The following is a 60,948-nucleotide window of genomic DNA, read 5'->3' on the forward strand; positions in this document are numbered from 1 at the left end:
CTGGGATTTATTATACAGAGAAAATAAATCAACTAATGAGAAGCGAGATCCAAATTAACAAAGAACATTATATAGAAGAGATTAGTAGGGTGTTTATGTGATTGCACTAGGGCTAAAATAATTTATAAGGGATATGTGTAAATTTTTTGTCATGTATTTTAGGTTTTTGTGCCGGCATTGAAGAACCATAACTTTTAAGTTTTATAGGCAAAGAAGCAAATTATCATAGTATTATATGCTATTTTTCTTTGTGTGCTCAATAAACATAAATATTTTTCTTAACTTTTTAAATAATATTTTATAAGGGAATACTCTACATCATGAGGTCGTTTTTTTATTAGTGGTTTGTAGAAATATCATTACTTTTAATCATGCCTCATGCTTTTCTCAGGCATGAAGTTCAATCTGTACATATAATGGCTATAAAAAGAAGATAGATCAAAAAGACCATTACTGACTATACTCGAAAATGAACTCTTTATATAGAAAAAAAAAGTAAAAAGAAGAAATGCAAAATTATGAGGGAATAGTTTACTTGAAGCTTACCATTTTAATCATGTCTCCCATCTGCAGTGATCCCTGCAAGGAGATCTATTCAGACAATTTTTAATTAGGTTTTAGGCACTTCATAAAGTAAGCTTTAAGGTAACTACAGAATTTTAAAAAGCTAGATTTGACCATAATTCTGAGAAAATACTAACTTTAGATCTTCTTTGTGCTCAGAAAGCTTCAAACAAGATTGTCTCTGAAGCATAGAAGTTCTACACTAGAGTTATCCTGTTTAAAAATGGGTGGAACCCATGTCACCTTCCTGCTAAAAATATTTACTTGATTTCTCTTTATCTTTGGGACTAAGCCCAAACTCCTTAGCCTGACATGCAAGAGCCTCCATAATCAACATTTCCATTCTTATTTCCTATCATTATTCATTCTTAAAGTATGGTCCTTGGATCGTCTGAACCAAAATAAGACCAATTGCCTATTAAACTGAAACTCAAGCTCTCCAAATAAGTCTTGTACAAACACATTTAGTGCTGAGATTCTTTATTCTACATGAGCCCTCTGCACAAGCAAAAGTGATGTCCCCAACATGCTTTATTGGGTATTATTTTTGGGCTCTGGCTCATAACATTCTTGGCAAGTCTTTTCTTTCTATTTTATTCATCAGTCAAGACTCAGCTCAGTTCTAATCTCCTCCATGAAACCATCCTGTGTGGTTTCTTTGAAGCCTTATATTTTCCATACATAAAAGAGGATAGAACTAAAATAAAAATGAAAAGATTATTGTGAAGTAATGCTGTCACTATGACTAAAACCTGAATCCCAGAGCTCAGGGATGGTACTACCAGTGTGATATGAGATTAGAATCCAGGCTTGTGTAATTTCAAAGGAATCCATGCTCTTATATGCTGTGTTCCTGGAAACATAAATGTGTTAAATGATTGAGCTACTGAATGATAAGCTTTCCATCCATTTTATTCCAGCCAGAGAAGCTCTAGATAGTGGGACTTGAGGACAACCAGTGAACTCCTAATTTTTATAAAATAGGAGTCAAATGGAAAATTTTTAAATAAAATTTCTGAGAAGGTTAGTATATTAAAATATTGGTCTTCCAATGTTGCAGAAAATATTGGTCTCCCAGAATTTTCTGGGGTTTGTTCCCCTGATTGCATTTTCAAACTCTAGGATAACTCTGGACCGCCCCCTACCTGCCCCCAAGTATGTTTAGATTTGTGTGAGCTTATGTAGATTTATATAGACCTGAGCCAGTGTCTGGTCCAGGGGAGGGAGAAATAGATGGAATTCAGACTCTCCTCACATGTTTCCATATCTGTGTAGCCCAATGGTCCCCAACCTTTTTGGCACCAGCGGCTGGTGTTCCTATGAGAATCTAATGCCTGATGATCTGAGGTGGAGCTGAGGCAGTGATGCTAGCTCTGGGGAGCGGCTTCAAATACAGATGAAGCTTCCCTAGCTCTCCTGCAGCTCATGTCCTGCTGTGAGACCTAGTTCCTAACAGACAATGGGACAGGTCCTGGTCTACAGCCCGGGGACTGAGGACTCTTGGTCTAGACTACCTAAAACAGAAGAAGGTAGGGGAAAGGCTCTAAAATAAAGCTTGTTCTAGAGGAGGTCTATAATAAAGAAGGGCCCTTTACCAGAAAGCAACTAACAACAATTAACAAACATATGTAACTGTCTAGGAGGAGGTAAGAACATTCAGATCTGATTGGTAACGGACTTGTTTAGGCTGTGGGAAACTTTATAATCCCAAATTTCTAAGCCATTTTATTTACTCCCGCTACAGCTTTTGGTTAATGAATGTTTGGTTCTACACTGTTATCTCTGCATCATCTCTTAGCTTACTCCCTTCTCAGACAAAAAGACATTTCTGAGGAACTTTTGCATTTCTTTCTACTAATTCTTTCAGTGTACTTTATTAATAGCCTCGTTTTATTGTCACTTTAATTTGAAAATAAAAACACAAAGCAAAAAGCATTTGGATGAGAAAATTTACAATTAAAATTCTTAGTGTGAAAACTTTAATTCACAGGAAATAGAGAAGAGAGGAATCAAGCATTTACTTACCAGCAAATCCAGTTTTAAAAATGAGAAAAGGCTATATGTAGTAATCACACATGGAAAGCACCTGAACTCAACCCCTTGGAGTCTGAGAGTACTCTAGATGGTAACTGAATGTTAGGAAATATTATTGACAAGAAAAATTTTGTCCTCACTCTTGCAGGGAAAACAGAGCTTTCCTGACAAAAGGTTAAAGCACTGTAGGCCATTACATACCCAAAGGTATTAACCAGTTTCCAGTTTTCAAATTCTAAAGAGAAAGGGAACAGTCAAGGCAATGAGGTAAGAGTAAATTAGAGGTGGGGATCATGTCAACATACAAATACGTTGTCCAGAGTCAATCCATTTGACGCAAACATCTTCTTGGTCTCCTGGAACTAGAAAATGTGAATTCATTTAATGAGATACAGGTTTGTTCAAACCTTGGCTTTTCCTATTATAAGATAGAAAGAGAGACACTCAGAGCTGGAAGAACCTTCAGGCTTATTGGAACCATTCTATTTTTGCCCTCCATTTCCATTTTAACATCTCTCATTTAGTGTGTTATATTTTTCAGTTTCTAAAAGTTTTAAGATTTTTTTCTTCAAATCATTTATCTTCTTCAATTCTGTAATCAGATAGACAGGTTTAATCTTTGTTGTGGATGGAATGCTTGTATCCCCTTCAAAATCCACATGTTAAAGCCCTAACGCCCAGTGTAGCTGTATTTGGAGATGAGGCCTCCAGGGAAGTACTTAAGGTTAACTGAGGTCATGAGAGTGGGGTTCTGATCCAATAGGATTGGTGTCCTTATATGAGGAAGTCTTGCCTGTTCTTCTTTTCTCCTCTCCTCTCCTCTCCTCTCCTCTCCTCTCCTCTCCTCTCCTCTCCTCTCCTCTCCTCTCCTCTCCTCTCCTCTCTTCTTTTCTCCCTTCCCCTCCCCTCCTCTCTCTCTCGCTCTCTCTCTCTCTCCACCTCAAGCATGTGCACAGAGGGAAGACCATGTGAGGATGTGAGATGGCAGCCATATAAGCTATCATACGCGAGGAAGAGAAGTTTCATCAGAAATCAATTTTAAAAAATTAAAAATCATCATCACATGGGAGAAGCATATGAATGGGGTAAGATTGGCCATGGTTGATGGTTATTGGGGCTGAGTGAGGAGTACATGGGAGAGCATTATACTGTTTAATTGACTTTAGAAATTGTTTAGTCTAAATTTGAAGTTTTCTATAATAAAATAACTTTTCAAGTGAAAAAGAAAGGAAAGAAAGAAAGAAAGAAAGAAAGAAAGAAAGAAAGAAAGAAAGAAAGAAAGAAAGAAAGAAAGAAAGAAAGAAAGAAAATAAAGAACTAGATAGCTGGAAACTTGAACTTGGACTTCCATCCTCCAAACTGTGAGAAAATGAATTTCTGTTATTTTAGACACTTGATATGGTATTTTGTTATGGTAGCCAATGTTGACCAATTGCAGTCTTGTTTCTCTTATCATCTGTGGGATCTGTTCAAGCTCTCTGAGTCACAGTTTTGTTAACTGTGAAAATAGTCTAATGATATCTAACTTGTAAGGATTAGATGGTAAAAAATACATATAAAAGTTACTTTTATATAACAGAGGCATAATAAAATTGACCTTTCCCTTCTCTCCCATCTCTAGAAATGAGACCCACTACACACTCAGACAGCTAATTTCATTTTTTGATACTTCTGACTTTTTAAAAATCTCTTCTGATCCTGTCATTTGTGTTCTCATATATCTTGGCACTATGGAAGGGAGTATTTGGAGGGGGGTGTCAGAAAACAAACCCTGTCTTATTTACCCTTTTTCCAAACTAATGAAAAAATAAAGTATAGGTGTCAGATGGACATCTATACATTAGCTAAATTAGTGAAGCTGGATTGGCAAAAGCAGCTTTAGATAGCACCTAAGTGGATTCCTGATGCTCAGTTGGACCTATCTAACCACTGGATCACAAGTGCAATAGGAAACCATTCCCCTCACAGGGGGAAGAGCTGCCACAGACAGTACCCACACTATAGGGAGAGCCAGAGGAAGGTCAGAGGGGCAGAGCTGAGCATGCTCAGTACTCTCTCCCAGGTACAGGTCAGATAAATCATTTATTCTCCCTAGGTGAGGAGGGAAGGAAGGAAGAACATGAAGGAAGGCTAGACATATGACCTCAAAACCACTCACGCCTGGGAGTACAGGTTCCCATATGGAAACATGGAGAAAGGAGAAAAGGTTCCCCTAACCATAACTTTGCCCAAAATAAAATGTGACTTAAATGTTAAAGAAAATTGGGAATGCCCAGCACGTGCTGACGTTTTAACGATAAGTCATGAAGGGAAACCGGAAACTGCAGGGGGGTACACAAAGCAAATGGAAGGTCTGTATCAGACTCGGACAACAGGGAGGGAAAGCGCAAAGCAGGGGAGATTAGAAGCAGATAGGGACAGACAGGTAAGAAGATTTCTATACAAGTCTGAGGAGGGGAAATTTGTATTCAGGAAAGTCTAAGGATGTAACCTCTACCTCAATGAGGAAAAAAAAAGTAAGGTAGAGATTTTTTTATAAGTTAACTAAAAGATGAAAGGGAACTTTTTAAATATAAAAAGCAAAAATGTGAGCAGAAGCAATCTTCTGGCTAGAAAGCTGTTTTTGTATGTGTGCGGAAGAGATGGTGTAGACATTTCAAAGAACAATTAAATTAAGGGAAATTTAGCACAAGCTAGAAAGAAGCACGTCAATAACAAAAAGAAGTTAGGCTAAAAGAAAGGAAAAATTTTTATAAAACTTTGAAATGAATTTCCCTTTCATCCTACCCATCATGTGCTTTTTTTATTGTCAAGGTCATTTGATACACCTTAGCCGTTTAGTGTTGGAAAATGTCAGGTTATCAATTTGTCACATGATGGTGGATATTAAAAATGAATAGGCCAACATGCTAGAGTCTTCAACATTTTGTATTATTTTCATTGAATCTAAGTTGTCATCAGGTGTAAAATGCATTATTTTAATATCACAAAGAAAGAAAAAAAGTGCTACCAATTAAACTCAGACATACTAGCAGATTGTAAGAACTTTCCAGACCTCAGAAATGATGAAATGTGAAACAACATTTTAAAACTGGTAAAATACAGTGTTTTATTTTCTTAGTAACACTTATCAGAAGCTGAAATAACCTATTTATTGTATCTAATTTCAGTTTCTTTTCTTTAGACTTTTAGCTCTGTGAAGGCAGGTCCTTTGCTTGCCTCATTCATAGCTATATTTCTGTCTAGGACAGTGTATATACACATAACAGGGAATACTGTTTGATGACTGGCTATTCTTGTACAAGGTGGTGATGAGAAAAGAGAATGAAAAGAAGCTAGGATTCATTTGGTACCATTCAGTCACCCACTCAAGAAGGTATTCTTCCTTAATTAATCCTCTTCCTCGGAAATATTTCAGATGCCCCCCTCTTAGCAGTACAGAATGCCTCTCCCTCCCCCATCACAGCTACCACACATACTCTCTTCCAGGACTTGGCTTATCCCATCGTCTATCTGGGGTCACAGTCTAGCTTCAGTGAGTAATGTAACCATTGTGCATAGTTGAAATACCTTGAGGATCCCCCTGAGAAGGTGTCATAAAGAAGTAAAAACATCTCTCAGTAATTCAAGCAAGAGCCAAGTTTTCCCTTAGGGTAGGAGCGGGTTAAGGCTTCTTTTGATGGGCACCGGATGAAAGAATTGGCTTATATTTAGAAGACATGCATGTGAAAAATATGTATGTCTAACTTCTAAAGTCTCACACCTATTGTGGTGAGTTACTCTCACTAGGGGCGGTTGGAATGTAGCCATGGGGGTGGATGGAGAAGCAGCTGATCCATGGTCCCATTTCAGGGCCAAATGCTGAGTGCAAAGCAGGCGGGTCACATGCAGTATTTAGATCTTTTTTTTTTTCTTTTTCTTTTCCTTTCTTTATTCAGGTAATGGAAGTAGGGTATGTCCTGAGTGCATAGGATGCCAGTCCACAGATCATGTTTATCTTTCTTTGAATGTATCCCATCAAGATGTTCTCTTACAAAGTGAGGATTGATTTATACTTGTACTATTATGAATTATTTTTATTTATGACACCATCTATTATTTATAATAATAATACCTCATATTTCCAAAGTCCTTTAAAATAATGCTTCATCTTTCTACATTGCTTCACTTTACTATGCTGTTGGATTAGATAATATATCATGGAATGGCCTCTAGCTTCAAAACACTCAGCTTCGATAACTGGTCTGCCATCTACTAGCTATAAACATTGGAAAAATTACTTATCTTTTCTGTGCTTCAGGGTTTTTTTTTTTTAATCTGTAAAGTGAGGATAAAATAACAACTAATATCTAGAGTTGTCATAAGGATTAAATTGAATAAGATTAAGAATAATGTGATCTCTCTAGATCTCATAGTGCTCACCATGAAAATCATATCCCTAAGGCATGATGCAGCTGTTTTGTTGTCGTGTTTGTCTTTTAGTTCCTGGAACCCTGAAGAGCCATGTGCTACTTCTGACAATCAGGAAACCACCGATGTACAGCATGAGAGATAGCCTCAGACCATCATGATGAGGCAAGTCAGCCCCAGAATCAAGGGCTACTACAACAGTCATTCATTCTTTGTGAAATATTTCTGGAGTGTATGTTCATGGTATTGTTATCATCACAATTTATTATTTATTGGGTGCCATCCCTTTATGTAGGCTGTGTGGAACACACACCAGACAGGGCTTTCCCCAAGGAAATGGAAATGGAATTCAGATGCTCGTGATTCATGAGATAACAATAAAGCGACCCAGGGTGTGCAAACACGGCTTGCAATGAGATCAGCCTTGGAAGGCTTAGCTAACGGAAGTGTTTGATAGGAGAGGAAGAGGGAAAAGTTGCTTGGCACTAAAGGAGCAGAACATGTTTCCAGGTATAGGGAACATTATGAAGGTCAGCAATAAAAGGAATAAAAAGGAGCATGGTGGGAGGAGCAGAAAGAGAACGATGACCCAGCCGAGAGTTCCGTATTTGTGGCCGTATGCCGGTGCCATGTGCTGTTTGTCCTGAGACAGACTGAAAGAACATGTCTTGCCTTGTTAAGGGAAGTGGCTCCGTACGGCCGCCTAGGCCAGGCTAGCAGTGGAAAGTTATATCACATCTGTACTGGTTTTTAATCTCCGTTTGGTTTTGTTTGTTCAAGTTAATGAAAATGATGTGCTATTGTTATGTAGCGATGCCAGAAAAAGTTTCACCAGAGACTTTAAAAATGTTTTTGGTATTGTGCCCATTTCATGTGGTTTCACTTTCCCCTTTCGCTGTCTCTTCCCCTGAAGCCCTTCTCTGATACTGATGGATTAATATCATGTGACTGGAAGGATATTTGGAGAGAATTCAGCTAAGCAGGCAAGCCAGCCCCCAAAAGATAAGTGATGGAAAAATCTAAGGGTGAATGGAGTTAGTATCATTTATAAGACATATTTGTAGGATATTCCAATAGAAACACATAATTAATGGCTCCTCAAATTCATAGCTGGAGCTGATGAATTAGGATGAATACACTTCCATCTGGGAATAATTAATAATAATTTATAAACTCCTTAAGGAAAGGAACTATGTCTTCACCTTCCTCAGTCAGTCCCCTGGGTGCCATGGAACCTGTTTTGTCCACTCGGTCTTTCAAAATTTATTAAGTACTAGGTATTGTGCGAAGGCATTGGGAGACACCAAAGAAAAATAAGGCATCCTTACCCTCATGGAACTTAAAATTTTGAGGAAGAGGATAAAACAAGATAGAATGTAATAACTGCTCTCAATAAGGTAAGGTAAAAGAGATATGGGTTCTTATCAGCATGGGGAATATATCACTCGGGGTTCCCAGTACCAAGCAACAGAAAATCTACTCAAACTGGCTTAAAGCACAAATGGGACTTTATTGGCTCAGTTGACTGCAAAGTAGAATGTTACTAGATTTAGGCTGATCAGGGGCTCAGATGACCTACCGGAAATCTCCCTCTTCACTATTTTGGCACTATCACTGCTGAATTGGGATAATCTTAAGACAAGCTCTATCCATATTAGCAAAGACAACCACTGGCAGCTCTGTATTTATATCAGATCACCTGAGTAACCTCTTCTCAAGAATTCCAGGAAAAATCTTGGGGCTTCCTCTTATTGGATCAACTGTGGTAAAGTGCCTACCCATGAACTAATTATTGCTGCCAGACAGATGGATTGGGCTCATTGAAGTGTAGTTCATGTACTGGTTCCCTGGAGCCCAAAAGGGTGAGAGAGGGACATTTTTCCAAATGAAAATTGGGGTTATCAGAAAAAGGGGGCATGAATGTGAACACATGAAATCAATAATGCTTTGAAGATACCCCCAAACAGTTGGTGGCAATCTATGAAGAAAATCTTGTGGATACAGGCTCCACGGTGCTTCTATTAGTACATGAAAGTGCTTAGTCACATAGGTACATCTAACTGCAATAGGTTGCTGGGCAATGCATTTCCTACCTATGCCATCATAAACCATACTTGAAGGAGAGAACAGATTTTGATGAACAGCTATTAATTTCCAATACAAGGAGAAATTTACTTAGTCAAGGAGGTCTCAAAGGGATGCACAGAGGAGGTGAGTGACTGAGGTGATGTCTGAAGGAAGAGTAGGAATTAAACTAGGAGAAGAAGGGTAGTGAGTATGGATGTTTCAGCTTTGAGCTAGAGCAGCAGCGATCAGGGTGAAGTATGTGTGTAAATATAGGCATATGTGGAAGGATTTATGTCAAAGTGTTATGTCATCTCGGGGGTTAGGACAGGAAGGAAAGAAGAAGGAGATGATTAATTTTTTTCTTCATCTAACAATGTCATTTAACTTGACAAAATGAACTTGCATTATTTTTGTAATATTTTATTCCTGTAAAATAAAGTAAGAAATTTGCAGAAAGTGGCATCTAATACAATAGAATTTTAGACCTGAAAGAAAACTTGGGCATCATTTCTAGAAGTTGAGTGAGGCAATGTAACTTTTAAAAATATCATCCCAAAAAAACCAAATATTGAGATCAGAATGTAAGTTGCTCAGTTTAAAAAAAAAAAAATGAGGTTTTATAATTGCCCCCAAGCTTCGCTTATATTTTCTTTACCTTTTCTTTGTGTGGATAATGGTTATTTATTGAGCATGTACTAAGTGTCTGGCATTGTTAGGCCATGGAAATATAGTAATGAACATGGCATTTGTGGGCTCTGGGCTCAGTTTCAGTCTTGCTTTAATTCATTCATTAATGTCTGTCAGCTATTGAAGGTGATATAAACAATATGTAAACTATCTATGTGTTTAGGTACATGATTACTTTAAAAAGTTAACTTTGAAATCATGCAGTTATAGTTTCCTGGCTCCCCATCTCATTTAGCAACAACTACCTCACCTTAAATTATCCATCTCTTAATCACTTTAGGTGACTAATATTGAAAAGAGTTTCAGTCCTAAATTAGAAAGAGGGTAACAAAAAGTTTGGGATTTTCAAGTTAAGTTCTTGTGGTGGTGTCCTCCCCAATAGACAAATGTCTGTTGTAGTTTTCTATTGGGGTGTTTTAACTATTTATTATAATAAAATAAATACTTCAGGAGAGATATAAACTCAAACTTTATCATGATGCATGACTTTGTAAGATACTTTCAGATTTCCCCAGAGCTTTAGTTAAAATACCAGGAAAACAAAAGGCTTATTCAGGTGAAAGATAGGGAAAGTGGAGTAGACTGATGGGACAATTTATTCAAATACTTGCACTTGAAATAGACTTAAATTTGAGTTGGGTGGATAGGTTGGTTTTTTCTGGATTCATTTCTAATGTGATACTAGGAAAAGATAGATTTGAGAACAGATTTTTAAAGAGCCAACTTCATTTAAAAAGTGTTAGTTCTTCAGCTGAACACTTCTTCTCCAGCATGAGCTAAGGCAAGACACTAAATTACACATTACTTGATAGGTTTTTGAACTTTCTAGCTGGAATTTACTGTGATGTAAAAACAGAAAAAAAACATATCTATACTTCATTGGTCAGAAGGCTTTTGAATGGTTATTGGTCCAACTTCATAATTTACTTTTTATGGTACAAAAGACACACCATGATAATTTGTCTTTCTGATTATTTTTTGGCATCAATGGAAACTTTTGTTTTCTCAAAAACAATTCTATCAGTCGTTTAAGAAAAAAATTGGCCCTGAATGCATTTCTGCACATCTGGCTTCTCTCCTCCCAATGAGTTACATCTTCAGAGGGTTTTAAAAACATATTTGAGAGAAATCTTCAGGTGTAGTTGGCAGTAAGTATATATGTCTTCGTACATTGGAGGAAAAAAAAGGAAATTGGAGGGGTAACGAAGAAATAGGTCTGTCTGGAACCAATCAATCAATTAATTGATTCATTCCACAAACATCTATTGAGTGCTTGCTCCATGACACACTGCACTAGGTGCCAGTAATTTAAAAGTTAATAAGATAGGTATTTCTGCTCTGACAGAACTGAGATTCAGGCAAAACAATTATTAGTCTCATAAGTATTTATTTGTCAATAATAATGATCCACACTATGATGAAAAGTTGCGAGGTGTTAGGAGATCACATAACAGAACGCCTAATCTGGTCTGGAGAATCCAGAAATTCTTCCTCCAGGGGAAAGTGACATTTAAGTAAAAATCCTGCCAGGAAATGAAGGACAAGTGAGAAGAAATCCAGATAGAGGGAACAGCATGTCCAAAGGACTAGAGGTAGAGTATGAGGCCTCTGAAGGGCTAAAAGGTAGTAGATAACTCTCAGATTTATGAGACCAGTTCCCCACCTTCCCATGAAATCCATTCTCATCTATCTAGTCGCCAATTTGACATCTTCACCTGCATGTGCAAACTCACCAAATATAATACAAAGTTCTTGATTTTTCTCCTAAAACCTGCTCTTCCCCCCGTGTCTGCCATCTCAGCATCATCATTTACTTGGTTTCTCGGACTACAGACTCTTGAATATTTGGCCCTTACTTTGCTCTCACATCCACATTCAGTCACTAAGCAAATCTTGTTGGATGTGCATTGAAATTTTTTCTGAATTTTCCGAATATAGTTATTTTTTAAAAGGTCTGCCGTAGCTTCCTCTGTCAAAATCCTCACCATCTCTCACACTGGGCAATACAAACACTTTCTGATTTCTCCCTCTGTCTCCACGCTTGCATTGCCTCCATCTGTTCTGTAGACAGGACCCAAGTATAGTTTTTAAGCATCAATCAGATCCTGTGACTTCCTGCTCTAAACCCCTCAAGGCCTTCCTATAACAATTGAATTTCAATCCCCTTCTGCTATTCTACCTTACTTGGCCCCTACCTACCTTTCTCTTACCATCTTGTGCCACTCTCCTCTTCCTTCATCTGTCTCCAACAGTCATTTAATTCTTTAAAAAGTGCAGTTCATGTCCCAAGCTCTTCCTTTCATGCTCTTACCCTGGCTCTGTGCACTGCTGTTGCGGAGACGATTTGGAAGAAGAGTTAGCATCTGGAAATGTGTAACTTACATGGATAAAGGAGAGGAAGATTGGCAATGCTAGCATCCCCAACCCCTGTCTCCATGGTCTTTTATTAAGTTTCACTACAACACTGGCTTTGTAATTTAGTGATAGTTAGTGTCAGGTAGGTAGATACGAGCTACAGCCGACTCCCAGATTCAGCCTCAAAGCCACCACCGTGTTCTCAGCTATTTCTTCTCAAGTATCTTTTTCTTATCCTTTTAAGTATCTTTTCCCAGTCTCTAGAGCAAGAAGTCTCGAAATCCGTCAGATGTATGTGCTCACCCTGCAATGTGTCCTTGTGGGCAAGTCCGCATCTTCTTCCATTGTTCTTGTTGCTCCAAGCACCAGACATTGTGCTAGGAACATTCCGTACCACAGGTGTCTCTTACAACACACTGCTTGCTCCTTTCCTTCACTTACGTATCTATTTAAGAGTCTCCTTCTCAGAGAGGCCTATCCTGAGCACCCTAACTTAAACAGCACCCTCTCTGTTTCTGTAACCTCTTACCTGTTTTATTTTTTTTTAAATAACACTTACTTCTACCTGACCCTGTATTATAGATTCCATGTTAATTCGTTTTATTGAAGACATGGTCCTTATCCCTTCTGCATATATGTATAGTATCTCAATAAATATTTGTGGAATGAATGAATGAAAGGCAACATGGCTGATATATGGTAAATGGGGAGAGAAACGGTACAAAATGAGTCAGAGAAAATAACTGCTTTTAAAATATGCAGAGCTTCGTAGGCCATCGTGACAAGTTTGGACTTTTTTCTAGGAGAAGTGAGAATCCATTGAAGATTTTAAGAAAGGGCAGTGATACAGTCTGAGTCACATTTGGCAAAATTTTCAGGGAAGTCCTCTGTGAGCCTGAATGTTTTCTTGATCTCAAGTATCGTTTCAAAGAAGCTGCCACTTATGAATGTATTTTTAATTGCTTTGTATAACTGTGTTTAACAAAAATCAAATGTGTGTGATTAAAAATAACTCTACAAAGAAGAGTAACCTGATAGTATATAATTTTGCCTCTACAGGGGCAATGACTGTTACATGACTTTTAAGATAAAACATTATTTTAAAATAATTAAAATTTTATTATTGCCAGAAAAAAATATATTTTCTCATACTTCATATGTGTTAAGCCTTGTTAGACTTAGTTTATATTTATAAATGTGAAGATAGTGTTTGAAATAGAATGCTTAGCCTATTCTGAGTTGGGGATAAAAAATAAAAAGCCTTTAGAGTTTTTTGAATGGAGTCTGAACTACAGGCTAACCCAACATTTAAAAAATTTATCTATGGACTACTAATGCTTCCCAAAATATTCAGAAGTGTTTTATGTAGATTGGATTCTGTTGCCAGACACGTTTCAGAAAGGATGGATTCAATGAAATTAAGTGCCTTTAATTCAGGATTTCCAGAACCTATAATTTGCTAACTAACATGCAGTCCGAATCCCCAGGGTGAGTACTTGGAATACAGCATTTCCCAAGCCCCTGCTTTCACAGAACATGGTTCGAGAATGGCTGATGGCCTAAGGCACAGGCACATTAGTGTAACTCATATGGCACTAACAGTTTGGCTTCATGGGTGTACAATTTACGCAGTACTACAGGGCCCAGCTCTCAGAAGGAGCCCTGCATCTGGTTTAATGCTCTGTTGGCAGCATTTTGAAATTTTTATAAGTTTTTTTCTGTCATTTAACTAGGGTTTTGTAGATGAAGCTGTGCACATGCACTGGGGCACTCCAGGACACGGTGGGACTCCAAGGGGACAGCTGAGGATGGGAGCTGATGGTGTCCTGGAATGCATCAGTTGCAGAAGCAGCCACCCTGGTTCCCAGGGGAGAGGAAGTCTCCACCTGGGGACAACATGGGACCAGGTGGGAGGCCAGCTTGCCTGTCAGTTCTGTGGCCATCTCCTTCCTATGATGTCGCATAGATATTAACTTTCAAGCTGGAGCGCTGGGACAGGATGTGCTGGCAATAACTATTCAGTAAATATTTTTTTTTAAATGTCAACACACGGCTAGCCCAATAAAGTATATCAGAGAGTTGCCAGAATTCTTCATATATTTTAAAATCTCAGATTTTGAAACTCCTGCAACATTGCAAAGCAAATACTGTATCTACAGACTTAGAACTAGGAGCTAAATTTAAAAATCACCACAGTGGTGTGAAAACAACACTATTTTCACATAAAACTTTGGATGAACCAATTACTAAGAGGAAAACCATTTTTTTAATTCCTTGTAATTGAAGATACACTGATACATGTATAAAGAGGCACTTTGAACTATGTACAAATCATGAAGCCACTTTATGTTTCTTGTACAGACTCCTCAAGTTCTAAGAAATGTCAGAGGAAACATTAAAGTGCCACTGTATACATTTACATTTGCTACTAAATTCAGACATATATGGAACTGATTTGTATGAAGAATTAAATCTTCCTGGAAAATTGTTGCACAAGAATCATTAGTTCTAGATGTACCAAAATCTATATTTTAAGTTAATTTATCCAAAATTCACTCCAATGTTGTTATTAGCAGCTTTAGTAGCGGTTGCATCAGCAGAAAGATCTTTATCAAAATTAAAATGTATTAAGTTATTTGTGATACTCCATTTGCCAAGAGTAACCAACATCATTCTCAATTATATCAACTAAAAATAAAGTTGCTAAAAGTATAATTTTAGTAACCAAATAAATAAATTTTCCGCAATCCAAGCCAGAAACCTTTACAATCCATCAAGCTATAATATAAAATATTATTTTTTATTTTATTATATAGAGTTATGACATCAAAGTGGTATTGTTTTAAAGTTTGTAATTTTATGCTGGTACTCATATATCACTTTACCTTTATTAATTTTTATAAATATTAATATATATTTAAGGGGAAAGTTTATATTTTTGTACTTTTTATCAGCTTTTTGGGCAATGGGTCTCACATTTTTATTTTGCACTGAGCCTGGCAAACTCTGTAGCCAGGCCTGGATACGGGGCATGAAATGATGAAACAAAGTTGTCCAAGCCACTATTCCCTGAGGGGTGTTTGGGGTTTTTTCCAGGAAGTGTCAGGGCAGTGGACAAATACATGATTTGTTTTAGGCTTGGATTCTTCAGCAAAAGATACACTTTCTACCCAACAAGCTTTATAATTCTCATTTTCATAGCAAGCTAAGAACCTATGAGGCAATGAAGGTCAATTGCAAAGAACATAGAAGATACAAAGAAAAGTTTACAGATCCTGCATTGTCAGTAATATTCTTAGTAGCTGATTTCCTTTCAGAATTAGAAAAGTCAAAGTCAATTTCTGACAGTGAAGAGTCTCCAATACTTCAAAAAAATTTCTCTAAATGGGACGAGATATTCTTTGGGTATACATTTGGGTACTTCCAAAGTGATAAAAAGATGACTTTTATTTAAAGCCTGAGAATACGTGAAATAGAGTTTTGGGTATGCGTGACTCATGTGTATGAGCAGTATATGTATGTGGTTATGGTGGTGGCAATGGTGATAGTGGTGGGGGCGACATAGGTAGCATATGGGAAGGGATGACTTGCCTGAGAAAAGAAGATGGTACCACAGTATAAAGAACTAAGTGACCATGTTATGAATTTTCTCTTTATTGTAGGGAATTGGATAGTTCTATAATGCTAGGAGCTAAATGCACTATTTTTTCAATAATCTTTCTGCTAATAATGTGACATGGAATAGTTTCCCACGGCTTATTTCAACAATAGTTTACTAAGGAAAACTGCTGATTGGCGATGTCATTTTTGTACATTGGGAAGTGCAATAAAAATTATAGCTTCCTGGTTTTGAGAAAAATTTTCACAGGTCATTTTCCAGAGAAAAAATTGCCCATGTCTTTGTTCTAAGAAAGTTTCATGGCTACATGAGATGCTTTCTGGCTTATTTCACTCACTTTGATGCATTAATAAAGTGCTTTGAGCAGGTAACCAGAGCAAGAGCACAATGGAACAATGGGCCTGGGTAGATAAGAGGGTAAATGTTAATATCATAATTTTATATTGACAAATGTTTTCCTGGACACAATATAATAGATCACACAACCTCAGTGACTACTGATAAATTTTGTTTTTAATGTGACCAAATTTAAAAGTCCAGGTATAAGGAACAGATCTTGTACCCAAGACATATACACAAATTTAGGGGCAGGTCCTAAGAATTTAAAAAACCCTCAGACTTGCAAAAATTATTAGATTATTTTATTTTTCATATAATGCATAATAAAGTATAACTTAAGGATATAAGATAACATATTCAGAACTTAATTAAACATCCCATTCTAAATTTGTAGATAATTTTTGGCCAAGAACCATTCGCTTTTTTTATTACCATTACTAGAACTAGCAATTGGTTTTCTTTTTAGGACCATGTTCCACCAAGAAACAAAATTTTATTACTCCTCAAGAAATACTAAATAAATGATAATATGTAGTACAGGAGAGACAGACTTAAATGCTTGTAAAATTCAGGCAGTTGACATAAATGAAAAAAGAAAGCCATTTTTAAAAAAATGCAGATTCAGATGACTATTTTTTTTTTTTTACTATAGGAAACAATAATTGAAGTGTGATCATAAAAGGCAACAAATCCTGTTTTCATCTGGGAAATAAAGGAGAGGTAAAGTACAGCAAAAAAAAAAAAGTACATGTTTAGCTAATTCTTGTCACATAAGAATTTTTTTAAAAAGAAGTTACAGATCTTTTTTCTTTCTTTAAAAAAATATGACTGCTCAGTTTTTAAACCTTCGCTAGAATTTTAAATGCGATGTAGACCAAATAAAATATGTTGGCAGGCTGATTAACCCCAGAGGCAGCCAATTTGTGAAGTCTTGAGTACAGAATTATCAACTCCACTGAGATGCTATGCTAGGCAGTTTGCAGGATGCATGTTCTCCAAAGGGCGAGAAAAGGAGGGTGGAATGGAGGGAGGGAGAGACTGAGGTCAAAATGTTTTATTCATAGGGGTGAGCCATCAAAGTTTAGAGAACCACCTGCGCTAGACTCACCAGCTACAACACGCCAACCTTAGGACTCATGGGATTCACATTTGTTTCTCGACGAAATTAAGTCACTGCAAACCTTCAGGGTAGCTTAACACCAGCTGGAACTGTATCTACAAAATGCCATGTGACTATCTATTTTTTAATTTTAATCAATCGATTATCTTGGAAAAAGTAAGGACAAAATCAAAGCCTGTTTCTTAGTTTAAGGATAGGGAGATTAAATTCAGATCAGTGTTAAACTAGAATATTTTCTGGCTGGAGCAATATTTGTTTTACACTTTAGATAAATTGTTATGGTTATAGAATAGAGATCAAATGAATTATTCTAGTAACCTTCAGAAATGTGGAAAAAAATCATTTATCATGAATTTCAATGACAGCAGCTTTTTCTTATTAATTACCTAGAACCCCAGAGAATTATTTATCCAGTGCCTACTCCATTATGTCCCTACTTTATAGAGCTAAGGGAGCTAAAGGGATCCAACAGTGAGCAGAAGTACCCTGTGGCTTTCTCATATTTTATTTGTTCTTCTACCCATGGAAGGAGTAAATCTCACAGTGATCTCTCTAATAGACAGTTTTCAGTCTGGTAGGTTAGGCAAGCAATATTCATTCTGATGATTTCATGGTGGCTTATTTTATTTCAGTTTATTAATACATAGAAAGTCTTTAAATAGTTAAAATGTATTGAGCCCCTATTATGTTACTACTCTTACTAGATACATACTTACATAATGTCGAATCTACACGGAAGCACCAAAGGACTGATATTACAATCTCCATTTTTCTATTAGAGGAAAATAAATTACACAGTGGAAAATTTATGAAAGCCACAGAGCTGGCTAGTGGCTGTCTCTTGATTCAAACTCAGGTTTTCCTGACACCAAAAGCTGGGTCCTATTCATCACACGGCATTGTCTCTTGATTTACTCAATGCTTTTATTGAGCTCAGCAGTCTGAAAGTTTGCAGCAAGACATGTTCGAACACAGTCTGCTTTTTAATTTGCTTGTTTTTAAGTTGATTGAACTCTTAGAATACTGTTGTTTCAAAAATTTTGTTAATAAAGAATCTGAGGCTCATAAGTATTATACAAATGAGAAGCGTCACAAAAAACAAAACAAAACAAAACAAAACAAAACAAAACAAAAGCATACTATGAAATGCTCAAGGGAAAGAAGCATCCTGAAGGAGATGTCAAGATTCTGGAAAAGTCTCATGATTTTAATTATCATCTATGTGCTGATTACAGCTGATTTTATCTACAGCTCTTGACATCTCTATTGAGCTGTAGAGTCTTAAATCCATTTGCCTATTTGACGTATTCATTTTGGTATATAATAAGGCAATTCAAAATTAGAAATCCAAAGCATATTTTCCCAAGTTTTTTCAATTAGTCTTTCCGATCCTAAGAAATGGTGCAACTATCCACCTAAAACCAAGAAGCCATCCTTGAGCCTTCTTTTCCCTTCTCTTCCCCTTCTAATACATTTGAAGTCTTGTGACTTTACCTCCAAAATGTATGCCAAATCTTCCCATTTCTCTCAATTTCTACCATATCACCAAAGGCCAAGCCATTGTTATCTCTTGCCTGGACTCTCAGCTTGCTAACTGGCCTTCCTACTTTCACTATTGTTACCCTATTTTCTATTTTCCATCAGCAGCCAAAGGGATTTTCTATCTCTTACTAGTCTCCCTTTAGTTTCTTATTCTCCAGCTCCACTGGGATATATTTCAGTTGTTTGAAAATGCCTTGAAAGTTCTTGCTCATTGTATGTGCATTAACTTAGCTGTTATCTAGCTGTACAGTTAGATTAAACATCCCTCTCTTGTTTTGATTCATTTAGGTATGACTATAAAGTTATGACAATGATTTTTTAACCTATTTCCCATTTAGAAAAAAAAATGATGTACACCTGAAACATAATGGATTTTGTTAACCAATGTCACCATAATGAAAATAAGTAAATTAGGTAAAAGAAAAAAAAGTGAAGCCCCTGCCAGTGTTAATTTAATTTACATAAATATGCTTGTTGAGGCTGAAGCAAATCTGACTGGTTTTCAATGTAAAAATAAAATATAAAAACTCTTCTTGGAGTTATTTCTAAACAGAGCTTTTCTCTAATCCTAGCATAACAGAAATGTGTACATATGTCAAATTCATCAAATGAATCTTTGACTAATAACTGTTCGAGAATGATGTCAACATCATATATATGAATGATAGGTTTTCTAGGATTTGACATTTTCCATGATCAAGAATTACTACATCTTGTAAATGGAAATACCACTACTAAAAACAGAATACTATAAATAAAATGGTCATTTGTTTCCAAAGACTATTGCCATACTGTAGAGATGTGAAATTAATAAAAGTGAGATATTTCGTGGCAAACTTTGGGGGTAAGGTTAAAACTGTAATCTGTGAGTTGTTTCAGGGTAAACAGTGTTGCTCCAAGTGCCACCAGTGAGCATTCTTGGGGAAAATGGGAAATTTGTTCCAGTCCACACACACACGAAATTATTGCAAGGGACGGAGATGTTTCCTGTAGACCCCCTTAGAGAAAGGGCTTACTATCCACCCGCAAAGAATGTTGTTAGCTGACCATCTTTAGATGACAGTTTGATTGCCAGGCTCTGCCTCAGTTTCTTGGGGCCCCAGCCAATGAGTTTGCCAGGTGACAGTAGCTGAAGTCATGATATTCTGGAGACAACTCCTAGCCAATAACTGAGTAAAGTAGTGGAACAGGGACTAGTCATTTATGTCCAGCTGTGGATTCTAATGGAAAATCTTTGATCTAGGGCACCCTGTTAGGCTGAAAAAAAAAAAAAACTATCAGGTCAGCAGTGGGGTCCGATAGCTCTCCCTGTTCAATCCTGCTTCCTCCTTTTTCCTTTCACAGGTATTACTTCCCCCAAAGCCTTTTGCACTCCTAATTCTGTCTCAGAATATGATTTCCAGAGAAATTGTACTGCACATCCCCATTATATGCCAGGGACATTCTGAACACAGGATTTGGTAGGGAGCAAAGGAACAAAGGAGAAATGCATCAAGCTTACATTCTAGTCAAGAGAGAAAATATAAACCAATTTGTGACAAGGGAATACCACAGAGAGGAAACGTCTATCAAGAAAATGAAATAAGGAATGACTGGGGAATTAATTTAGATTAGCAGATTGGGTGGTTAGGGTAGCATTCTCTAAGTAATAACATTTGAACTGAAAACCTGAGTGTCAAGAAAGCATCAGTTCTACAGAGATCTTGGATGAGAACGTTGAAGGAGGAGTGAATAACTAGTTCAAAGATTCCAAAATGTGAATGAGCTTAACGTGTTTGAGAAACAGAGAGCAAATTAAAGTAGCTCCTACTTTCCATGTGCCAGGCCCTGGGCTGAGGTCATTGAATTCATTATTCCATTTGTCACTCATAACGACCATGTGAAATTAGTACTCTCATTAGTCAGGGTTGAGGTAGGAAACAGATAACATGTACTGAAAATCTATTTATGAAGGTCTGGGGAGGGTTAAGATAACCAATGAGAGATGGTGAAATACCCCAGGACAGTTTCATGGGAAGCCAATCCTCCCCCTGCCCTATCCCAGGTCTGAAGGGAGAAGAAAGGAGCTGGGGGTAACCCCAACCATCAAGAAAAACCACTAGATTGAAATGTAGCCTTGGAGAGAGACCACAGTGACTATATCCCACCTCATCCCCACAGTGATGGAGGGAAACTGACACTCTCAAACCCTCTTATCCTTGTCCATTAATTTCCTGTTACTGTCCCATTAACTGAAACCAACCAGAAACCCAGCTGGAACATTGCATTAGAAGTCAGCCTTCCAGTCCACAGGACCAGATGGAGAAGGGTAGAAGGGAAAATAATTTGAGCTGTGTTTTTGTCATCTCCATTTTATAGGACAGAAAACAAAGACTTTTACTGACTCTAAGATGTATTTTTTTTTCACATTTTAACATCTCTGAAATAGAAATGTACTTTACAATCAATATAGTGTCATAGTTTAACCTGGAAGCATTTTCGGTTCCTTTTCAGTGTCACTTAAGATAAAAATGTACTTTACAATTAATGGAATGCTTTATTTGATAAAATATGGCAGCCCGTCCAACATCAGACAGCTAGAAAATGATGGAGCTGTGATCTCAACCTGGAGAAATACTGGGAACGAGGCTAGAAAAGAGAAGCGCTTTGCTTTCCTAGTCTCCCTCTGTCTCTCTCTCTCCCTCCTTTCTTCCTTCCTCTCTACCTTCTTTTACAAAATAACATCTTGTTTCTTTATAATCTTGCTTGTTCACTTTGATGGCTGGCCTTCGCTTGGCAAAGCTCTCACAGCCCTCAGTTTTCATTCAGATCCTGGTCTACAGACATTGGTACTGTGAGGAGCTAAGGTGGCTATTTAATGGAATACGTTCTTTTTACCAACTTTTCACCTGATCCATAATTCAAGTAGATTAGATACTACTTTCTGTTACCAGCTACTTGAGATTTTACCATGTTTACAATTGGAGAACTCGCTTTGAGAGACATGTGGCCCTATTCCCCAATATATTTTTCATCTAATGTAAGGCTCTGGCTCGCTCTGACCTAGATATAAGCTCTTAGCTTATCCACAAAACAAAATCTGAAGAGGGAGTGTAAAGGACTGGTGCATTCAACCCCTTAGTACAGTCTCTATTTAAACACTTTATCTTCTGGAGGTATCAAAGAGATTTTACGTCAATTGAAGTTAATTTGGAAAATACAATTTAAAAATTCCTTTAAAAGTTCTGGTGACTCTTAATTGCATGGAGAATGAAAACGCAATTCCTTGGCTGTTCACCCCAAGTCATCTTTAATTTGGCCTTTCCCCGCCTCTGACTTTGTTCCACTGCTTTATATCCTCTGTACCATCCTGCCTCTCTCAAGCACACAGTAGTCGTAATGCAGCCACATCTTTGTACTTTCTCTTTTTTCCTCTGAGTCACACTTCATACCGTCCCGTATCTGTCTTTGCTCATACCAGTGGTAAACGTTCTATTTTTTACTTTGTTTCAGTTGCTTGTGACCAGGAGGTAGATGGCCCTAGAAAAGGAAAGCAGAACATTACTTTTTTTAATTGCACAAAGTATACGATTCTCGTTTGACTCTTTTTTTAAGATAAAAATTGAATTATAACCAAAAAAAACTCCCTTTAATCTCATTATTTATGAATTTGTGATTCTCTGATTTTTAGCTCTCTTATGTTTTCTCAGCCATAATGACATCATTCACAGGTCCCTTTGAGAGTCTCTGTCTCCTGCTCCTGCCTGCATGTATCCACCAGAATTCCTCACTCTACGCTGAAAGACTTACCCAGTAATTTGTCGCATTCCATGACATGACATTAGCATGTGCCTGTTAAAATTCTGATTGTTGGAATTTTAACTATTCTCTCTATCTCCTTAGTTTTCAAGAGTCACACTTGCCAGGGCTTTCTTTGCAGGCCTTTCCTATTGCTTAATTGAATATACTCACTGAGTTAAATTTTTTATTAGACTTGTCAAGGTACCAGCTTTATATACACAAAATGAGTACATTCACATATTCTTATAAGTGGGAAAAATGGGTACACTCATCAGTAAAAAACAAACAGTAAATTATATATCTAAGGGTTTGTCGTTTTCTATTATCCTTTGGTAAAGAAAACAAACAAAAAAGTTGAATGCTCAAAGTAATGGCTTAGCTAGAACTTTAGTAATCCTTCAATTAAGACCTCTAGGGTTATGGGCTAGAAGAATATTGGCAGAATCTGCACATTGAGAATCTTTAAATTATCACCATACTAAAAATTCATGTTATATATGCATGCTAGGTTTTTACATGGCCAACCATCTTGTTAGTAACAGGTCATGAAATATACTTCAAGATCTATTAAAATAATTATTCTGAAAATCAACGTGCTGATTCACCAGCTATTGGATTTTTGGGAAAACCATTTATTTCATAAATGGTAGAGCCAGCCCTGGCATTAGACATAAATGGAAAGAGGAACAATATTTTGAAAATTATTTCTAGGATATAAACAAATGATCCTAAAACTTAGTGGCTGAAACTATCTCACATAGTTTATGTGGTTCAGAACTTTGGGAATAGGTGAGCTGGGCAGTTCTGGAACAGTAAGTCTCTTGATGTTGCAGTCAAGATGTTGGCCAAGGCTATGGTCATCTAAGGGTGTGATTGGGGCAGGCGGATCCCCTTCCAGGCTGCTTCACTCATATGGCTCCCTTAGGCTCCATAACAGTGAAATCACAAGGTTAAGACACTAGAAACATTTGTTATAAGTAGTGATTACTGTTACCATTTTATATCTATAAGACTCAGGGATTAAAAATTAGAAATAAATCATTGTCAGAACTAAAACTAAATATTTTTATGCTCTCTAGTTCTAAATATCCTCAAAAACATTTGGGGCTCTGTGATTATTTTCATTTTCATTTTATTATTTTTGAGTCTTATTGCTTTTTAGAATTCACCTAAAAACATATATATGATATATTGATATATATATATAGCATATAACACATATACATACATATTATATATATTATATATATAATATATTATATATATTATATATTATATATAATATATTATATTATATATAATATGTTATATTATATATAATATGTTATATATATAATATATAATATATATAATATATATATATCCACTCTTACTAGGAGTAGCTTTCCCTTTGATGCCTATATAGAGAATACTTGGCCAAAGATTAAGAATTCTCTTTTTTCCACACAAGATCCTAAAATAATTAATTGATTCTTTGTATGAGTCCATAAGTGAAAAGTTTAGAACTGCCAGACAGTCATTAATTAAAAATTTTTCTATTAGAAGTCCTTTCATCTACTTTCTACTCAAGGTTTATTAATTGTGGCAGAGTTGGCTAGTTGTCTACCAAAAACACAAGCTACCCTTTTTATATTGTGCAGGTATCACTGGGCAGGGGCTGCCTTGTCACTGATATCTCCCGGCCTCCTTCCTTCTCACACCCTCCACATATTCTGGTGTGGCCTCATGACTAGTTCTCACCTATGGAATGTGAGCAGAACTGATGGAGGGTATGTGATGGAGATTTTAGAGAGCAGGTGAGTTTTGAGTCCTGGAGAGATCTCAAAGACCTTGGGGAATGATGGACCCTCAAAACAGAAGGAACTTGGATTCCTAAACATCATCCACAACTAGGAACCCTCTCATTGGACTGGTACATGAGCAAGAGATAAACTTTTGTTGTATTGAACCACTGGTATTGAATATTTGTTTATTTCAGCAACAGACAGTCTCATTCAGTCATAAGGAATTGTTGCCTGCAATAGTTTCTTAGACATTTGCTGGTGATATTTTTCCTTTAATTTTCTGAACAGAACAGGTGATATCCAAGCCTCATCCTGCTCTGACCCCACCTCCATCTTAGGAGGCACAGATGAAAAGGAAAAATGGTAAGACAGCCAAAGCCCAAGATCTGTGGCCTATTCACTAGGATAGTCCAGGGTCCCCTTGGTTAATTTCCCTAAACACTCCTTTTCTCCCTCCAATGTACAATCATGTGCATAATAAAAGTTGTAATGCACACAAGACTCTGGAGCTGACTTAGTTCTATCATAAACTGTGCTGTGTGACCTTACACAGATTTATTAAACTTTCTGGGCCTCAGTTTCCACCATGTGAGGGGAGGAGGTTAGATTGAAAAACTTCAAGCTCCCCTACAAATAAAAATAAAAATGAAAATAATTGCAATGCTTTTAAAGGAAGATGAAACAAATTTATTATATTTTATCCTATTCCTTAAAATTAATCAGTTAACCCTTTCGAACAGCATATTTTAAGAAAGGCGCTGTGAGGAAGAAAGTAATAAACATTACTTGGCTTTGGGAAAGTGTGTGTGAAAAACAGAAAACCAAAACAATAAATACAAATAACATAACTAACTTCTAAGTTGTTTAAAAAGAAGAAAAGAGTCCTGGTAAAATGTAGAGCTTATACTTTGAGAAGTTAGGTTGATTCTGACCCAGAACTTGAAACATCCTAGACAAGTATTTACTCCAAGTGGAATAAAGGTGAAAGGGCTGGGATGAGACAAATAACTGCTGGGGTGGACTAACCTTGAACATCCTTTGTAGTGTTGCTTAGCCCAGGATCATCCATAGGCCATAGATTTCTTGCAGAGTAGTTTAGATTTCAGACCAGATAAAATTCTCGGAGTGGCTTAAAACCACACAGGCTTCTGTGAATTCTCTGGATCAACCAAGAATTATGGCATTTTCCAGGACAGCAGATGAAAATATGAATAAAGTAGTTATTTGGCTCCAGGTGGACCCAGTATTGACCTTAAACCTAGGCAGATGGGGCAAAAGGGGCCCTTATCTTACACTCCCCCCCCACCACCATTTAGAGGAGCCCACACATTAGAAGGTTCTGCTCTAGCCCTCCTCTGGTTGTGTGTATCCCCTCAAAACAGTTAAGAGATTGTGCCACCCAGAGTTAGTGTCCCTCAGGCTTTCTGGATTGTGCCATAGATAGGGCAAACTCAAGAATCAACTCCCTAAATGGTTTGGAAGTAGCATCCAGGCCTACAAAGGGCCTCTTGCCTAGTCTGTTCTCTCAGTGATGGCTTGTGCTGCCCGTGTGTGATCCCCTGGGCTGATTTGGCCAAAGGGTGGCTATTTCCAGGGCCGTGGATGGAGCTTGCACATACTGGCTGGGGTGTCCATACACATGCAGGTGCAGGCCCTCATGGTGTAGGAGAGAGATGGGATAAGGCGCTCCAGGCTGGAGGCCAGGTTCAATCAAAGAACTTTAAAGATTCTGAGAATTCAAAATTCAAACTTTACTTTCCATGTCATTTTGAAGTTTTATTTATCAAGGCAGCCAAAAGGAACATGTTTTATCTAACAGATTGTTTACTTAGTTTCTAACCATTAAACATTTGATATACAATGTCTCAATATTCATTTACATTCTTGTTCTAGGCTCCACAAATGTTGAGTGGACTTGAGTGATCACCTTGGCATGATAGCACAAGAAAAAGTTGGGTACATTCGCCACAAAGCATCTAACTTGATCTCTTTGCCTGAACTAAGACTCCTTAACTCCCTTGGATAAACTCAGATCAACACAAGTTATGTGCATATAACTCATTTACATTGAAGTACAGACCTTATTAGCGTTTTATGCTTTGTAGAGTCAAATATTCTGTTATTGGTGCTCAATAAATAACAGGGGTCACAAGTGCGACAGTTAATGTATGCTGAGTCAGTTTCCCTGCAGTTACTTAGACATATTGTCTTTCAAAATTGTCTTTCTGTCTAGTGTTCCAGAGAGTCATTTGGCTAAGAAATGTTCACATCCTGGTCCTAATCCTCGAATTCCTGTCTATTGATTCAATTTTACACTAGTCAATTCTGAGGCAGCTGTTCAAGCAAATGCTACTGGGAAGATTCATTCAAGGGATTCTTTTTACACAGCTGTTTAAATGTCAAGGTAGGTTTTAGTGGAGATGAAAATCATCTGGATTATCTCATGAGTATAAACTCGTTGGTATACTTCTCACTGAGCAAGGGTCTCTGTGTAGGTACTTTAGTTATAGTCTGGTTAAATATTGCTGCCCTGGAAATCAGATGTCTAAGTACTTTAGGAAGTTTTTGGATAGTCTAAAACTGACTGGAAGTTAAGCTTTGAAGTGTTTGTTATTTTTCCTCTTGATAGTAAATTCTAAGGTCTTTTTTTCTTAAAATATATAACTGAATGCATGAAAACAGCAAATGGTGTGCAATCCTTTGCAGCTCATCTGAGCAACTGAACCTCTCCAAAGCTCTAGAAAGGTGCCAATCTGTAGCGGTAGCAAACTCACCTCCTGTGATAGGAACTAGGCTAAAGGGATTTAAGTTAATGGGAAAACATGTAAGCCCAAATTTCACTTCTAGTCATTCGTAGCCACCTAAAACAACAACAACAACAACAACAAACACCGGGTGGCAAAAAATATTGGTTGGACTAGTCCCGTCCCTCTGCCTTGGGAGTGGCTTTCATAGTATGACTTATGATTTTCAGAAAGTTCCTTTCGCCTTAAATAGATCATTCACATGAATGGAATAGGGCTTGAAATTCTACTATTACAGAAGCATTCTTTTAGATTAACCAACCTCTTTCTTTATAAACTTCAGAAAAAAAGCAAAAGCATATGTCTATAACAGTATAGTGTATTTATAACAAGAATTTTTCCTCCGTGAGCATTTCAGGGCCCTGATGTGGAAGGAGAGTACCATGGCTACAAAGGAGACTGGGAAACAGAAATAATGTTTTTCTAAAAGAAACTCCCATATTTATACAGCTAGGACCTGTGAGGAATTCTTTAAGAGACTATTGTATTTGTTTCTCAAAAAACATTGTGATTTAGAGATAGGTGATCTTGTTGTTCACATGAGGAAACAACCTAGGAGCAATTAAGTAACTTGCTGAAGATCATATCGTGATAAGATGGAACCAAGACTCAAATCTAAATTGTTTTGTTCTGAGTTTTATGCTCCTTCTACTCTACCTAGTTTTTGCAAATCACGTTGTTCATCAGCAAATTTGTGGTATTCTCTGCTCTGCATAATTATAGCTTCAATCAACCTGGTACCTTGTATGTGTGACGAATGTTTCAGCTTGGGAGCCAGGTGGTCTGGGATGAAGTCTCAGTTCCAGAAATTAATAACTGTAATATGGGTGAATTACTTACTCCCCTTGGATTTTATCCAGAAGTAAGGATAATAATCTTACCTTGCAGGGTTATTGAGAAGATGACTTGAGTGACTGCATGTAAAGTTCTTAGAATAGTTGCTAGCACACAATAAAGGCTCAATAATTTTTAGCTAGAATACTTATTACCTTTTAAATCCTTCCAAAAACAGTCTTAAGGAAATACTAGTCTTATTTATAGATACATAAACTGAAGTCGGGAAAGTTAGGTGACTTTCCTAAGAGCAAGATCAAATAAACTAGCAAGAAATTTAGTTTACTTTATGCCAAGGTTTGTTCTACACTCCACTGTGAAGCTGAGATGGCACTTGTACATCCAATGGAACAAATGTTTAATATTCAGAACTGGCCTGCACATGGTTGGAGAGCTGATATAAGTCTCCATGCACTCAACATGATTTCAAGGTTTTGAAAACCACTGCCAGTCCAAAAGAGATTCTGTGGATGATGGTAATGGAAGTCAGCCTCCACAAGATGGCAAAGTTTGGGGCAAAACCTCAATTAGAGCATTAAATTAGTGACATACACAAAAGGGAAACAGATGGGTGAGACTGGGCAGGCATTAGCATTAGGGGATGATTTCCCAAAGGAAGCAGGCCTCAGGCAAGGGGACCACACTTCACCTACTTGTGAATGTTTGTTTCAGGCTCAGTGCTGAGTCAATGGAAACAACCACTCAGATTTATAGCTTTTAAAGATATTTTTCTAATGCGCTTCTTTATGCAGTGAAGATGATTTTATTTTTTCACAGTCTAATTCCCGTTTTTCAGATGATGAAATTGAAATTTAGGAAGATTAAACTAACAATACAAGGTCACAGATAGAAAATTGCTGAGACTGTGCTTGAACCTAGAATCTTCTGATGGCAAAACCCTTGGCTTTTTTCAGTACAAGAGGCAGCCTCTCAAAGACCTCAAATTGCTGAACACTAGGTATCAGGAATGGAAAGTAAATGCAAATCTGGGACTGGATATTTACTTAGTAGTAGATTCCACACTATTCCTTGAATTTTGCTAGTTTATAAACTTTCATTATGAAAGTGGCCTCCTTGAAACACAATTATTAGCTTGGTTTGTGAGTAAATACTAAACCGCAAGAATATGCTTCCTTGTTGTCAGTCCATACTAATTTAATATTATGTTAAATTGCTTATAAAAGTTAAATATATCTCAGGGACCTGAAATTTTACCAAAGTTTCCCAGGATTTTTTATTACATGTTCATAAAATTTTACAAGCTCTGCAACTTGTAACTTCTGACTAAGTCCTTCAGCAAAGGATGATGAATTAATTAGAGACACCAAGAAATCTATTGCTCACAGAGTTTTTAAATTTAAGGTTGTCATTGTAAAGAAGCACAATTCCAGAAAAATCCTCAATTCAAATGACCCAAGCAAAGCTGCACACTCAGTTGCAGCACTAGTCAAAGCAATGGTAAGTCTAGAGTGAGGATGAAGAACTTTGGTTTGTATGGAAACAATCAGATTCCTCTCTTCCCTCGAGATTGAACATGTAATTAAAAATGGGACATAATTATTGTTCTTTTGCATCTGAAGGAAAATTCAGCAAGCAAAAGGCAGCTGGAAGAATTAACCACAGGTGAAGGCAGCTTGCAACTTGGGAGGTAACTTCCTCGTGATTTATACTGAGTTATGAATTAGGTGCCAGATGAGGAGCATATTGGTGCAGCTCATTCATATAATAAGCAGCAAGAGGCTATTTTAATCTTTCAAATTATCATTATGTTAGTGAAAGCCAAGGAAGATTTTACCAAAAACATTCACTGAATTGTGAACCCCAAATTAAACTAAAATGAAGCTTACTAATTGGCTACCCCACAATGGAAAATAACTTTTGTTTAAGCATTATGTGTATTCTTTTAAAACTCACGGTCTCCCTCCTTTCAGAAAAGATTGGCCATAACTTTATTTTTAATAGAAAGCAAACTGGAATACAAGGCTAACTAAAATTTGTGCATGTGTGTGAGCAAACCATCTAATAAACCTATCTAGAATTCCAAATCTTCACATATTTTTTGAAAGAAAGAATAAGAGAGCTGAATAATAATATCAAAATATTCTATGACTCTAACTCTACAAAATTAATATATTTTAATCAATCATAGTTCAATAATCAATTAATCATTTTTTGCCCTTAGAAGAGCCTTTTATGTTTTATTTGAAGCTTTTAGTTTAGTTATGCTTGTAACACCAACTGTTAGTGCTCACATAATTCGTGTTTTCCTTCTTTCTCTGGCATATTGCTTGACTACATTTCCTGGGCAGGCTTCACCCAATTTGGGGATAAAATTACCTAATATGCTCTTTATTCTATACAGTTGAAATTTTAAAGTTTTACCCCATATTTTTTTGGTAAATTTTCTTTCTTTGGGAAAATGCTTTTCTCCAACTCTAAGTATGTATCTTCACTGAATATGTGTCTTACTTCTGGTCAATAAAAGTTCTTCCCCCCAATTTTTGTAAGTGGGATTATTAGAAAAATTTTAATAGGTCTCAACATTTAAAGCTGTGACCTGAAGCTGTCTGCTGGCATGTTGACTGACATATGAGAAAAGTCTGTCTCTTGTGGGAATGAAAGAAGCATACACTCTAAGACAACAGTGTCAGTTCTGAAAATATCCTAGTCCCTGGATACAGTCACTCCATGAATCTGGATTCACGTCTCTGTGGTTTGGACACTTAGAGCAATAAAGTTTCTTCTTTTGCTTTAGATAGGTTGAGTTGAGTTTCTATCACTGGCTTTCAAAAGTTGCCAGCTGCTATGAATATGGAAATCAATTAGTTCGTTCCTGAAAATGAGGGATTGCAATAGGCTTTGGGTTGAAGAAGGGAGAAGAGAGACCTAGAAAAATAGGATTATTTGTATTGATATGCTAATGTTTGCTATAAAACTCCAAGAGGGTTTTTTTTTTTTAATCAGTTAAAACAAAACCTAATCTTTTTTTTTTTTACTATCAAACTTATTTTGTTGCTATTGAGAATACTTTCACTGAATGCCACAGTGAGGATTTTGACCTCAATCCTTATGTAAAAATCCCTGGCCCAATTAACTGGACTGGATCATACGAAACCACAATACACTTTTAAAAACATGTACTCAATCCTAAGTAGCCTAGATGCAAAACAGGCCTCCTTGGTCTCTTTTCCCTAGACTCATCTTATCATTCCGATGGTGAGAAGAGGCAAGGAAAAAACCAATCCTAGTTAAAGAATCTAAAGTAGCAGTTTTCTCCCTTAAGCTTATAGTAGCTCACCAAAGACCACCTCCTGTTTCAGGCTCAGCCCTAGTCCTTCTCATGCCAGAGGTTTCCTCCTACACTGTAGTCAACCCCAGTTCCATCTTATGTATCCGTGAATTTAGTTTTAATAGACATTTCAAAGAAAGACTCAGTTTAAAGAGCTACATCACATAAACACAAGAAACTTGACCATCTTGGCTGTTAGTACCAAAAGCTTCTCCTAACTAACTCTAAAAAGTGATGATGTGCTTGGCCTGGGCCCTATTAGTATCCCTCCTCATATCTGGAGTCAGGAAAGGTAAAGGCTCAAGTGTGCTCCCAAACCCAGAGCAAGGCCTGACATTATTAATATTTGATGTGTGCTTGAATTAATGAAAAGATGAATATTTGGGTAAGATAGGAGAAATATATGCTGCATGTTAGCAGTGCTCGTAATACAGCTGACATTCCATAAATTCTGTCAATATTAAAAACATAAAGGTACTTAATCGAATGCAATATTTTTTTACTTCAGTTTATAGAGGAATTTTAAGCATTTTTATGTTTTCTTCTATCTTTCAACCTTCATGTCGTTTCATATGGGGATTTGACTTTCTCATTTATATGCGTGCATGTACATCCTCATTTGGTTATAAGATTTAATCGTATTGACTTAATAACATCATCTTTCTCATCCGTAAATTCAGGTCCTATTTCTCTCGTTTGCTTATTCCTAAAGTTAGTTTTATTGGCAGTCAGTTTATCTTCTCATTCGAGAGTTGTTTTCAGGGCCTGGATGTCCTGGATAATGCCCACGGTGTTCTCCGAATGCAGAGTACCCATGTGTGCAGATTAAGGAGCACCGCTCCACCACCTTCACAAGTACATGTCAGCTTGGCTGATGAAGCAACCCTGAATAAACCCTTTCGTTCCATGCTATGAAATCATCTCCCCATTATCTTCTGGCATGGGTGTAGCAGCAAAGTCTGAGAATTTCTTGACTTGGGCTTCTTTTACTGTTATTCTATTTTTATAATTGGAAGCTCGAAAAGTTCTTTAAATTTTCTTGAAATTTAAAGAATTCACCAGATTTTGGTTACTCTACTGTTATTGATTTTGATTTGGAAATACTAAGCCTTTTCAACATCTAATTTCAAGAGTGTTTTTAATTCTGAAAAACGTTCTTCAATTATACCCTCGGGGATATGTTCTGATATTTTGTCTTATGCTTTCCTTCAGATGTAAATATTAACTTTTAGTTACATTGCTGTATGACTTTCCACATCTGTCATCTTCTCTTACATTTTTCTTTTTGTTATGTGTCCTGAATATTTTTCTGGACCTATCTATTGGTTTGTTAACACAATTTTCTGTAGAAACACCTATATTTTTCTGCCACTGCTATCAACCCGAATAGTTTTAGAATCAAACCTAGTCCATACTTACCATTCCTCTTTTCATCTTTTTGAGGATGTGTAACAGTTCTTACTCAAGCATTTCCTTTGATAATGTTGTGGGATATTTTCTTAGTGTGGTTGAAATACTCATAATTTCATGTATCCAGGATTCTGGACTTGGGCTGAGGTTCTAGGAACAACATACAGGTGGGTTAAGACTGACCTACAGGTTAAAGATTGGGGAGAAAAGCATGATATGAAAGACAGAATTGAGTGATGAAGCCATAGCTGAGATCTAAGGATAAAATCCAAACAAAGCAGCAGTGCGAAGACAGAGAGTTGGAGTCCTGGTATAAAACACTGGAATAGAAAACAAAGTAGCTTTGGAATGGAGGGAAGAGGATTGATTCTGGAATTTCTGAGACACTATAAGGAACTACTAAATGTACTGGAAAATTTAGACAAAAAGGCAGAAAAGAAATTTTGTCTCGTACCTGCTATTGAAACTTATACCGGAGAGAAATGAGATGGGGTCATATGGCTTCCAGCAGAAATCTTTCCTAAGATAATATTTGTAGCTCAGGTTGGCTGCCAGTGTCACCTTGATCCTTTTCATCACACATAAGAATACCTTCAGTTCCATTTGTTTTGGCGATTGCTGAGTTTGCTTTTCTTTTAGATGATTCTACAAGTATTTTAACGAAAAGAGAGACAGAGTTCTCAGGATTCACTCCACCATTTTCTGTCAATTCTCAAATTTTATTTAAAGATGTATATATTTGTAAAACACAGAAGGAATATGAATATAAAACATAAGTTCTAATTGCTGTGTATAATATTCTACAAATATACTTTCCCCACACCTACTCTCAGAACAGACTATAATTAATTTTAGACACCTCTAATTCACAGATGTAGAATGTTTGCATAATAAGATGGTGAACAGAAGTGCCAGTTTCCCACACTTATGTGATATGAAAATATGGCAGGAGGAAGTAGAATGAAATCATTAGATCACTTTGGACAGTCCACAACCTTGGTAATCTGTTTGAGAGATGACTAAAAATTTTGGTATTAAGTTTCTAACTTTGGTGCCATTCAAAAACTGGCCATTTAAATGAAGTATATCTTTTCAGGGAACTTTAGAAAAGCTAATGTGTTAAGGTACAAGTATTAAGATAAGAGTCAAGGAAGCTTTCAGCAAAAATGTGCTTTACTGGGCCAAAATATTACTATCTATCCCTGCCCTGAATCTGTGAAGACAACTCAGGGACTTGCAAAAAGTACAAACAGAACATTAAACCACATCACCTCTTGGGCTTCAGAAACAAGGCTTCAAAAATCAGTGCAGGTTTGTCATTCCAGAGTGCCTCACCTAAGATTTATTTTACATTAAATTAAATATATGAGCAGAATTGGTATACAGCATGTGATGGGTAGCTGCTGAATACACACAAAAAAAAACAAGTCACAAGCCAATGGGAGATTAGATTAGAACTTTTATAGTTAATATGCATCAACTGGTTTTTCCAAGCAAGGAGGAACTCTTCTTTTATTTCGTTTATGAACTTTGCCTTCAAAACTTACTCTCACTTAAGGACTATTTTTCCTATCATTTATTTATACATCCATCCAACCATCCATCCATCATTCATCCATCCATCTAGTATTTTTAAGTACTTAGTATGTGGCAGTCCTCCTGTGAATGGCTGGGAATACTAGAAAGAATATGAATAAAACAGACTGTTCTTGACCGTATTTTGTGAAATATGTCTGCCTTTACTTCCCCAGACTCTTAGTTTCTCCTCAATTCAAAAAGTCCCTGAGGTCTGCCTGGATTCCCCCTCCCTGCACTGAAGACTGGAAACTCTCTCAAAGCAGTCAGCTGGGAAATCACAGGACCCACTAGTTTGTCTCCCTTTTTCTCTGGATCACTGTTTTTTATTGCCTGATGTCCAGTGTCTCACAAATCATTGTGTTATATATTTTGTCCATCCTATTTTCATTGTTTTAGTTAAAATGGTAAATCCAAATCTTGTTTCTCCTTCTTTGGTGAAAGCAGATATCTACTATTGAGTTTTGAGAGTTCTTTACCTATTCTGGACACAAATCCTTTGTAAAATAAATGATTTTGAAATATTTTCTCCTATTTATAGACTTTTAAAAAATTCTCTTGATGGTGTCTTTTGCAAAGAAAAAGTTTTTAATTTTGATGTTTAATTTGGTGTCATATCTTTCCCTAATCTCAGATTACAAGTTTTCTCCTATGCATCTGCAACCTTTTAAGCTATTGTTTCTTTCATTCCATTTTAATTGTGTGCATAGGGAAGACTTATTTTTGTTGCAGAATTGCGTGATATCTATCTCAAACAAAACATCCATCTTGGGCTATGTCCTTGGGGATTTTGACACACCTGTAATTATTCGGAGTCTCCACTGGATGTCAATACTGCTCAAGGAAAAGCAGTTCATTCAGCTAGTATATTGAGTGCACAAAAATGATCCATGCTTTTAAGAAGTGTTACAGTGGAATAGTTAGAAATGAGGCTAGAAGAAGTGAAATATACAAAGAGGACTATTTCTCCATCAGCCCTGTAATAAATGTCAGGTAGAGTAGTGGGATACAGCACTGAAATTTGTAGCAGTATTGAACCTAAAAGACTGAATTCTATTTTCCACTCTGGCTCTTCAGTTGCTGACTTATGCAAAAATGAAACCACATTTTTGCTTGAATTATTTGGGTAATTCTCACAAGGTATTTTATTGAACTAAAATTAGAGATCAATCTTTTTTATTTCTTTTGTTCACTTCCCAAACATGCACAAATTTCAGTAGTGACCGGATAGAAAGGAATGACTTTGTTTAAAAATTACATTAACTAGGCCATTTTGGTCCATATCTAAAAATATCACTAAGTTCAGAAATATGAAAAAAGACCCAAAGAGTCAAATGAACTTTGATCATACTTCTGAGCAAGTTTTGCTTCCAGGAAGTGCTTAGTCTGGTCAAGAACTAAAACATGATAAGCAAAGTTGAATTTATATTGCTTTTTTCCTTCTAATAATCTGCCAAAAAATAAATACTTTAAGAATTGAGTTCTAGATATTGTTTTTAGTATCCCTATTGTGAAGTACGTAATTATATATCCTATCATTGTGTGTTTTTTTTAACATAAAATCTTGTTTTTCTTTAAGATGACCCATTTTGAAAATTGGAAAGAGAAGAACATACAATATTTTGACAATACATCCTGTGGGTGGGACACAGAGATACGGGATTGATCAGGTTCTTTTAGCAAGGAATTATTTAAATGCATATTTTATGAAATATCTGAAATGCATTACTTTAATATATTATTTAATGAGGCTGTCAGTTGGCAGAACATAAAAGTTAGCTTATGCTCATCGTTGTCTGACTAGCATTGTGCTACTGCAGCTAGCAATAATAAAAAAATTAAATGAAGGACCATATCTAATGCAGATAGAATTTTTGAGTGAGCGATTAAAAAATGTTCTAACATTTGCGAAAAGATACTCAAAGTCCTGTGTAAAATATGGATAATCAAGCAGAATTAGCTCTTAAAAGTAAGGTACTATTTTAATAAATATGCATTTGGGTGTTGGTGAGAGAGCAAACAGAAGGTTTTTAGCTCTTTCTAAGGACTGACTTTTCTGTTATGACCTGTTTCTCATGGGAACTTAACTTCCCTATGTAGCTAAATATCTGACAAACATAATATTTGAATTGTTACAAGTGAACAACCCTCCAAATGTGTCTCACTGACATACCGCGATTCTTGTATTCAGCTATATATGGTTGGTAAAGTTTAACTGCATTCGGTTTCAATATGTCATATGGTAACAAGATTCTGTCCAAGCATGCTTACTTTTTGGCCTGTTTCTCCACAGTGTCCAACATGTCACATTGTTATAATCATATACACACTTTGGCAACTGGCTCAAAGCTTTGCACTATTATTCATTCTCTAGGTTAATAAGGCTTGTAAGAAATGTAAAAACACTTTTATTTATCAAATTTGCTCAAGTCAAATAAAAGACCTAGACTGTCTGCTTGTAACTCCCGGGTTGGACTTTCCTATAAGCTGCTGGCATAAGATACAGAAAATTATGAAGGTGTAAATCATACTCTAACATAGCTAAAAGTTTTGTTCCAGACATGGTATTGGCCCCAAACTAAAAATATTGGATTGATTTTCCAGAAGTTCAGAGCCATAGTTTTCATATCCTTTTTTTAAATGCCAAATTATATCACTAATATTATTTTTTTCTGTTTTGACATGATCTTGTGTTATGGGCCCATCTTTCAAATTTCCCATTTAAGCTATTCTCTGGCTTGCTTTTATTAAACCAAAGGAATTTCAGATCTGGAAGACTATTTAAAATCCTTTGGATGACCACTTTAATACTTAAGGGTAAAATACAGCCATTCTACAAAAATGGAACATTGGAAGCATTGCGCTGGAATAAAAATAAAACAATTAAAATAGATTCTTAAATAGCAATCATTGGTTCCAGTGTGTCACATTAAATCTGTGCCTCCTAAGATAGTAAGTTTTCCATTTTCAAATTAACTAAGCCAAGTTTTAACTTGTGTGGCATAATAAATCTAAAAACTTTTCCTCAAGAAGAAATGAATGGTGGGGAGAAAACCTATTGTTCAATAAAAATAATGAAGTGAATTTTTAAAAAACCCAGATAGTTCAGGAACGGACATTTTCTCAAGTATTGCTGCTTAGGATTAATTTTACATAAACTTGTTCAGTGGTGACATTTTCTAAGATGACTCAAAGATACTAATTTAAGAATAGATTTCACCATCAAAATCTTTTGAGTAGAAGGTATAAAGACAAATGTTTCCTTTTTTGGTTTCAATAGCCTTGTTAATTTATGAAGTCCAGAATTCAGGAATCCATGACTGTGGGCTCCAGAAGGTCACTTAATAGATAGTTGAATCACTATATTGTATTGTTTCTAGTTTGACAAGGGCCTATAGTAGGTGTTCAATAAATCAGTCATGTCTACAAAATGAATGAATTTGTGGACTCGGTACATTACGTAACACAATCAGAGGCTCTCCTAGGGCTGCAGAGTAGGTCTGGAAGCAGATCAGGGAAATACAGCAGCAACAAAAGTGCCAGATGCAGAGTCTGCAGCATCTTTATCCCCAAACTAGTAATTTATATTGAAGGAAAGAATACAGGCCCACGATCTTGCGTGTTCATTTCCAAAATTAAAAAATCTCAAAAAACTAAAAGTATTTTCCTTAATTCATTTGAAGGGAAAACCAGATTTAAGCTGACAGAGGCTATTTATGTTATGTGTTTATCCCACTTAGTGTAAAAATTCACATATTTTGCTACAGAAACACCAGTGTATTCAATTACAAACTCTGGTGAGAGATTATATGATATACAATATATGCATTTTAATACCTTTTCAAAATACATATAATTCTGAGTTCTTAAACATTTTCACCCCGAGGTGTGGGACAAAAGCTTACGACTCTGTATCTAGTTGATCTCAAATTATTGAGATACTTTCTGCATATTTTCCTATCCATCAATTATCCTCTCCTTTTCAATGCTCGACTCACAACAAAACTTCTTGCATAGGAACTCCTCTTCTAGAAGATGCATGCTACTTTCTCTGCTCCTTGACTCATAACATGAAGTATTGCACCTTCATCAACCATCAGGCCTCACTGTGGCCTGGTTTTCTGGGAGTGATGCTGCCTGTGCTTGGTTAACTTGGGAAGGCCCTCATGCCATATGTGGTCTACACGAGCACTCAGCAAGTAAGCTGGCTTCCTGTGGGACCATCAGAGGTATCACACCACACATATGATCATACACACTAAGTGATCAGAATGTGCACAATTTTCTCCATGGAGTTGTATCAAAATAGAACTGATCATTTGAGCTTTGTTAGTTTCAGGCATAAACAATAAGGTGATCCAAGGAAGAGAATTCAGCTATTTATCCTTGATCAATGAATGGTCCTCTTCTGTCATTAAACAAAGATTGTCTGGATAAATTGAACTTTTCCATGAAAACCAGTTCTGCTGTATCTACTCCATGAGGGACAAACCCCAACGTAGAATGCTTTCACATCTGGCTTTAAGTAACTGATCTAATTGGCCCAGATAGAACTTAATCAGGACAGAGTAGAAGGGAAACTAAAATTAGCTAATTCTGTTCCTCATTAATAATATGGGCTGTGGAATCTGGGGGATGATTGGAGTGTTTATTATCTAAATTTATCCATGTAATCACTCTACTTACCTCTACTAATGGTAGAATTGCATTGAGATTTGTCAAGCCAGAAAACTAGTATTTAAAACCTACTGTGATAACCCACAGAAGACATTACAATGGGAAAGGGAGTTCGTTGGCTTGCATCTTTTTTGTTCCTTCTTGACTCTGGATTTTGGAAGGTCCAGAGAAAACGCTAGTCCTATCTGGTTTCTCTAATGACATCTCTCTCCTTCCCTCTTCCACCCTTCCTTCCTCCTTTACCCACCCCAAACCACCCCCCACCTCTCTCTCTCTCCTTCTAATCATCTATTGCTCACTATCACTCTGTCTGCCTGACTGTGATTCTATCTGCCTTTTTTTTTTCCATACTAGGTAAGTATGAGAAAAGATGGGAAAGGAGAGAAACAGGCATTTGCCATCCTCTAGTGAGACTTCAAATATTACTGAAATCATTATTTACACCATTTGTAATCTTATAAAAGTAAAACCTTCCTATAGCGGCGATGGCAATTCTTAAATTTTACTTTGAGAACCAGTTAAAGTAGAGATCATTTAGTAGGCATGTAATTCATACAGCACCTTGAATTCCATGGAAGATTTTAACTGAACCGAAGGGTGCTAATCCTTTATAATAAAATAAGATCTACTTGTTTATTAACCCTGAAATACATTTTTCCAAATTATTCAGGGTTGAATTTATTTAGCTATCTTGTCAGGAAAGGTTCTGAAAGTTTCATTTTAGGGGGGTTCCCATGGGAGATTTTCTTATCAAAATTCTAATTTTGCTATTCTGGCTCATGATTATTTCTCCTATTCAGAAAACAAATAAAACTGTAGGGTTTATAGAAAGTGAATAAACACTTCTCCTCTAATATTTCTGAAAACTTGTGTTTTTAATTTTATTGTGAAATATGTTAAGAATATCTTTTGGCTTTTCTAACCATATCGTCAGCAAGAAGCTAGAAGGTCAGTTTAAAACCAGTTGTGGTATGGCAGCTGCACTGGACTTGGCTTCTTAAGTGGCATCTCTAGAGAGGGAGGTGAATCTCAACTTTTCATCTTGACACGAGCAGGAATAATGAGAAATGTGCTCTTTGGAAGGCTGAGACCCTTGGTGTTCTGTGTCCTGGCTCAAGCTATTTGCAGTGCATTTCCCTGTCTTCCACCTCTGGCTTGGGGATGCCCACATGGCTTACCAGGACTTCAGACTCTCCTGATGGTTGCAGTGGCCCTAGACCAAGGGTTGTACACACAAAAGCACACAAGTCCCAAGCAGAGATGAAAGTGAATGAAGTGGGCCTGTGGGGTGGCAGTGAAAAGGCAGCAGTGTAGCCTATACAAAAGGAGAGGCTTTACTGAGTTTCAGCTGGTAGGTGTACTGGTCCCATGGTGTTAGAGATTCCATTTTTTATTTTCAAAGGAAACACAAAATCCAGAATATTTTTAGATGCAATTTCATAATTTAAAAATATTCTCTTGTCATTACTCAAGTTTAAAAAACAAAACAAAACAAAAAGCACCATAGCAGCAGGCCTGTGAGCCGCCTGTTGTGACTTCTCCCCCAAATGAAACAAAACCAGGAAGAGACATCGTAACAGTTCACTTCTGTACTCAGCGATTTATGTATCCCACATTTTTTTAAGGCTTTGGGCATCTTTCTAGTTTATCAGGAATCACAGCAAAAACGTAGGCTATTGTAACGCCACATATGGAATGTGTGCAAGAGTTGTAGTGCCATGGTCTTGACTGCTCTTGATTGTTAGAGACCATCTGCACACTGTGTAAGAGAAAAGAGGTGTTGATCAGGTCGTACGGTTATTGCTCTCCAGCTGTGATCCTGTTAACATTGCCCCTGTAACACATACTCTGCTTTAACAAGGAGGCAGTGCCAACAGGATGAACTAACCATGAGGAGCACGCCCCTCCTTCCCCACTCCCCGCCCCCCCCCCCCACAGAAGAAGCCACCCAAAGAGAAGCTGAACTAAATAAAGGTCCATAATACGAACCATCGCTCATGGGAAATGAAAAGTACTTAAGAGTTGACTGAAATTTACAGTGATTTCAGACCCACTTGGCCTCTGTTTCTTCCTCAAAAATAAAGCAGTCTCATTTCAAGTGGTTCTCTATAGCTTGTGATTGTAACAGAGACATCAATTTAGGGCCTGAACTCAGGTATTTTAGAATATGACTACTATCAGCCCACAGTACAATGAATCATCTGAATTTCTGAGCATCTGGCTCACCTGGATTTTGTAGACATAAACTGTGTCTACATGAAGCAAAGTAAGGGATTTATTTGCTTATTTATTTATTTCAACAAATGGTTACTGAGTTTTGTGTTAAGTGTTCAAACTAAAAGGTAATTTCGACAATACCTACCATTAAAACCATTAAGTCTAAGAGGTAAGAGAGAAACATAAGCAACAAACTAAATATAACACATTAGATGTTATGATAATGGCATACAGTTCCATCAGTAACTCCTGCTGAATCAACCTACATTTCTCCTTTGCCAGTATCCTAGTCTAAGACTCTATTATCTCCCTTAGAGACTACTGCCACAAACCCCTATCTGCTCCTTAAGCTTCCCTTCCTGCTCCCCCCATCCCCATTCAATTCATAGCAAACCAGAACAATTATAAAAAGAATAATAAAGCCCTGTAGGTATAGCTATTGTGTGTTTCTCCAGCCTCATCCCTAGCGCTGCCCCTCCTAGTCTGGTCTCTGTCAGTTCTCACAAGGAGCTAAATGCTTTTCTTGCTCAGAATCTTGCTGCTTGCTATTTCTTGTGCCAAGAGACTCTTCCCTGGCTTACATATCACCTCTTAAAAAGGTGTTGGTTGCCCTAAGTTTTCCACTTTAAACTTCATCTCTATTTTGCTTTTTACCTTTATTATGATGTTCACTTATTTTTGTCTGTTTTCTGCATTTATTTTTTGTCTGTCTCCTCCACTGGATTTCATGAAATTAGCATCATTATCTCTCTTGGTCTCTATTGTACTCTCAACATCTTGCAGAGCATTTGATGTACACAGTCATTCCTCAATAAATATTTATTCTAAGAATGAAGGAATCACAAGTCCTTATTGGAACCAATATGGGGAGCAATTTATTCTTGAGGTTACAGAAAGGAGAAAGATAGTTGGTTATTTTATCAATATTCTAGGGCTGCCATAAAAAAAATATCACAAACTGGATGGCGGCTTAAAACCATGAAAATTTATTCTTTTACTATTCTGAAAGCTAGACGTCTGAAATCAAAGCGTCTTTTAATGTCGATTCTTTCTTGGGGATCGGAAGGAACATCTGTTTCAAACCTTTCTCTTAGCTTCTCAGTGTTCCTTGGCTTATGGCAGCTTAACTTCATTTTGTGCCTCCATCATCACATGAGATTCTCCCTGTGTGTCTATGTCTGAAATTTCCTCCTCTTATAAAGGCACCAATCATTGGTTTATGGCTGTCCTTAATTCAGTATGACCTCATTTTAATTTGATAACATCTACGAAGACTATTTCCATGTTCACAGATACCAGAGCGTTAGGACTTGAACTTATCTTTTGGAGGAACAACACAATTCAGCCCACAACAGTCATCTATCTCTCATAGAATGTGGCATTAGAGTGGGGTCTTAAAAAATGAATAGAAGTTGGAGTGGAGAGTGAGTTGGGTAGGTGTACAGTTAGAATAATAAGCAGGACAGTACATTTATCGTAATGACATTAAAGTTGGGTAGTAGTTGGCTGAGGGAAGACTTGAATGCTGTATGGAGGAGTCTTGATTTCATTCTATTGTCTTAGTCTGCTCCGACTTCTATAACAAAATAGCATAGACTGGTGGCTTAAACAATAGAAGTCTATTTTCTCAAAGTTCTGAAGACTGGAAGTACAAGATCAAGGTGCTAGCAGGGTTGGTGTCTGGTAAGACCTCTCTCCTTGAGTTGTCTTCATATAAGGGCACCGATCCTCTACAGTAGGGTCCTGTCCTTATGACCTCATTTAACCTTTATCACCTCTTCACAGGCCCTCTTTCTTTCTTTTGTTCTTTCTTTTTAATTAAGTAATTTATTTTCATGATGATGTTGGTTAACGAAATCCATTAAGTTTCAGGTGTACAATTTGACAGCAAGGCATATATATATTGCATTGCGTATTCACCTCCCATAGTTAGATTTCTTTGTGTCATCACATATTTGACCCTTTATACCCTATCTACCACCCCCTCTCCCTCCCCCACTACCCTCTGGTAACCACTACTCTATTGTCCATGTCCATAAGTCTCTGTTTGTCTTGTTCATTTGTTACTTTTAGGTTTATATCACACATGTAAGTGATATCATGTGGTTTTCAATTTTTTCTGTCTGGCTTATTTCTCTTAGCATGATTATCTTGAGATCATTCATGTTGTCGCAAATAGGCCCTATTCCTAAATACAGTCACACTGAGGCTTAGGGCATCACCTCTAAAAATAGCAAAGACATAAGTAATGAGGCATGGGAAATAGGAGATTTACTTCAGAGACATTTCAGAGGTAGAATCGATAGAGCTTGGCGATATTATGGAGGGTGTGATGACGAGGGAGAGATACAGGACAGATGAGAGGATCTGATGAGACTGGGTATTAATCTTATCTTCATTCACCTATGTTGCTGTGGTGTGGTTACTTAAGGCATGCATGTTTATGCACGTCAAAATTTCTCTATTTTCCGTTTTATGAAATTAAGACTGTACCCCAATTTTCTTGCCTCTTTTATTTCCTGAGTCTAATTTTCTTGATGATAAAAGTTCTTTCCAAAACCCTAGCCTGCTTAGCTGTTTCCTGCACCCCAACAAGTTCTTCTCGGTTACCTCTCCTGAAGGTTAAGTTCTATCTCTCAACTCCCAATCCCAGTTCAGAACCCACCATGATTTGATTATTCCTCGCCTGATTTTCTTTTAAATTGTTGCTGTATGAACACCCGCTGCTTGCATTACATTTGTATTTCTTGGTCCTAGCATTTGCTTGTATCACCTCTGGCTTTACTAAACCATTTGGACATTCAACTATCTGGCTGCTCCCAGAAGAGCAAGTGTACTGCCAAGTTAGTTTCTTCCATGTGCTTCCTGTCCATCATCAGCTTTCTCCCAACTGGCCTTTGTTTCTGACATCTTGCCTGTCTTCTTTCCCAGACTTTTCATGGCACTGGAACTTTCTAACTCAGGCAGCTAACTAAATGAAGAATCAGTTTAGACAACCAATCCTCCCCCTCTTTTGCCCTGGTGAGTTCACTGCCTCAGCAATTTTTTTTCAGTGCATCTGCATCATAGTAAATGTTTTCTTTTCAAAAGCAGTTTAATTTTTATAACCTTCAAATCATGTTGCTTTATTGATATAAAACAGTTTCTTCTAAATACGAAAGGCCTAAACTCAAATCTGGCCCCATCAGATTCTCCACCTGACTGATCCCAATGGGCTAGTAATTGCAAAGCTGAACCTCATTTAGCATAGGGTAGCAATCTGCCCAGTACCCTGACAGGCAGTTGTTGAGAACACCTGGGGGCCAGGGGACGGGACACGGAACACAGCTCACCCCGCCCCCCTCCCACCACTGTTCCCAGTCAGACCCTTTTATCCTTCACTGTGTGCTGAGGGTACTTCCTGGAGGTACTTTTGTTTCTAGGTATCATTATACGGCTTTAGAGAAGTAAGAATTTTCTCCACAGAAAGTTTATGAAGTTTTCCTTTAAAGTTTTGATTGCTTTTATCCTATAAGACAGCCTAAAGATTGATAAGAAAAATTGTAATTTGTAAAAAGGATGACCACATATGAAAATATGTAAACATAGTTCATGTATTATACTTCATACAAATAGTTTTGGTTTAGGGATATATGTATAGATATAAATATAAATATAGATATGGATATATAATCTATAGATTGTATTCTATAAACAGTTTAATGGGTACTTAATATGGAAAATAATTTGGATTTTAATATATCCTGGAATTTTTTAATATAAATTTTGTGTCTTCATCTTAAGGAGAAAAAAATAGAAATCTGTTTAGAGACTAAGGATAAAATTCTGGAAGGAAGAAAAACAATGTTTTACTGAAGAATGGATTGAATTGCATGCCAAAAGTACCCAGAAAGAACAAATGCAGTTATATCAAATGTCATAATGTAATTTTCAAATTTGAATACTATTAACATTAGCTTCTCAATTTTTATGTGGCTTATTAATATTAGTGAGGAATGCCAAATGGCTCCTAAAACCGACTTATTTAAATTGTGCTTTCCAAAATCTGTAAGGTTATTCCACTCCAATATTCTTAGCTATATTTATATTTAAGTATAAAGTCAATATCTTTGAATGTGATATTGCATATCAGATTAATCGTATTTTGTTATGCAGGAAAATACGTATTTAACCTAATAAAATATTCAATATATAGGTGTGATTAGAAAAGAGTCTTAAATTTTTATCTTACAAAAATAATGGAAAATCATAATCTCAGATCAAATATCTTGACTGGAGACTGCCTAAGGTACATGCGCTTTTAGTAAGTTCACAATTCCAAGATGGTTACTTCATGTTTGTTATTTGTAAAATATAGTAAGGCCCATTAACACTTGGGTACTAGGGTTGACAAGCAGTTTTTTCTTCTTAGACTCTGCTATCTCCAGTTTTGTACTACCTTTTATTATTAGGTTTTAGAAGCTTAACCTAATGTACAGTCTTTGAAATATAAAAATAGTATTTATGTTACAAAATGATGCACCATCGAGTTCCTTTTAAATGACAAGGTTTTTTTTATGTGGCTCCACCTCCAGCTGGGCCCAGACCTGGTCTGCCTTTGAGGTGACTATATTCGCAATTGTTCTTTGTCATTCGTCTCTCAGAGGTTCTTGTCACAAATCAGAACAGAGAAGCCCCAAATTTCCTCTGATGTTACCTCTAAACACAGAGCAGCTTTGTTCAAAGAACAAGGAGTTTTCATAGATGTCTTTACAGAGTAGGCTGACCCACAGAGGTCCCTAGAATATGGAGCTAAGATGAGTCTGTCCCTATTTATAGAAAAAGTGCTGAAATCTCAACCCCTTACTCAACTCCAAATCCTAAGAGCTCCTGGAATCTTGCATTCAATCATTGAATAAAGAGAATAGAGTCCTCTCAATTCTGCCTCTGTATCTCAGAATCCATCTACTTTTCTCCACCCCCTCCACCACCATCCTAGTTCTGGTCACTATCATCTCTTGTCTATACCACTGCCAGAGCTTCCTATTACCTTGGTCTTCTGTCTTACTTCTCAGAAGTCCATTGTCTATATTTCAGTGTTGCTAAAAAGCAAATACTTCCAGTGTTTCCTTTTGCTGCCAAGATAAAGTCCAAATTCCTCAACATGGTATAATTTTTACCCCTCTCTGCCTTCAGTTCTCACTCTCATGTTTTCAGCTTCTTTGTATTTCCTTGTATTGTCACTTGATCCTAAATCTTTACATATGCTGCCCTTGATCTGGATGCTGATCTCTGCCCTCCTTCTGCCTCCTCCATTGCCTTCCCTTTCCCCTTCTTGACCATCTTGCCTGCTTAACTGAACTCATCATTTAGATCAAAACCTTAATGTTATACATTCTGGCAATCTTCTCTGACTCCCAAAACTGAGTTAGGTTCCATGCTTGTGTGCTTCCATAAGACATAACACTTCGTGTGTAATGACTTATTTATTCTTTACCTTCCCAACTAGACCATCAGTTTTTTGAAGACCAGCACCATGTATTATTCATTACTGCATCCTCATCCTCAGTACCTATGATTTTGCTTTACACATAATAGGTATTTGCTTTATATCTGTTAAATAAATATTGGCTTGTGCCCACTTACCCCTTACTCCTGTTTTGTTTCTATATTTTATTGGCTCCTGGACATTCAGGTTTCTTTCCTGCATGCTGCTACCCTGTGATTGCCCCCACTAAATCTGACATCCAGTTTGGCTTTTGTTATTTTAATCTTGACAATCGTTCTGTTTTGGATATCTTTTATACCAGCCCTCTGGCCCTCTCTGTTTTGACTGCTTTGGAAAACTACCCTCACTGTGACATTTTCTGCCCATCTGATGTCCCTTCTGAGCCTGTGTCTGTATGGAGAGTAGGGGGATGGAGATTACATATTTTGTTTCTAATTATCTGTTATTACAGTATTACTGTGCAAAGGTAAGGAGCTTTGGCTTTCTTTTTAACTAGAGAATAGCTAGATAACTATTTTGGAGCATGAATTTTTCACAGTCATGTTTTCTTTACTGGGTGTCTATGAATGGCATCTCTGTTAAAATAGTCTTGCTTCTGCTCCCCTCAGCCCATTTGCTATGAGCATCAGGTCTCTAATTAGCTGCTTACTCTAAAACCTTAGCTATCCCTTTTCTTTATCTCAATCTGCTTTCTGCAAGTCTTAGCAAGATTCAGGGAGAAACACCTTAATTATTGCTTCCTCAACAGCCTCTATCTTTTTTTCCCCTACTTCCAAGTTTTAACATAGAAGATAGAAACAAAAGTGTCCCCCCAAATCCTTTCCAAACCTCCAAGATTTTTCTCCAAAGAAAAGAGAGTGACTAAATTACTTTCTCCTCTTCTCTTCCTCTCGTTCTGCTGGTATTTTTTGCCCTCCTTAAGAGTGACTTTATTTACCTCTTCATATATTTGTTAGTTATTTGTATGTTTTCTTAGAAAAAATGTCATTCAAGTCCTTCACCCATTTTTAAGTCAGATTATTAATGCTGTTATTTGCTATTGAGTTAAAGGAATTTCTTATATATTTTGGATATCAATCCCTTATCAGATATATGGTTGCAATTATTTTCTATTATTGTATAGATTGCCTTTTCACTCTGTTAATTGTTTCCTTTGCTGTGTAGAAACTTTTTTGTTTGATGTAGGCTCACCTGTCTGTTTTTGCTTTTGTTATCTAAGCTTTTAGTGTCATATCCCAGAAATTATTGCCAAGACTGATGTCATAAAGCTTCCCCTTATTTTCTTCTAGGAGTTTTAAGTTTCAGGTCTTATATTTAAGTCCATAATCCATTTTTATGCTTGTGAATCCTCAAAAAGTAAAATAAAAAAAATAGAAATGCAATCCCATTTTCAGATATTTACCCAAAATAATTTGTCAAGATCTAAAGAGTTATTTGCAATCCCATGTTCATTGCAGAATTATTCACAATAGCCACGATGTAGAAAAAACCTTAAAGTCTATTGTAGGATGAATAAAAGAAAATGTGATATATACAAACAAAGGAATGTTATTCAGCCTTTAAAAAGGAAATCATTTCATGTGCAACAACGTGGACGAAACTTGAGGGTATTATGCTGAGTGAAATAAACCCGTCACAGAAAAAAAGATACTGCATGATTCCACTTATGTGAAATGTCTGCAATAGCCAGACGCATAGAAACTGAGACTCAAATGGTGGTTGCCAGGAGCTGGGAGGTGTGGGAGACAGGAAGTTGCTATTCAATGTGTATAAGATTGTGAGGGATGAATAAGCTCTAGCAGTCAGCTGTATAGCATAATGCTTGTTAACAATTCTGTGCTGTGCACATAAAAATTGGTCAATAAGGGTAGATCTCATTTTAATTGTTCTTACAGTAAAAAAAAAAAAAGTAATGTTAACTGCAATGTTGGCTTCTTGTTGAGACAGGAGGTCTTAGCAATTTAAAGTATTTTATAATCCCTGCTTAAGACTCTAATTAATATTTTCTCTTGAAAACTAAATAGCTCAAATAGCATCTGGTCTTGTAAGAGCATCACTTCTGTATATACCTCAGTGAGATGCCCAAATATACACATTTTTAATTCATGAGAAGTCCTCATTCATTTATGACACAAATTATTTTCCTTGTGGTCAGGAACGGAGCATGGATTTTCAGTTTTAAATATCTAATGATCGGGTTCACTAGGGCCTGCCAGAGCCCTGTAGAAGAAAACTTTCTAGATGATCAAAGGTGATTTTAATTTTTAGAGACAATGAAATAGGCTTATATATCATTTTGTGTGTAAGAATATCTAAGCGACACCGTGTGAACTAATCCAGAGTAAACTCAATTAACTTTTTCATAGCAATAGTTTCACTAGTCTGTGAAGTAATGGGTGTAACACTAATGGAAATGACTTTGCTTGACCAAAGCAGCCTTACGGTTAGGAAGAAAATGACTGGAGATCTAGGGCAGTGTTGCTCAATAGAAATAATGCAATCCACATGTGTAATATTAACCTTTCTAGTAGTCATATTAAAAAAGTAAAAATTAGCAGGTGAAATCAATTTTAATAATGTTTTCTTTAACCAATTATATCCAAAATATTATCATTTCAACGTGTAATCAATTAGATATTATAAACGATGGCCTTTTTGGGAGGAGTATTAAATATTTGAAATTCTGTGTGTATTTTATATCTATAGCCCATTTCATATTTCAGATGGTCAAAAGCCACATGTGGCTACTGGCTACCAAATTAGATAACACAGATCTAGAGCCTGAAGATTGTGGCTGTCTCAGGTACCATCAGAGGATCTGTAAGATGAAAACTGAAGATCAGATGTCCTTCACTATGCCCCTTACCATAACACTCATGATGTCTTCCAGATTTAGATCTGAACTCTGAGAAAACCTAAGGTTGGCATTTTTTAATAAGGATGAGATTAAGTCGCTTTCATTTCATAGAATGGGACCCTAGTGTACAGATTGAGTTTAGGTATGAATGAATTAGAAATGTGTTTCTTGCACTCTCAAACTTGCGATCTGTTTCCCTACTTGTTATACTTACCTCACAGAGTGGTTTAGATTATTAAATGAGAAAAAATATACAAAGAATATGGTAGGTGCTTAATACCTTCCTCTTTCCTCAGTTCAGATCTAAAATGGCCAAGGTCATAGGTTTTCTCTCTTTTAGGATCAACAAATTTTCATAGATGGATGCCTGAAGATTTCGGCATGTGTTCACTGCAGTTATCAAGTGAGAAAGCATAAATGAATAAGTGTACTTATTTTCACTAAGGGATGACTAGACTTAATCACATGACATTCTGAGATTCTATAATATCCACTTCATCTCTGAAGACCAGCATTTAGAACTGGAGACATATGGATATTAAAAAGTGTGTTAAGTATAGGTGTAGACATTGGTCTATTCATTCATAGACTAAAAACACAAATGCTGAAAAAATATATTTAGAACATATGTTAAAATATATTAAGTATATTTAATGAATATATCAAAATATAAAAAATATTAAATTGTTTAAAAAGTGAGAAAAGCATACTAAGCACAGGAAACATCCAGGATTGTGTTCTCTTTTTTATACTTTTTTGAGTCATATTGATTTGCTGTTGCTTAGATTGAGCTTTAATGAAATTCTGCCATTTTGTCAGCAGCGTTCAGGCCTAATCAGTAAGAAAATGACAGAGGCAGAGGCAAGAAACTTGATAGAAGAATCAAATTACACATGATTATTGCAGAAATATACCATGGAGATATCTTATAGAGAAAAGAATGAGAATTTTGCAGAAAAAATTCAGAGCCTTCTTTGTGTAATATTGTATGACAATGAAATCCAGGTAACTGTTGCCTGAAGACAACATTATAGTTAGGATATAGGTTTAATTACTGTAACAAAGACTCAAAATTTCAATGGTAAAAACAATATAAAAATTTGTTTTTATCTCACAGAATTATTTAAGAATAAGCAGCCCAGAGCAGACATAATGATGGCTCCTCAGTGTCAAATATCTGTATCTTTCTAGCTTATGGCCAATATCACACTTGGATCAGTGCAAGAAGGGCCTTTGCCCTTAGCCCTGTCTCTAGTTCTCTTTGGGATGTGTGCTCTCTCTGCAAACCAGAAGTCTTCAGGACCAATGAGGTGTGCTTATCTGGAATGTCTGTTCCCTCCCTCACAGTCTAGACCACGTGTTAGATACTCAGAATCTAGAATACCTTATTCGAGTGGCTCCAAACCTGGTTCCATGCCTCTATCCCAGAGTGTTCTGAGTTGCTGGTCTGTACTCCCTTAGGCTTGAGGCAAGAGGTGGCTAAGTGATATTGTCTAGGGGAACTTAGACATGCGATTTAGGGTGTATGTACACCCCATGAGATCCTTTATAGTGCATCATAAACAAGAGTTGGGTAGGAATATCCATGGGCCAGAGTTAGCTTGTCTGTGGTTCTGTAATCCTCAATGTAAGACTAATGCCTCATGGACCAAGATTGCTTGTTCAGCTCCACCCATTCAGGCAGCAGGAACAAGAAAAATAGAATAGAAGAGATAGATGGTCCTTTAGGGCATAATCTAGGAAAAAATACAAAAACGCATAGCTTCTGCTCACATTCCATTAGCCAGACCTTTGAACGTTTTTACTGAGCATCCCACATTCTCAGCTAAGAGTTCTGTTACTAAGAGAAGAGAAGAATGATATTGGAGAAAACTAGCAGCCTAGCACATTCTTTCTTTTTCCAAATGTTAATCCCAAAGTCCCATTCGGTTACAAAATCAATCTCGAAGTCTAGGGTCTTGAGGTAATATGTGGTCCTCTCCAACAGGTTAATGTAGCTTATGTGGGTTCAGGGATATGATGACTAAATAAAAGCTAATTGTTTCTTCCTCCCCACACCCAAACTCTAGAAAAAATGGTAAAGGAGGAATAGGTTATCCACAATAAAAATGCTCTGTCGAAACAGAAAAGGACGAGAAATCCTAGGGCAGTCGCTGGATTTTAGTAGTCATCAAATCTTACTGAGGAAGACATTGCAAAACCTCCCTCTCTGACAGCTTGGTTAGTCCTTGTTTAGCTCGTTTGAAAACCTTTGGTTCTGCTCTCTGAGGAAATTCTTTCACCACTGTGATCGGTGGTCCCTGACTTTGCCCTCTGGGGCATTCTTCTTTGTCTTATCTCTTCTATAGTAACTTTTCGTAAACATCGGAGCATATGTTGCTTTAGGGAGAAGTACTCAGGGGTTTCTTTATAGGTTGAACTGACGCAGACATTTTCATGTTATATGTGTTATTTTTTTGAAGTATATTTTCCTCAAAATCTTAGGGCCCGAGCTCATTCTCTTGGTGCCAGGCCTGCCCCACACCTGTGCTCTCCTTCAGCCACCTGCCCACCACCGCCAGCAAGTCGTGCCCTGCAGCCGAGACCCCATCCGCCATCCAGATCTGCTGGATCATGCTGCCGGACGATGCTGATGTAGCCAGCATTGTCCACGGAGGAACTATCCTGAGTATGATCGAGGCCACAGGAGACATCATCAGCATTTGGTATTGTTACTGCCAGAATGGGGAGCGCTCTGTGGTCGCCCTGGCAGAGACTGAGCGCACTGACTTCCTGTCGCCCAAGCGCACTGGCGAGGTGGTGTGCGTCAGCACGAAGATCACCTACACCCCCAAGCACTCCGTGCAAGTCCAGGTCAATGTGATGTCTGAAAACCTTCCCACAGGTACCAAAAAGAGGACCAATAAGGCCACCATGTGCTACATGGCCCTATCGCTGAAGAATGTGGACGAGAGCAGGAGGACAGCCACAAGCGGTACGAGGCCCAGAAGCCCAAGTGTGTGGAAACCAAGCGGAGCAGCCAGGACGCCATCTAGCCTGCCCTGAGACCAGGGCCAAACACGGCCAGCTACAGCCAGTCCAGCTCGATCCACTTGGTGGGGCCTTCGGACTATACACTGCACGGCTTTGTGCACGGAGATGTCACCGTGAACTTCATGGAAGATGTGACTGGTGTCATGGCCACAATGTCACTACAAGGCCAGCGTAGTCACAGCGTCTGTGGACACCATTAACTTTCACAATATTAGAAAAGCCTGTGTCATCACGTCTCTGGGCGCTTGTCATTCACAAGCAATAAGTCCATGGAAATCAAGACCCTGGTGGATGCCGACTCTACAGTGGACAACTCACAGAAGCACTACCGGGCCTTCAGTGCCTTCTTCACCTACATGTCCTTAAACCAGGAGGGCAAGTCACTGCCTGTGCCCCAGCTTGTGCCGGAGACCGAGGATGCAAGAGGTGCTTTGCAGAAGGCAAAGGGCAATACCTGCAGAGGAAAGCGAAACAACAGGGCTAAGCAGAGCCTCAGCCCTAGGCGCCCTCCTCCTGTCGCTGGGCCTGCAGCAGCCCCAGCGTCTCATCATCTAGAAGTTGTCCCCTGGCCAAAAATGCAATTCAAATTGAAAACTGTTGTTGCGTGCCGTATTCCTCTGGCAGTGTTAACTCTTCTGAAAACCTGTACGCCAAAGCTTATTTATATCGTTCCAGTGTAAAAGCTACACAATGTTGTCTCTAACACCCAGAGACATTGGGTGGAGCCCTGGGGAATAGTCTATGTTCTCTATACAGTATGTAAAGAATCTAGCATCACTGATAAAGCTGCTGTTCGGCTGGGGGGGAAAAAAAATCTTAGTAGGCTTATAGTTTATTGGCTTCAAGCTTTCTTTTTTTTTTTTTAAATAAATAAGTAGCTGAAGATATTCTCTTGTCAGACATAGTATATCTGACAACCTTTATTAACAGGACTTATGCCATTGCCTATTCTTCCCCATTTCTTAATGGCCTCTCGAAGCCATCCAACAGTTGATTGGGAAGGCTACAACATTAATCTGATCATTGTTTGTGGGCTGGACTCATTTACTCATAGGGAGATGCTTGAGAGACAGGCCTGAGGGCATAGTTTTGGGTCCTGCTAAGTCTTGTCTTTAGAGCTACTTTTTAATTTTGTTCGCATTTTAGATACAGTATAGTTAACTTTGTTAATGACATGAAATGCTAAGTTACTAGACCCTTTGTCCATTTAGATGAAAGGATACATGCAGAGAAAAACCTTAAATGTATTCACTTCAATCAATGCTCATAAATGTTCCAGTTCTAGGCTGAGTCCCTCTTCTTCTTCTTCTTCTTCTTTTTTTTTTTTTTTAAGTCTTTGCCGAAAACCTCAAAAGGCAGCCAATATACAGGAGCATTCTGAGTTTTTTCAACAAATCCTGAACTCACAGTCCATATTCATATGTGTTTTGCCTTCCAAGGCATCAGAGGTAACAGTTTTGTCAATGTATTTCCAAGAATAACGAGTCACCAACTTTCCAGCTTCTTATTATCTGTGTCCCTTCTATCTGCTGCTCAACTCTTAAGCCAGTGCCTCATGTATTAGATTCTGTCATGACAACCCCAATTATAGTGTCAAATTCTAATTACTTACGCTTTAGATATAGTTGTTGCTATAGAATTCAAAAATAACAGTAGTTTAAACAAGATAGTTCATTTCTAACTCCCATAGCAGCCCAGGTCAAAGCACCCCAGAGCAGAGAAACAATTCTGTGAACATTTCCACTTTGTGGTTCAAGATGACTTCTTCAGCTCTGCTCATCACGTTCACTGGAAGGGGAGACGAGAAGATGGAAGACACATCCTTTCCTCTTAAAAGCATGACTCAGAGGTTTGCACCACTTGTGCTCACAACGGATTAGCCAGAAATTAATGGTGTGACCACACCTCACTACAAGGAAGGCGGGAAATCAGGGCAGCCATGATCCCAGCTAAAATGTCTGTACCATGGAAACAAGAAGTCAATAAATATTGGGAGAACGCTCGTAGTAGCTGCCAGAGTGAGCCATTGTTGAAATAGATGGGGAGCAGTAAGACAGAGAACACTGCCATTTATCTGCTTTACAGACACTGGTGACTTTCATAGTCACCGAATAACTATTCCTTCCTTTCCCTCCTTAGGAACCGAATAGCCAAGCCTGAATTTAAATGATGCTTATGAACTCCAAAGTGGCAGAGCATTTTGGGAGAACTTCTGTTTTGTTTGGCAGAGATAATTGGCCTACAGGAAAGATCAGTATGTATTTCTTGGTCTTGAAGATTTTATAACATTTCCTTAGACCACAAAATGAATAGAACAACTGTGAACAGAATATTGGAAATTACAGAAGCCAAAAGAGTGCCTCCCAAGTGTTTATTTTTTAATCTTTCTTTCTAGATTCGCTTTCTAGAAATAGCTCTCCTCTTGTCTTTGCTTTTTACAGTGATCTTGCACTGAATTCACACAGAAAGAACAGAGCATCAAAGTCTAGATTCAACTCTCCTCGACTTCAGTGGTAATTTTCTCCTACGCATGTACTACCAGACCTAATAAGGGTTTACATTAGGAGTCCCAACTATTCTTTAGACTCTATCAGATTTTTCACATTGTGGATTAAATGGTAGTGTTCAAACATTGGAGCTAATTAATTTCACTATGACTATAACCAGGCCTGACTGCTGACTCAGTTTTAATACAAAGTAGTGGTAAGTGCACAATCCTTAGGTCAAACAGACTGTGATTTAAGCTAGGCTCTGGAAAGTATGTCTTAGCTATTCACTTATTTTTATCTTAAGATTTTCTACTATGTGGGGGAGGAGATATCAGTTTTCTTGTCTCTCGAAGTTTCATATTTATGATCTTCAACTATCAGTTCTTAATATATATCTCTAGCTCCATTCTTTTTCCTAAGTGTCTTTTTCCTATATTTCTAGTCATATGAACAGTTAGGAATAATAATTGAACTTACTAGGCCTGTAGGTAGTTAAATGAGATGACATATAAAATTGCTGAGGACAGTGCCTAATAGTCAAATGATAACTATTATTATTTGCTCATTTGGAATGAATGAATTAATAAAATAGCACCTGTAATATACTTCACAAGAAATGGTATAGATGTGTGTGCGTACGTATGTGTATATGGTGTTATAATAAAAGTTGTTCACAATAACACAGAGGTATACCAGAACTTTTTTTCTTTAAAAAAGACCTATGATTGAGAAATGCTGCTCTGTCTAGCTTAGAATTTCTCCCTTCCCTTGCACTATACTTTGCATATAATAGGTAAGTAGTTAATACATATTAATATTTGTTAAAATGAATTTATTAATATGCAAATTTTTATCTTAAGATTTTCTACTATAATATGTTAATATAGTAATACATTAGTAGCCATATGCCAGACATCATTACATTCATGTCACTTGTTATCTCATTTATTCATCAAAATTACACGTTGATAGGTCTTATCTCTATTTTACAGAAAAGTACACTGACACTTTCGTAAGAGGGGTTAGCTGACTTATACAGAGGCATATGGCAAGTAGCTGGAAGATGCAGTAATAAAACTCATATTAGTAGGTTATAAAGTCCATTCTTTCAACCCTCTAAGCCTGAGAGCAGATTCCCATGTTCTTGCTCTCTCAGACAAAATAGGCATGTAGTATAGAATTCAATGCCAATCAAAGCTATCAAATGTATCTTACTGAATTTTTTATCTTTGATTTTTATTTTCAATTTTGTTAGGATCTAAAGTGAGGGAACAAAAGAAGAAAAGGAGATTCAAAGAAAGAGATAGTATTGATATCCATCATTCTTGTTTTCTTAGTGCCAGTCTTCAAAAGAAAATGCTTCCCAGTTTATCTTTCTTTGTCTAACATATGCAGAGATGTGATCAGTTATTAGAATGATCAAATATACTGGAGAGATCTTACGAATAATAAAAAGGCAGATATACCATCTTAGCAGACCAAAGGAAATTTCAGTTAACAGTTTTAGCTGCGATTTAGAAAGGCTATCATAAAAATGGTGTTAGACCCATTGGAGGAAAACTTCTCATTAGAATATAATAGGACGGTTTAAAATATTTAGAAAAATAGCCTGGATAGAGTCACTGCTGTGGCAGTGTATTAGTTTTCTATTGTTGTACAGCGAATTACTAGAAACTTAGCAGCCTAAAACAATACACACTTATTATCTCACAGTTTTTATACATCAGACATCTGAGTACAGCATAACTGGGTCCTCTGCTCCATGACTCAGATGCTGAGGTCAAGGTTGACTAGAGTTGCAATCTTGTTGAGGCTCAGCCTCCTCTTTCAAGCTCCCATAATTTTTAGTTGAATTCTTTGTAGCTGTAGGCTTGAGGCCCTCAGATGTTAGAAAAAAGTCTAAAAAATGTAAACTACTTTACAGGGACAGAAAGAAAATCAGTGATTCCTCAGGGAAGGAGGCAGGATAGATAATAAAGGGGTAAGAGAACATTTTGGGGATAATTTGTTTATTATTTTGGCAGCGGTAATGGTTCCATAGGTTTATGCATACATTAAATTTTATTGAATTATATACTTTGAATAGGTTCAGCTTACTGTGCATCAATCGTATACCAAATAGGATTGAAACAATGAATATAATGGACGAGTAAGCAATGTGCTATGTATACTGAACTATGATGAAGAACTAAGAGGAAGCAGACTTATTGTGAGGAAAGACTTTTCCCTGGCCAAGTTGGCTAAGACTTAATTATTCAGCATTATTTACTGAGTACTTGTTACAAGCCTTGTACTGTATTAGGCATTCTGTATATATTATCTTATAAGATTGTCACAATAACTTTGAATGACTCAGGTCACTCTCTCTATAAAATAAGTTTTTGAGACATTACTACAAAAACTTTAAAAACAATTTGCCCCAAATAGAGATCAACAGTGTTCTGAGAGATGCCACATACAGCAGAGGCCCCTGATTTTTAGAAGACGACCTAAAAAAACTAGCTAGCTCAATGATTCAAATCTTCCTTCATAGGAGATTCTCTGGTTCAGAAAATGCAAAATTTAGGAAAGAGAAAGAAATAAATTTCTCTTTACCCTGTTATTTAAATCCATGAACTACGAAATCTCTAGCCAATAGAAGGCACTTTATGAAATGTATGAATTAGCTTAACACTGTGCCACCACTATATAGGCCAATGGACAGCAAGCTCAGTGCTCTTCACTGGAAAGGAAAACCATCTTGAGATTGATGAAAAGATGTCAAGATCTGAGATAATATTAACCATAATTCCCCCATGAATAAATGAGATATTTGAATGGAGAACAACATCAGAATCACAGCAGCACTTTCAGAGTGCTGCCATAATGTGAGAATAGAATGGTTGCGGGGAGAAGGTAGTGTCATAATTAAGTCTTAAGGCTTGGAAACTTGATAGAATAAAATCAGACTAGTGAGAAGGCTTGACTCTAAAAATCATGGTCATGTAGTTATTGGGCATCTCAGACTCATGCTAGATTGCTAATTTCAGACACGTGAATATATATATAAAGTAGTGTGGCTTATGGAATTTCTCTGACAAATTATGCAGATGAACAGCAGACACAATGGGAAGATTCAAGAAACTGACTTGATGATCGTGTATATCAGTCTAATTTACCCATGGAGTAAGGCATGGTGGAGGTAAAGACATGTCAGGGGTTTTAAGAAGAGCTGATTTCTCAAATTCCATATTTATTAACTAACTTTAAAACTCTGATCACTTTTAAATAAAAACAATCTCTGAAAAGGTCAATGTGCATAGGTTCAGAACATTTTGAGAGTTGAAGAAAAGTTGATAATTAAGAAAAAAATTAATTAGTCTCACAAATTTGTAAAGACAACATTTTAAAAACATTTTTAAATGACAATTATAATTTTAATTATAAAACAATATTAAATTATATGAAATTATATAAAGTTTATTTGATTACAATTGTAATTATAGTTTTATAATTTTATAATATATAATTATAGTTTTATAATTTTACAATTGTTATATCATCATAATGTTTTAAAAATGATAAATCAAGTATTTAAGATAAGGTGCTTAAATTGCTTTTTGGTTTTTGTTTCCAATAAACTAATATATTTTTATACAATAAGACATGTGATAATATATAAATATAGTACCTGCAATATTACATGATTTCACTAGGTACTTAAGAATATTTCCAATATTGTAAAGAAGAATACTTAGAAGTAAAACAGAGAAACCTTAAAATTTTTTAAATTGCTGTATCATTTGACAAAATTGTACTATTGCAAATTACTTGAATCTAGAAAATACTCTTTGGAATCTAATAAAAAATTATCATCAATGATAAACTAGCTATAGCATCAGCATTATAAAACGAGCCATATTCTTTGGAGAGAATGATGAAAATACAACTTTGAATGCTGTAAAACATCTTTTTGTCTTCAGAGACTTAATCCAACAATGCAGTTTGGGACTCTGCAAACATAACGAAATACTGGTAACACATTTGAAAAGGCCGATTCCATTCCTCTTAACCTCTCCTATTTTAGATTTCTTCATTTGCTGCAGTTTAAATTTGAGTTAAATCAACAAATAAGATAAAAACATTAAAAAGTAGAGCATGCCATTCAAGTTGGGCACAAGACCAGTTTTTAAAATTTAGTAAAATTAAAATTGAAATAATCAAAGTGATACGTCAAAAGTTTCTAATGGTTAGAGCTTGGTCCTTTGGAGCAAAATTTATACTAGAAGGCCTACTTCTCTTTTTCTCTTGCTTTTCTGAAGTGAATGGTCATTTTACCTATGTGATATTGCTTATCCTAAATTTAGAAAATCTTGCTTAGAAAATCTTGCTTGACTCTCATCTAAGGGTTTTACTATTTTACATATTTATGCTTCTCTCAAAGCAGAAATAGTAAAGAGATGCCGGAATATCCTACACATACCTTATGAGGTAACCATGTCAATCTATTTACTGGACCAGGCAATAAATTGTGTCACCTCTTTATTTCTGCATGTATTACTCTCTCTGCTTGGGACACTCTTCCTTTGTGAACCTGGACATATTTTTTTTAGAAAATATGATAAAGTAATAAACTTTTTTTCTCATAAGTAAATGCATATGTATACAATTTTACATACACTGCCTGGCTTAGACACTGTCCCCTACAAAGTAGTCCTTACACTGCCAAACATTGAGAATGTGTCCACTTTTGTCATTGTATTTTGAATATTTGTTCATATATTTGACAATTTTAGGTATGCTGAACTCCTGGAAGATGGGGGCTATTTTTTATTCCAGTTTTATCTCCAGAATGATCAACAAATATTTGTCGAATGCATTAATTCCTTGAGGCTCAATTTGTTACAAATTATAAATATTTGACGGCAAATTCAAAGACTTGAAAGAGACTTCTCAACAAATGTTGAATGAATGCTACAACATTTCAGTTGCCTGAATGCACTTGCTTTGTAATATAAAAGATATTTTTTATGTGTTAACTTAGTTAATAAAAAGTTTCTCCCTCTCTCTTTCTTTCTCTCTCTCTCTCACACACACACACATAAACTCAGACATATGCACACACATGCACACAAGAAACTAGAAGTGGATAGTGTAAGAAAGCTACCAAAATATTCAGTAGTGAATATGTAACAAGATATTATATATTTAATATGTTGAAGCTCTGGAATTGTGATTAAGGCTCCTACCCAAGGATAAAAAAGTATCAATCATCCAACGTTATTGTCATTATGTATAGAGTTAAACCAGATATTTCTAGTCTTGCTATAAGATTGTTTTGAACTAACTGGTCCTGCTACCTCCTAGGTATCATATCAGCACTGACCCAACCTCAAGATGATGTAAGAAGAACAGAAAGGGAAGGGAGAGGGTGTTCTAGTTTTCTATATCTGCTTAATAGTGAGAAATTTAATGGCTTAAAACAACATAAATTTATTATCTCTCAGTTACCTGAGTACAGGTAAGCCAAATCCTCCGCTCTGAGTCTCACAAGACTGAAATCGAGGTGTCAGCCAGACTGTTCTCATCTGGAGGCTCAACTAGGACAAGATTTACTTTCAAACTTCCTCAGAAAATTTGCAAAATTTGTTTTTGTATGTTTGTAGGATTGAAGTCTTCGTTGTCTTTCTTACTGTCTTCCTAGAACTGTTTTCAGCTGCTAGAGGTCATTCTCAGGTCCTTATCTCATGGTTCCTGCCATTGGCACTTTGATACTTCCAATCTCTGCCATCAGGAAGGGAGAGCCCAGTTCCTTTTGAGAGCTAATCTGATTAGGTCAGACCCACTCAGATGACTCCCTTTTATAAAACTTGAAGTCAACTAATTAAAAGCTTGGTCAAGGTTTTGAATAGGTTATTATTCCATCATATTCACAGGTTCTTCCCACTCGAGAGCAGGGCATGACAAAGGGGTCAGGAATCTTGGAGGTCATCTG

The 60,948-nt window shown here is 36.8% G+C and overlaps 1 pseudogene; it reads left to right on the forward strand.

The window, feature by feature from the left end:
• The first annotated feature begins 4,786 nt into the window (after positions 1 to 4,786).
• LOC107514524 lies at positions 4,787 to 52,987 on the forward strand (annotated as a pseudogene).
• The last annotated feature ends 7,961 nt before the right edge of the window (positions 52,988 to 60,948 follow it).

The sequence above is a fragment of the Rousettus aegyptiacus genome, unplaced genomic scaffold (genome assembly GCF_014176215.1).
Source record: "Rousettus aegyptiacus isolate mRouAeg1 unplaced genomic scaffold, mRouAeg1.p scaffold_m13_p_2, whole genome shotgun sequence".
In the NCBI taxonomy this organism is placed as follows: domain Eukaryota; kingdom Metazoa; phylum Chordata; class Mammalia; order Chiroptera; family Pteropodidae; genus Rousettus; species Rousettus aegyptiacus.